General features: G+C 40.9%; 1 protein-coding gene and 1 pseudogene across 1 annotated transcript; both read right to left on the bottom strand.

Annotated features, from left to right (window-relative positions):
- Positions 1–29,321: 29,321 nt before the first annotated feature.
- On the bottom strand, positions 29,322–29,608 carry LOC150021650 (protein S100-P pseudogene; annotated as a pseudogene).
- Positions 29,609–39,363: 9,755 nt separating this feature from the next.
- Positions 39,364–71,607, bottom strand: PARP15 (poly(ADP-ribose) polymerase family member 15). The gene is given in 14 exon segments (XM_090286957.1): positions 39,364–40,093; positions 40,397–40,571; positions 47,383–47,516; positions 51,409–51,558; positions 51,645–51,851; positions 54,904–55,071; positions 56,319–56,381; positions 61,304–61,453; positions 64,608–64,686; positions 65,822–65,947; positions 65,949–66,044; positions 67,019–67,255; positions 70,944–71,057; positions 71,590–71,607. Coding segments are annotated over 14 exon segments (2,007 nt in total). The 3' UTR covers positions 39,364–39,803.
- Positions 71,608–72,089: the final 482 nt, after the last annotated feature.

The following is a 72,089-nucleotide window of genomic DNA, read 5'->3' as shown; positions in this document are numbered from 1 at the left end:
GTATCTATTCTTCTGCAGATCTTGGACTTAACAAAGTCTAAAGTTAATCAATATTTCTCAAACAATGTAAAGGCCTGAGAAAAAAATTATTCTGATTTTGCTATCCTTTTGCTATTGCTGTTTTTTAAAAGTTTACATCAGTATTTTAAAAACTGGTCAGTATTTATCAACATTTAACAATTTCTTTGTTTCTGAAACCATCTCCTTTCTTCCTCATTCAATTTTCTTCTTCCTAAACTAGATGCTTTCCCTTCTCCGTTCTCTTTGCAAGAATTGGACCGTGAAACTTCTCATTGTGTTTGTCTGAAAGTGTGCTTAATCTTAAAGATAATTTTTACTTTGAAATAATTGTTACCTTACAGAAAAGTTGCAAGAGTAGTACAAAGAACATTTTTCTAAACAATTTGAAAGTAGTTGACATGATTATTTCATTTCCCATCAAGTATAAATGTATCAGTTTATTATAACTATTTGATATTTAATTTTATTTAGAAAAGCATGCCATAATATGAAAAGAATATATCTTATTTGCTTTCTCTGGAAGCAAGTTTGAAACAGAGAGTTGAGTGCAGAGGTTTATTAAGGAACACCCAAGAGATTTATCTCTAAAGAATTAAGGATGGCGGGCCTGGGCACAGGGATAGTCTGACTTGCAATACAGTTGCAGCTGAAGCCTCAAACATCCTAGCAGCAACTCTGGAACTAAGATAGCTTTTGCAGTTGTCCCAAATTGAAGAAAGAGTTTTTTTCCTTTCAGTCTTTTGGGGGAGGCAGTTCTCTGCAGGCTCAGATCAATGGCCAATGAGAGATGCCACTATGACCAGCAGATACTCCTAGAGCTGGGAGAAAATTAGGTATTGCTAAAATGCGGATATTGATGGACACCATGGTATCCTCTTAAGGGATGTTAGGAGTTAGAGTAATGTGATGGTTAAGGTCTACGTCAGACAGACTTGGGTTCAAGATTTTACTAGCTATGTGACCTTGGGCAAATTAACCAAAATCTATAAATCTTAGTTTTCTTATCTTTTTAAAAAAAGTATACTATTACCTACCAAGAAATGTTGCTTTCAAGATTATATAAGATAAAAAGATAAATATATGAAGAGCATTATATTGTGCCTTACTCAAGTTTCAATTGTGCTGTTATAGTTTATTAGTCTGCTGTAGGGTTATCAATTTATTGATGTTGTCAAAGAACTGACTTTCAGACATATTAATTTTTTCTCTACTCTTTCTATTTTTGATTGCACTTATTTCTGCTTTTATCTTTATTATTTCCTTTTTTTTGCTTGTTTGGGGTTTAACTTGCTCTTCTCTTTCTACTTTCTTTAGAGATTTGTACTACTGAATTGAAATCTTTCTCTTTTTTTAGATAAAGCGTCTAATGTTACAAGGTTGTAATTTTCCCACTTAGTACTGCTTGAGCTGCATCCCACCTTTGCTTGGGGTGGAAGGCAGGGAGGGGCAATAAGGAGGGGGTGAGGTGAAGGCTTCTTTCTGAGGCTCCTTAGAAAATATACTGGAAATCTTGGTTACAGACTGTTGCTCCCAAATTGTATCAGGTCTACGGAAATGGCTAATAGTGGATATAACCCTTTTTGTAGTTAGCCCTTAAAATTTATCCTTTGTCTTCTATATTAACCACAAAGCCTTCATTCACTTAATGTTGTGAGTAAATATGACTATTTTTGACTTTTATTAAGGAAGAAGTATAGTTGAGAGCTATACTTTATGTATGTAGATCGTCACGAAAAACATAATTTAATTATATGTACCATAATAACATTATTTTGGGGTTCCCCCAGCCCAAGTTCAGTGATTCTCCAGGAGGACTCGCAGCACTCATCATACAGTTAACTCACAGCCGTGATTTATTACAGTGAAAGGCTACAGAGCAAAATCAGGAGAGGGAAAGGTGCATGGGAAGAAGTCTGGAGGAAACCAGGCACAAGTTTCCAAGGTCTTCTCCTAGTGGGATCACACAGACTGTGCTCATGCCTCAAGCACTGAACTGTGTGACTGCACATGTGAAATGTTGTACTCTGGGGAAGCTCACTGGAGACTCAGCACCCGTGGTTTTTATTCAGGGCCAGTCAGGTAGGCAGCCTCTGCCAAGCATATACCAAATTCCAGACTCCCCAAGGAAAGCAGGTGCTGTACCCAAACCACGCTGTTTGTACCGTTCAGGCACCCTGTGAGCCAGCCATTCTTCTTATTGGTTAGGGACCTGGGGGAGCACAAGCCAAGGGCCAAACATGCAGGGCCTTCTAATGGTCTCAGGTCTGCTACGTTAACTCTCTTTTCTCTGCACAACTATGTTCCTGTCAAATTGATTGGATTAAACCACAGTCTTCAAAGTAGTAACTTGAAATATAATGTGGTCACTTGGGATTACAAGCTTCCTATAACTAAATAAGATAAAAGGTACAAGAAAAGTGGCTTTTTAATAAATACATATGTGGATGCAACTTTGCCCAGAATTTGGCCACATAACCAGAAATTTCAGAATTCAAGATTTCATGAACTCATCCCTTCTTGAGTCTCCTTTCCTCATGGTTCACTCATTTTCACTTGAAACTCATTGCCTTTAAACTGGAAACAAAATGGATGCCCATGCTCAGCCAAAATTTTAATCCCTTTTGAAGTATGATGCACCACACAGAGTCCCCTTTAAGGAAGGACTTGTTGACTCAGCTGCTTAAGGACACTCCCTAACGAATATCCTGCACATTACATTTCAGGTCAGAAACTGACCCATGGAGGAGCCAGCCCATGACATAACTGGGTTTGACATTTTAAAGCATCAATGGTTGGGAATGAGGCCATCTGCTCAATCCAAGCATCTCTCACAGCCCAACCAGAGCACCTTCTGAAGAAATCAGCAGTGTCCTTCCTCCTTGCAGTCTCAGGTTCAGGATATTTGGGTGTTATATCTACTATCAGTCAGAAAGCACAATCGTGTGTTATTCTACATACAGTAAGCTGAACATCTCAGACTCTTACATTCTAGAAGTCTCTGATCTGTGGAAGAGGTTTGGTACATTTTTTTCTGTTTCCATTAAATTACTCATATGCCCAAATTAAAATAAATGAAATCTCCATCCTACATATCAACTTCATCCCTAAATCTCATAATCTGTCAGTGAAAGAAAGGCATGAACGCAAAGGTATTTCAGTATAAATTACTCACTTTTTATATCAGGCAATGTGCTTAACTTTTTAAAATTCTTCACTGGGACAAACAGTGGTGGGGGTGGGGACCGGAACAGCTAGGACTCCTCTGTCATCTCCAGCATGGCAGCTTCTGGGTGGCTGGACTTCTGACATGGCAGCTCAATTCCTTAGTCGGGAGGTGGAGAGAGGTTAGGGGGCGGGAGAGAGAGAGAAGCTGTATCATTTTTTATGCCTTAGCTCTCAGAAGTTATCACTATCATTTCTCTGGCATTTCATTCATTAGAGGGGAGTCACTAAGGCCAGCCCATGTCCAAGAAGAGAAAAATTAGACTCCACTTCTTTATGGGAGGAGTGTTTAAGAATTTAAAGACATGTTTTAAAACCACCACATGCACCAAACCTTTTCTTTTTCAGCTGAAAAGTAGTTGAGTTTCCTTCGTTTCTTTCTTGGCAGCTGTTGCATCCTGGCCAAGTGATCTGCATTTCTGGATGCATTCCAGAAAACAATAGCTAATTACAAAGGCCAAAATTTATTGAGGGCTTAGTATATGCTAGTCATTACTATAAGTCCCCAAGTCCACTATCCTGTTTAAATTACTCTGGGGAATACAATATTCGTCGAGTTGTTTTTTACTAACTTTTGGCATCTGAATCAAAAAATGACCCCAGTTTTCTCTATCATGTCAACTTTTTAAGATACAGCATACCCTCTCTTTGTCCCAAAAATCATACAAAATGTACATACAAAGGAAAATAAAGAAAAAATTACCTGAATATACTGTTTATTTGGAGTTATTTTACTCATATAAAGGCTATATATTGTTACTATAGGTCAAATTGTGTACAAATAGTAAAATTCTGCTACCATACATACATACTAAGGTATTTTATCTTTTCAAACAATAGGCTAGAAAATGCCAAAATGAGGTACTTGAAGCAATCTCCTTCAGTTGGCAAAGCTTTAACAAATTGCTCCATGAGACCCAGTTTTATGTGCAGAGGTGGGAATATAATGTTCTTTCTGTCAACAAGTGGCTCATGTAGAATGTTTGGATCACCAGGTTTGAGGTCAGATCTTGGAGGCCAATTCGACTCCATCCAATGCTTCTCACAAGCCCTACTGTCCCAAATACACAGAAAACAGGGATACTTGGTGTATACATGTTGCTGACCATGAAGGAAACAGACCATTTTAAGGTCAACACAGATGATCCAGTTGTGCTTGTGATATTGCAACAGATTGATAACTTCTTTATGTCTTCATATTCTTCATGAAAACAAACTGAATGGGCAATTGGGACTGCACCAAATAAATTGCCATTGGGAGGAGGACACATTTCAAGATCCGCTTTGAGCTATTGATGAACAGTCGTCATATGATATAACAGTTGCGTAGTATCATAGATTGGAATTCCCACCTCCTCCATTAAACCATGTATGTTATGGCAATACACAAAGCCACCGTTACTTCGAAAGTACTGCAGAAATGCACTTTCTCTTGATTGAAAGTAGAATACCTTCGCTCTTTTTTTTTTTTATTTTTTTTTAATGCTTTTTATTGATTATATTGTTACGACAGTTCCAATTTTCTCCCCTTTGCTCCCCTCCACCCAGCATCTCCCTCACCCAGCAATCCCCCCCCTAAGTCCATACCCCTGGTTCGTAAAAAATAACTATCCCCCCTCCTCTCAAATATTAGGACCCTTTGTAATCTTGTAAAGGACAATGGGCGAAGGTCTCAAGCTCCTCTAGCTGCTTCAAGCTGGACATGGTCGTCGTCCTACCTACCCCTGGGTCCAGAAAACCCTAATAAGAGTGGGGGTGTGGAGGGGAGGGTGGCCTTCCCATATGGGGATGGATCGTGCAGACTCCAGGTCAGTTGGTTGTCTCCGGTCAACGGCGTGCTTGGTTTAACAGGCTGGCATCCTTGTTGTGTTCTGGGGGCAACAGATTTGGCAAAAAGGGTTAAAAGACATCATTCAATCCATAACTACTAGATGACAAAAGGCAGGGATTAATTTTTCAATGTTCCGTATTAGGAGAAAGAAAAAAAAAAAAAAAAGAAAAGGGCTTCTTTGTAGGAAGGTGTGCTAGGCACATCTCACCTGTCCAAAACACTTTTGCCCATTATACTTAGTTTGGGCTGAGGGAAATAGTTTAGGTTTTCCCCCTCTCAGACCTCTGGGCCTTTTCTGTCCAAGCCATTAGGATAGAAAAGAGAAACCAGTTTTAAGGTGAAGCCCACAGACCACCCCATTCTTTACCAACCCAGCCATTTAGTTCAGCCAAACCGTTGAGTCTCAGGCGGCAGCACTGCAGAGAGGATTAAGTGAGGCTTATACATACAGACAATCACTCAGGTGATGCGGTCATAGGCTTATGCCCCTTGAAAACAGAAAACACACTTTAATTTCTGTAACATAACCCACAAACAAGTCTCTAAATCTGTAAGACTGTCTTATTGGGAAGACATCCAGTTGCAAGGCACTTGAAATTCTATTTGCCTTAAACTTGAATATCTTTGATGATATCACAGACATGGTTTAATTTTCAAGTGAAACCATATTTTAAATGAGAAGAAACTTTTAAGACGGTTAGTTGCCCTATTTTATACTCTACTACTGATCATTGTGATTTTCCTTGAATAATGATTTTTCTCCCTAAGGTTACCCTCCTTGTCTTTAAAGGGACTACATTAAGTCTATTTTTAATTTATCCTGTTTATTTGCATAAACATAACAAGAGCAGCAAATGATCACTTATGATCTTTAGTTCTGCTTTGCTGGAACTTACCCAAGGAATATTTGGGGTGACCCTCAGTCTGTTCTTCAGGGCACAGAAGCTGAGCCACATATCTGGCATTCATCCTTGCCTGTACACACCTGTTTTTTCCAAGTCTTTCTGGTTTTTCATTGTGCATTAAGGTCCCTTCTAGCCATCTTTCAGGAAAACAACCTTCGTTCCTTCCCTGGAAAGATGGCTGTGGACCGCGCAACCAACCATGGTACCAGGCCTTTTAGCTCACGGGCTTTTATTACCTTTGAAAGTCATTCCCAGTTACTCAGGGCTTTTTGGTAACAACCTGAGCCCAAGTATGTCTCCTTTAGGCTTGACATTCCAGTCAAAGACTTGGTCAAAAAAAAAAAAAAAAGGAACCTCTATTAACAACTGGTCTTATTAGTTCTATGCAAAGAAACTTATGTCATTACTTACTTGTTTAGAATGCCAAACTCTGGAGGGATCAAATAGGGAGAAAAATATACAACGTGAAGGAAAATCTTTGTCCTAATATTCACTGAACTGGCATTTTCATTCTTCATATTTTCATTTTTCCCCCACTAAAAAAAATTTTTTTGTTTGTTTTTCCATTACAGTTGTCTCACTTCTTTACCCCTCTTGCTTCCCCGCACCCTGCCCCTCCCTTCCCCCACATTCAGTCTCCACTCAGTTGCCCATGTCCGTGGGTCATTCATACATGTTTTTTTTTTTTCTTGACCCTTCCCCTTCTTACACCCTTCTCTTCCTCCCCCCTCCCCCCTTGTTACTGTTAGTCTACTCCTTGTTTACATACCTCTGGTTCAATTGTGCTCATTTGTTTGTGTTGTTCATTAGTTTCCTGTAATAGGTGACAGCATAAGGTATTTTTCTTTTGTTGCCTGGCTTATTTCGCTAAGCATAATTCTCTAGTTCCATCCATGTTGTTGCAAATGGTAGAAGTTCCTTCTTTCTTTCTGCTACATAGAACTGCATTGTGTAAATGTACCACAGTTTTTTGATCCACTCATCTACAGATGGGCACTTAGGTTGTTTCCAGCACTTGGCTATTGTAAATAGTGCTGCTATGAACATAGGGGTGCATAGGTTCTTTTGAATTGGTGTTTCAGGATTTTTCGGATATAATCCTAGCAATGGAATTGCTGGTTCAAAAGGCAGTTCCATTTTTAGTTTTTTGAGGTAATTCCAAACTGTTTTCCACAGTGGCTGCACCAGTCTGCATTCCCACCAGCAGTGCACCAGGGTTCCCGTTTCTCCGCATCCTCTCCAGCACAAGTTGTTTGTTGATTTGTTGATGATGGCCATTCTGACTGGTGTGAGGTGGTATCTCATTGTGGTTTTTATTTGCATCTCTCTGATGGCTAGTGATGTTGAGCATACTTTCATATGTCTATGGGCCCTCTGTATGTCTTCTGTGAAGAAGTGTTTGTTCAGGTCCTTTGCCCATTTTTTAATTGGGTTGTCTGTCTTCTTGGTGTTGAGTCGTATGAATTCTTTATATATTTTGGAGATCAATCCCTTGTCTGAGATGTCATTGGCGAATATATTTTCCCATATGGTTGGTTTCCTTTGCATCTTGCTGATGTTTTCTTTAGCTGAGCAGAAACTTTTTAGTTTGATGTAGTCCCATTTGTTTATTCTTTCCTTTATTTCCCTTGCCTTAGGAGATATATCAGTGAAAATGTTGCTACGTGGGATATCTGAAATTTTCTTGCCTAATTTTTCCTCTAGGACTTTTATGGTATCATGGCTTACATTTAAGTCTTTGATCCATTTTGAGTTTATTCTGGTGTATGGTGTGAGTTGGTGGTCTAGTTTCATTTTTTTGCATGTCCCTGTCCAGTTCTCCCAACACCATTTGTTGAAGAGGCCGTTTTCACTCCATTTGATGTTCTTTCCCCCTTTGTCAAATATTAGTTGACCATATGAACCTGGGTTTATTTCTGGGCTCTCTATTCTGTTCCATTGATCTATATGTCTGTTTTTATGCCAGTACCAGACTGTTTTGATTACCGTGGCCTTGTAGTACAGTTTGATATCAGGTATTGTGATTCCTCCTACTGTGTTCTCCTTCCTCAAAATTGCTGTGGCTATTCGGGCTCTTTTTTGGTTCCATATAAATTTTTGAAGTATTTGTTCTAGGTCTGTGAAATATGTTGCTGTTATTTTAATAGGGATTGCATTGAATCTATAAATTGCTTTGGGTAGTATGGACGTTTTAATGATGTTGATTCTTCCCATCCATGAGCATGGTATATGCTTTCATTTATTTGTGTCTTCTTTAATTTCTTTCTTCAGTGTTATGTAGTTTTCTATGTACAAGTCTTTTACCTCCTTGGTTAAGTTTATTCCTAGGTATTTTATTTTTCTTGTTGCTATGGTTAATGGGATTTTTCTTTCAGTTTCTATCTCTGAGTTTTTATTGTTGGTGTATAAAAATGCCTTCTATTTCTTAATATTGACTTTGTATCCTGCTATTTTGCCGAATTCACTTATTAGTTTGAGTAGTTTTTTTGTGGAGTCTAAAGGATTTTCTATGTACATTATCATGTCATCTGCAAATAATGACAGTTTTACTTCTTCTTTTCCAATTTGGATGCCTTTTATTTCTCTTTCTTGTCTGATTGCTATGGCTAGAACTTCCAAGACTATGTTGAATAGGAGTGGAGAGAGCGGACATCCTTGTCTTGTTCCTGATCTCAGGGGGAATGGTCTTAGTTTTTGCCCATTGAGTATGATATTGGCTTCAGGTTTTTCATATATGGCCTTTTTTTTTTTTTTTCTTTAAGTATATTTTATTGATTATATTGTTACAATAGTTCCAATTTTTTCCCCTTTGCTCCCCTCTGCCCAGCATCCCCCTTCCCCGACAATCCCCTCCCCAAGTCCATGCTCATGGTTCACCCTTTCATATATTCTTCTTCTTTTTTTTAAAATAATTAATTAATTAGTTAAATATTTTAACAATAAAAAATAACAATCCCTCCCTCTCAGACTTAAGACCCTTTACAATCTTATTAAGGACAATGGACGAAGGTCTTGAGCTCCTTTAGTTGCTTCAAGCTGGACATGGTCGTCGTCCTACCTACGCTTGGGTCAAGAAATCCCTAATAAGAGTGGGGGTGTGGAGGGGAGGGTGGCCTTCCCACAAGTGGAAGGATCGTGCAGACTCCAGGTTGGTTGGCTGTCTCTGGACAACGGCATGCTTGGTTTAACAGTCTGGCATCCTCGCTGTATTCTGGGGGCAACAGGGTTAAAGGACATCATTCAATCCGCAACCACTAGACGACAAAAGACAGGTATTAATTTTTCAATGTCCCACATTAGGGAAAAGAAGGGCTTCTTTAGAGGAAGGTATGCCAGGTACATCTCATTTGTCCAAAACCCTTTTGCCCATTATACTTAGTTTGGACTGAGGGAAATATTTTAGGTTTCCCCCCTCTCAGGCCTCTGGGCTCTTTCTGTCCAAGCCATTAGAATAGAAAAGAGAGACCAGTTTTAAAGTGAAGCCCACAGACCACCCCGTTCTTCACCAACCCAGCCACTTAGTTCAGCCAAACCATTGAGTCTCAGGAGGCAGCAATGCAGACAGGATTAAGTGAGGCCTATACATACAGACAATCACTCAGGTAATGAGAGCGTAGGCTTATGCCCTTTGAAAACAGAAAACACATGTTAATTTATGTAACATAACCCACACAAAAGTTTATAGATCTGTAGGACTGTCTTATCAGAAAGACATCCAGTTGCAAGGCATTTGACATTCTTCTTGCCTGTAAATTAAACATCTTTGATAATGCCACAGACATAGTTTAACTTTCAAATGAAAACAAATTTTAAATGAAAAGAAACTTTAAAGACGGTTAGCTGCACTACTTTATAGTCTACTACTGGGCATTGTGATCTTCCTTGAATCTTGATTTTTCTCCCTAAGATTACCCTCCTTGTCATTAAAGGGACTGCATTAAGTTCATTTTTAATTTATCCTGTTGATTTGCATAAACACAACAAGAGCAACAAATGATCACTTATGATCTTTAGTTCTGCTTTGCTGGAACTTACAGAAGGAACATTTAGGGTGACCTTCAGTCTGCCCTTCAGGGCACAGAAGCAGAACCACATACCTGGATTCAGCCTTGCCTGTAAACACCTGTTTTTTCCAGGTCCTCCTGGTTTTCCATTGTGCCTTAAGGTCCCTTCTAGCCATCTTTCAGGAAAACAACCTTCGTTCCTTCCCTGGAAAGATTGCTATGGACCGCTCATCCATCCAAGGTACCAGGCCTTTTATCTCGTGGACTTTTATTACCTTTGAAAGTCAGTCCCAGTTGCTCAGGGCTTTTTGGTAACAACCAAAGCCCAAGCATGTCTCCTTTAGGCATGACATTCCAGTCAAAGTCTTAGTCAAAAAATCGTTATTAACAACTGGTCTTATTAGTTTTATGCAAAGAAACTTAGGTCATTACTTAGTTCTTTAGAATGCCAAATTCTGGAGGGATCAGATAGGGAGAAAATATATACAGTGTGAAGGAAAATCTTTGTCCTTCTAATATTCACTGAACTTGCATTTCTATTCTTTATATTTTTATTTTTTCCCCCCACTAAAAATTTTTCTGTTTGTTTTTCCATTGCAGTTGTCTCACTTTTTTACCCCTCTTGCTTCTCTGCACCCTGTCCCTCCCTTCTCCCACATTCAGTCCCCACCCAGCTGTCCGTGTCCATGGATCATTTATACATGTTCTTTGACTAGACCCTTCCCCTTCTTACCACTTCTCTCCCTCCCATCTTCCCCTTTGTTACTGTTAGTTTATTCCTCGTTTACATACCTCTGGTTCAATTTTGCTCATTTGTTTGTGTTGTTCATTAGTTTCCTTTAACAGGTGAGAGCATAAGGTAATTTTCTTTTGTTGCCTGGCTTATTTTGCTAAGCATAATTCTCTCTAGTTCCAATCATGTTGTTGCAAATGGTAGAAGTTCCTTCTTTCTTTCAGTACTTATTCATTGTCATTTTCCCCCTTTGTACTCGTGTTCCTCTCTGTCTCTCTCTGTTTCTTCATCTTCTTAAAGCAGACCCTTTAGCATCTCTTGCAATACTGGTTTGGTGGAGATGTATTCTTTTAACCTTCTTTTGTCTTGGAAACTCCTTATTTCACCTTCCATTTTGAATGAGAGCCTTGCTGGGTAGAGTATTCTTGGTTGTAGGCCTTTGTTTTTCATTACTTGGAATATATTTTGCCATTCCCTTCTGGCTTGTAGTGTTTCTGCTGAGAAATCTGATGATAGCCTTATTGCAGCTCCCTTGTATGTTATTAGTTGTTTCTCTCTTGCTGCTTTTAGGATTCTCTCTTTGTCTTTGAATGTTGGCATTTTAATTATGATGTGTCTTGAAGTGGGCCTGTTGGGGTTCATCTTCATTGGGACCCTCTGTGCTTCCTGGACTTGCATGATTCTTTCTCTCTTCATGTTAGGGAAGTTTTCTGTCATTAGTTTTTCAAAGAGATTTTCTATCCCTTGCTCTTCTTCTTCTCCTTCTGGAATTCCTATGATACGGATATTATTACATTTCATGTTGTCCTGCAGCTGTCTTAGAGCCTCTTCAGTCTTGTTCAGCCTTTTTTCATTTTGTTGCACTGTCTGTGAGTTTTTGTCTACATTGTCCTCCAGCTCGCTGATCCAATTTTTTGCTTCCTCTAGCCTGTTTTTAATTCCTTCTACTGTGTTCTTCAATTCAGAGGTCGTATTCTTCATTTCCTCCTGGCTCTTATTGATAGCTTCCATGTCCTTTTTGATGCTGCTATAATTCTCAGTAAGTTCCTTATAGTTCTTCTGGAGTTCACTGTAGTTTTTCTGGAGTTCTTTGTAGTTTCCGCTGAGCTCATTTAGCTTTTCCATAATACATGCTTTCAATTCCATATCTGATAGTTGGCTCCCCTCTATTTCATTTAGCACTCTTTCTGGGGACTCTGCCTTTCCTTTCGATGGGGGGTTGTTTCTCTGTCTCCCCATTTTTGTGACTCCTATTGTTTGTTGGTGCTTCTTAGAATGATCTGCACTTCCTGGATCTGCCCCTGGTGGCGTCAGATCCTGTACCAGTCTGGGCCTAGGCAGCCTGTTGGATACTTCCAGGGATCTACTGCCTTTGTCTGTCTCCTTTAGTTGATAATCTATTCAATCTGTGATTAGCCATCAGGCTTAAGGACCGTGGGTGTGGCAGCTTAATTCCTGTAGGCAGGGCCTTTGCTTCCCCTCAGGCTGATGCCACTTGGCCAGGAATGGTCTGCCTGCAGTGTGGGGATGAGTCAGCCCTGGGACCCGGCCGGCTGCTTCCCCAGCTCTCCCCTCAAAGCCACCACACCAAACTCTCCCCAAGCATCTCCAGTCCTCTCTGCCTTTCCTCCGCTTGAGCCCAGGGTAAGTGGGGGCCAAAATATTTTTGTACGTGATCCGCTTAAGAGCTCTTTTTCTCCAGCTGTTTCTCTCCGGCTAGCAAGAAACCCTGTGGCTTTTCGCTTTTCTCAGCTGGATACTATTTTACTTTCCACTCTGTTGCTGTAGGCTGGGAAGTTCAGCTGGGGGTTTAGACCCTGCCCTTCTCAGGGGGAAACCCTGGCTGCTGAGCTGTTTCTCAGTCCCTTCAGCTGCCACCCGTGTGAGCCCAGCCAGCCCTTCCGCATCTCCGCACTCCCTACAGGTCACATTGTGATGTAGCGGCCTTTTTTGTCTCTCCGTGGTTATAAGACTTCTCTCCAGCTGGTGTTCGGTTGGTTATGCCAGATGATTTCTCCAAAATTGCGTTGTAAATCCAGATTAGTTCTGGGAGGAAGTTAGTGTAGCTTCCACTTACTACTCTGCCATCTTGTTTCTCCCCATATATGGCCTTTATTATGTTGAGGTATGCTCCCTCTATTCCCATTTTGCTGAGAGTTTTTATCATAAATGGGTGTTGTACTTTATCAAATGCTTTTTCCGCATCTATTGATATGATCATGTGGTTTTTGTCTTTCATTTTGTTTATGTGATGTATTATGTTTATTGATTTGCGAATATTAAACCATCCTTGCATCCCTGGGATGAATCCTACTTGATCGTGGTGTATGATCTTTCTAATGTGTTGCTGGATCCGGTTTGCCAATATTTTGTTGAGGATTTTAGCACCTATGTTCATCAGCGATATTGGCCTGTAGTTTTCTTTCTTTGTTGTGTCTTGACCTGGTTTGGGAATTAGGGTTATACTGGCTTCATAGAACGAGTTTGGGAGTCTTCCCTCTTCTTGTATCTTTTGGAATAGTCTGAGGAGGATAGGAGTTAGTTCTTTCCTAAATGTTTTGTAGAATTCACTTGTGAAGCCATCCAGTCCTGGGCTTTTGTGTGTTGGGAGTTTTTTGATTACTGCTTCAATTTCACTAGCTGTTATTGGTCTATTCAGACTTTCTGCTTCTTCTTGATTCAGTTTGGGAAGACTATAGTTTTCCAGGAATTTGTCCATTTCCTCTAGGTTGTCAAATTTCTTGCCACACAGTTGTTCATAATAATTTCTTATAATCCTTTGTATTTCTGTTGTATCAGTTGTCATTTCTCCTCTTTCGTTTTTGATTTTATTTATTTGGGTCCTCTCTCTTTTTTTCTTGATGAGCCTGGTTAAAGGCTTGTCGATTTTGTTTATCTTTTCAAAGAACCAGCTCCTACTTTTGTTGATCTTTTGAATTGTTACTTTAGATTCTACGTCATTTAATTCTGCTCTGATCTTGATGATTTCCTTCCTTCTACTTGATCTGGGTTTTGCTTGTTGTTCTTCCTCTAGTTCTTGTAGCTGTAGGGTTAAATTTTTTATTAGAGATTCTTCTAGCCTTTTTAGGTAGGCTTGTATTGCTATGAACTTTCCTCTTAGGACTGCTTTCGCTGTATCCCATAGGTTTTGGGTTGTTGTGTGTTCATTATCATTGGTTTCCAGAAACTTTTTGATTTCTTCCTTGATGTCATTGTTAACCCATTCATTATTTAATAGCATGTTATTCATTCTCCATGAGTTTGAATGTTTTTGAGTTTTTTCCTTGAGGTTGATTTCCAATTTTAAGCCATTGTGATCTGAGAAGATGCTTGATATAATTTCAATTTTCTTGAATTTATTGAAGCTTGTTTTGTGTCCTACCATGTGGTCTATCTTTGAAAATGTTCCATGTGCACTTGAGAAATATGTATATTTTGCTTCTTTGGGGTGAAAACTTCTATATATATCGAATAAATCCATTTGATCTAAAGTGTTGTTCAGTGCCTCAATATCTTTGGTGTTTCTTTGCTTTGAAGATCTGTCCATTGTTGACAATGGGGTGTTAAAGTCCCCTACGATGAGTGTGTTGCTGTCTATATCTTTCTTGGAGTCTTTTAAAATTTTCCTTATATATTTGGGTGCTCTTAAGTTGGGTGCATATATATTTATAAGGGTTATATCTTCTTGATGGATTTTTCCCTTAAGTATTATGAAATGCCCTTCTTTGTCTCTTTTTATGGACTTTGCTATGAAATATGTTTTGTCTGATATAAGTATTGCTACCCTGGCTTTTTTTTCATGTCCATTTGCTTGAAATACTTTTTTCCATCCCTTTACTTTCAGTCTGTGTAGATCTTTTGTTCTAAGGTGCGTCTCTTGTAGACAGCATATATGTGGGTCATTCTTTCTAATCCATTCAGCTACCCTATGTCTTTTAATTGGAGCGTTTAATCCATTTACGTTTAAGGTTATTACTGATAAGTACTTATTCATTGTCATTTTCCCCCTTTGTACTCGTGTTCTTCTCTGTCTCTCTCTGTTTCTTTATGTTCTTAGAGCAGACCCTTTAGCATATCTTGCATTGCTGGTTTGGTGGAGATGTATTCTTTTAGTCTTCCTTTGTCTGAGAAACTCCTTATTCCGCCTTCCATTTTGAATGAGAGCCTTGCTGGGTAGAGTATTCTTGGTTGTAGGCCTTTGTTTTTCATTACTTGGAATATTTTTTGCCATTCCCTTCTGGCTTGTAGTGTTTCTGCTGAGAAATCTGATGATAGCCTTATTGCAGCTCCCTTGTATGTTATTAGTTGTTTCTCTCTTGCTGCTTTTAGGATTCTCTCTTTGTCTTTGAATGTTGGCATTTTAATTATGATGTGTCTTGAAGTGGGTCTGTTGGGGTTCATCTTCATTGGGACTCTCTGTGCTTCCTGGATTTGCGTGACTCTTTCTCTCCTCATGTGAGGGAAGTTTTCTGTCATTAGTTTTTCAAAGAGGTTTTCTATCCCTTGCTCTTCTTCTTCTCCTTCTGGAATTCCTATGATACGGATATTATTACATTTCATGTTGTCCTGCAGCTGTCTTAGAACCTCTTCAGTCTTGTTCAGTCTTTTTTCATTTTGTTGCATTGTCTGGGAGTTTTTGTGTACATTGTCCTCCAGCTCGCTGATCCGATCTTCTGCTTCCTCTAGACTGATTTTAATTCCTTCTACTGTGTTCTTCAATTCAGAGATCGTATTCTTCATTTCCTCCTCGCTCTTATTGATAGCTTCTATGTCCTTTTTCATGCTTGTGTAATTCTCTGTGAGTTCCTTGTAGTTTTTCTGGAGTTCCTTGTAGTTTCCCTGGAGTTCTTTGTAGTTTCCGCTGAGCTCATTTAGCTTCTCCATAATCCATGTTTTAAATTCCATATCTGATATTTTGCTTCCCTCTATTTCATTTAGCACTCTCTCTGGGGATTCTACCTTTCCTTTTGATGGGGGGTTGTTTCTCTGTCTCCCCATTTTTGTGATTTCTATTGTTTGTTGCTGCCTCTTAGAATGATCTGCTCTTCCTGGATCTGCCTCTGGTAGCGTCAGATCATGTACCAGACTGGCCCTAGGCAGCCTATTGGAGACTTCCAGTGATCTACTGCCTTTGTCTCTCTTCTTTAGTTGTTAATATACTCAATCTGTGATCGGCCATCAGGCTTAAGGACCGTGGGTGTGGCAGCTTAATTCCTGTAGGCAGGGCTTTTATTTCCCCTTAGTATGACGCCACTTGGAGGGGAATGGTCTGTCTGCTGTACTGGGGCTGAGTCAGCACTAGCTGGTCCTGGGAGGAGGTTAGTGTAGCTTCCACTTACTCCTCCGCCCTCCTGGATCTCCGTCTGTGTTGTCCTTGATGATATTTCTTTAATCTGTCTGGTTGTATTTCAGGTACTTTTTGGTGGATCTTTTTCTCTGGTTAGTTGATTGAGAGTCAGTCACTCTGCCCACCTTGTCTTGAGATCTTTTGTGGAGGTGCTGCTAAAACATAATCACACAACCCAGGCAAGAAACCCACACCCTCCAATATCTCCCCCAACTACAATCTCACTATAGGCTGCAAATGAGCCCGTGTTAATATACTTGTGGACATACTGGGACTCTTATTTCGTAGGAGAAACAGAAAGGAGTTGTTTTAAATGAAGGAAGGGTAATTTTTGAGCTGGAAGTTGATAGAGTATTAATATTAGCAATTGGGATCAAGGTTATGTAAGAGAGCAATTAACACTTACACTGTATGTTTGAAAAGGAGGGGAGGGTTACAGTGTGGAGTGAGAAAGTGGAAGTATATAGTATTAGGATTATATAATCGGTATATACTATATGATTAGCGTGGGAGGTAGGGTAGACACAACAGACATCCAGGTAGACAGACAGCCAGAAATTGAAGGAGAGGGCTGGGGAGGTTAGAAGGTAGGAAACAGATTGAGAAAGAATTTTTTAAGAATAAAAATACAGAGTAGAAAATAGCAAGACAGGAAGGGAGAGAGGAAAGAGAGAGAGAAAGTAGAGAAGAGAAGGGTAGGAGATAGAATGAAAGAAGAAGGGGAGGTAGAAGAGGGGGGACTGGATTAAAATTCTTTTTTAAATTATATATTATAAAGAAGATTAGGAGATTAAAACATGATATAAAGTTGCAAGATAGAAAGAAAGGGTGAATATAGAGAGAAAGGAGTAGGAGATAGGAAAGCAAGAGGATGTGGGAGGAAAAGAGCTCAGAGGAGGGAAGGAAATCAGGAGTAAGAGGAGATATTAGGGAGGGGAGGATTGAAATTGAAGAGTTGACAAAAGATAGGATGAAGGAGAGAAATACAAGAGGTAGAGAAAGAAATGAGGGGATGGGGTAGAAAAAGAGAAGGTGTAAGAATGGGAGAGTGAAGGGAGAGGGGAATAGATTAGAATTATAATTTGAATATTAAAAGATTAGAATATAAAGTGGAATAGGGAGAGAGAAAGAAAAAGAGAGAGAATATGTATAGGGAGAGAAGGAAAATGAGGACAAGGGATGAAAGAAAAACGAATGTAGACTGAAGGGGGACAAAATAAAGAAAGAAATTTAATAAAATTGAAGGTGCGTAGCGCAGAGAAAGGAGAGGGTGAGAAAGGGAGAGAACTTAAAATTAAAAAATTAACTGAGAATAGGATGCAGGGGAGACATGCTAAGGGGAGAGAAGGGAGAGAAGAGGAGGGGAGAAAAGGAGAGAGAATAAGAAGGGACTGACGGTAGGGGCAGTTAGAGAGAGAGTGAGAGATAAAAGAATGAGGATTTTAACTCAATTCAACTTTTAGGCACAGTCTCTGGGTATTTTTGGTTTGTTTGTTTTTTTGTTTTTCCTTGCTTCCTTCCTGAGTCTGCTCCTATTCAAAATTCCATGAGTTTCAAGTCTTTTCTGGTTGGTTGGCTGGCTGTGGGAGGGTTCTGCTTGATTCTGGGATTGCTAGTCTTTTTTTTCGTGGGCCTACCACCGCTCTGCTGTGGGCTGCATATAGTTGTCCCCTCCTGAGGCACCCTCAGCCCTCCTCAGGCTTGTCCAGCTACTCCTTCCCTCTGTTGGTCCAGCCTGTGCCTGCCAGCAATCCCCGCCCTGCCTCCAGTCCTGTCTCTATTCCCAGGCTACAGCTTCTGCTCTCTTCCCTGTCTATACGCTTGCGCACCCCACCTCTCTCCCTGTCTCAAGATCGTCCTTTTGTTCTGCAGGACTCTGGCACAGTTGGTGAAAGCGCCGGGCCCAGTGGCACTCTCCTGCCCAGGGCCTCTCCCCTAGTCTGGAGCTCTGCAGCGGCTTTCCTGCATGTGCTCTTCTCCTTGCCCCAAAACTGTCTCTATTCCGAGCTACAGCTTCCGCTGGTTTCCCTGTCTATAGGCCTGCACGCTCTATCTTTCTTCCTGCCCCAGCACTGTCCCTTTGTTCTGTAGGATTCTAGTGTGGTCGGTCAGCGCAGCGCTCTTCTACCCTGGAGCTCTCTGCCAGTCTGGAGCTCTGCAGCAGCCTTTCCCTGTGGCCCCTTCTCCCTGCCCTAAAACCGTCTCCACTCCAGAACCTCCGCTTTCGCTCTCTTCCCTACTTACACACCCTGAGCGTCCTATTTCTCTCCTAGCCCCAAACCGGCCTTTTATTCTGTGGAGTTCTAGCGCGATTGCTCAGCAGTTCTCCCCCTGATCTGGAGTTCCACAGCAGCTTTTCTGTGCTGCTGGTCTCCTTGCCCCAAACCTGTCCCTTTGCTCTGTAGGGCCCTAGCGCTAGTGCTGGGCTCGCCGGGAGTGCCGAGCTTTCGGTCGGAGGTTGCAGCTGAGGAGGTTTCCCTCTAGACTCAGATCATACAGTTTCTCCCAGTCCTGATTGTTCACTGTTCTCTCCCTCCTCTGGCTTTTTCGGCCAAATCCTCTCCCTAACTCCCTATAAGAATTCACTCCCGGCTAGTGAGCTCTCCGGCTTGATACTGCAAGTGCACGGAGTCTCGGAATGACTCAGCCTGCAGTTTGTGGTAAACCCCTCTACCCCCCTCCACGCTGCTCCCACGATCTCCTCCCCGTTCACATGATCAGAGATCCACACTCACTCAGTCACTCCTCTCTGCATTCGTTCCTGGATTCTCTCCTTAACAGGAGCGAGCTGAGAACACTGTACCTACTCCGCGGCCATCTTCCCCCCTCCCCCCTTTGCTCTTTTTTTAAGCAATTATTTTTTATGCAGTCTTGATGCTAGGACTTTCGAAGTCTCTTTTGATAGTCCCGAATCTCATGCTATATCATTCAACTCATGCTGATCAAATCCTTTACGAACTGAGTCATCTTCAATTTCAAAATCTTCATCATTGCTGTCACTTAGTTCTTCACCATACTCCTGTTTTTCAAAAGAGGATAGTTCAATGAAAACTGGCACTGGGATTTCAACTGAAAGAGGCACTGGGCATATAGCTGATGGTAGAGCAGTATACTCTATTTTACATTTATGTTTCTTGTTATATCCTGACGTTTTTACTATACAAAAGTAAGTCACTGGAATGATCTCTGGGCTCTCGCCAAACCATAGGTACACCAAATGGCAATTTATCAGGTGTCCCTTTGTCCACATCTGTAAACTCTCAACACACTGCTTCCACACTTAGTGAGGGGCTCAAGACTTATCTTGATCACCAAGTTTTACTTTAAAATATGCAAAATAGGCTTGCCTGAAAAAATGTGTTGATGTTTGTCCTTTGAATGGGAATGGTGAAACTGCCACAAATAGAACAAAACGAATCAGGGTTGTTTAGGCACTTATGATGAGAAAAAGCAGAGGCAGACATGATCTGAAGGAAAGAAAATATTTATGTGTGTCAATAAAAAAATAAATTGTGCTAACTCCTTATATACAGACAAGAACCCAGACTACACTTCGGAATATGATTCACTATATAGAGCAGCACACAACCTCTCACCACACTGTCTCATGTGTAACTGAATAACCTAGACAAGTATGAAGCTATCACTGGTCTCCAAGGTCATCTCCTACCCCACTCCACTTGAGGGAGGTTTTCTCTCAGCCAATAGGAGAGCACTAGTGCTTCCCTTGATCCAGGCTTGATCCAGCCTAGAGTGGTCGCATTAAGATAAGCTGTAGACTTCCAGCCAAGATGGAGGCGTAGACAGACATGCTGCATCTTTCTCCACAATTAAGAAGAAATACAACTACCTCAAAACTAGAAACAACCAGAAGTTCCAGAAAATCAGACTGCATGGAAGTCCAGCAAACAAAGATATAAAGAAATATTCATCCAGACAGGAGACAGGTAGGAGGAGTGGAGCTGGGGCAGAGAGGACGTGGTGTTGTGGCAGCAGCAGCGGCAGGCTGGTAGAAAGCACAGTTACATGTTTTAAAAAGTCAGGAGGGACACCTGGGGAGCGTTCCCAGCTCCTCACCAGACTGCGCAGCTCATGGTCCCATCACTAGGAAAAATCAAGCCTCATTGCTTCTGACTGTGCGAACCAGTGGGGGTTAGGGCAGAGAAAGAAACTGCCAGTCTCTCAGTAGAGTCCACTTGTTTAAAGGGCCCCACAGTCCTTGAACGTCTTCAGACCCATTCACTCCGGAAACGATGGCCAAGACGACAGTTAGAGGGGTGCCAGTCCCATATGGAAGTGGGAGAAGTGCTTGGAAAAGCGTCGAGTGCTGAGCAAGTGGCATTGTTCCCTCTCAGATCCTCCCCCACATACAGCACCACAATATGGTGAAATGGGTCACCCTGTACTGATGAATCCCTAAGGCTCCACCTCTTACAACGTAACAGGAGTGACAGCTCTACTTAACACTCAGAGGCAAACAAACACAGGAGCCTGTCAAGATGAGGAGACAGAGAAGAATGGCACAAAGTGGGAACAGATCAAGGTTCCAGTGGGAGAACTAAGCAACGAGGAGATAGCCAACCTAACAAACGAAGAGATAGACAACCTAATAGCCACAGAGTACAAAACACTGGTGATAAAGGTGCTCACAGGCTTGACAGATATTCTTGAGTATGGCAAATGCATGAGAGAAGGAGTGAAGGCTATGCTAAATGAAACAAAGAAAAAGCCACACAAAACCAATGGTGAAGGGAAGAAAACCAGGATTCAAATCAATGACTTAGAACATAAGGAAGAAAAAAACAGCCAACCAACACAGAATGAGGAAATAAAAATTGAAAAACATGAGGAGAGGCTTGGGAACCTCTGGTACAACTTTAAACGTGCCACCATCCGAATCATAGGGGTACCAGAAGGAGAAGAGAGAAGAGGGAGAGCAAGAAATCAAAAGCTTATGTGAAAAAATAATGAAGAAAAACTTCCCAAATTTTGCGAAGGAAATAGACATAAAAATCCAGGAAGCATGGAGAGTCCCGAGCAAGTTGGACCCAGAGGGGACCACACAATGACACATCATGATTAAAATACCAAAGGTTCAAGATAAAGAGATAATCCTAAAAAGCAGCAAGAGAGAGGCAGAGAGTTGTCTACAAAGGGGTGCTTATAAGACTATTAGCTGATTTCTCAAAAGACACTTTGCAGGCAAAAAGGGACTGGCAAGCAGTATTCAATGTGATGAAAAGCAACCTACAACCAAGATTACTCTATCCAGCAAAGCTATCATTTAGAATGGAAGGGCAGATGAAGGGCTTCCCAGACAAGGTAAAGCTAAGAGTTCATCATCATCAAGCCATTATTACATGAAATGTCAAAGGAACTTACTTAAGAAAAAGATGATCATAACTATGAACACTAAAATGATAACAAACTCACAACTATCAACAACTGAATCTAAAAAATAAAAACAAAATCCAACTAAGCAAACCAGAATAGAAACAGTGCCGCGATCCACGCAGCTCAATGTCAAAACCTAAGGTACCAGAGGGGGGGGGCGACCTGGAGATTAAAAGAAAAACACAGACACAAGACACAAGATTAATGCCCTCGGATGGAGAGACAATGATACCCGTCTGAGTCTACCAAGTTTATTTACAATGTTCCATTATATTAGCTACTGACATCAGCAGTTAGGAGGTAAAACTAACAAGTGAAGCTTCTAAGAAATGAAACTGATGAGAAACTCCTGAGAAAGCTGTAGGCGGAGTGTTCTCTGATATCTTGCAAGTAGCTCCTGCTCTAATATAATAGTCAGGATGTTCCCTTCTCCTGCTTAGTTTCCAGCCCCCATGGCTCCAGCTTTCATTGTCAAAAGGCTACATGTAGCAGATGTATTCAGCCAGGCAAGACCTTGCAAATAACTGATCCTGGCCAAGCAAGTTGGCCTTCCTTTTGTAACTTCAGCTTTCACCATCCCCTACAGAACAGAATCATAGGTAGGGGGATCATTTGGAGGGTTATCAGTTGGGTGGGGGAAAGCGGAGAAATGGGAAAATGGTGCAGGGATTAAGAAGCATAACTGGTTGGTACAAAATAGACAGGGGGAAGTTAAGAATAATATAGGAAAGAGTGAAGTCAAAGAATTTATATGCATGGTCCATGGACATGAACTAAGGGGCTGTGGGATTGCTGGTAGGAACAGGGGTACTGGGAAGAGGGGAGCAAAGGGGGGAAAATTGGAACTACTGTAACAATGTGTCAATAAAATATACTTAAAAAAAGATAAGCTGTAGAGAAAAACTTGACGTGATAGACGAAAACTGCAATTTTGAAATCAACATGCCTATTTAAGTTTAAAACAGCTGAAAAAATCGAACTCAACAGGAATTATGTTAAAAATTGTTCCCCTGTGTTATTCTCCACTAAAATCCATGAAAAATATTCCAAGTTCCTATCCAATGTACGGTAGAAATATATACCTCTAATAAATCTCTTTTCAGGGGACTACATTTTTCCAGAGGAAGTCCACATTGAAATCTGCTCCTTGGCTCCTGTTTCCACTCTGTTTTTATGCTAGAGACACCACCCCTTTCCTTTTCTTCAAATTGTCATTAACACATTCACGAAAGGTTTACCAGTCACATCTCAGTGCAGGAATCAACACCCAGGTCAATGTCAAACATAAATATTTCTAGGAATTTATCAGTCACTTCCTACCTGAACCATTTTCTCACTCATTGTTAACATGGAGAGGTCCCCCAACCCTCCCCACACACTGTGTAAGTCAGAAAAACTTGGTGATCACCAAACTGGAGCCTGCCCTGAGACCTGCTTTTCTTTTTTTTTTTTTTTTTTCAGATTTAATGTGTTTTATTGATTAAAATATTACATTTGTGCCAATTTCCCTCCCCTCTGCTCCCCTCCACCCGGTGGCCCCCCTCTCTCCAGTTGTCCCCCCCTTTTAGATTATGTCCATTAGTTGTGCATACAGTTCCTCCCAACCTCTCTCCGTCTATTCCATTCCCTCCTACCATGATCCCCAATTCCTATATCATCTCCCTCCCTCTCCCCACTCCCCCTCCCTGTTGACCTCCCCCCAATATGCTTCCCGTACCCACAGTTCCTTTTCCACTCTCGTTGCCTGTTTCGTTTGCCTTTGTTTCATCTCCCTAGCTTCTGTTTTTTAAACCAGTCCCTTTAACATCTCATATAACAGTGGTTTGGATCTAATGAACTCTTTCAGTTTTATTTTGTCCTGGAAACACTTTCTCTGTCCTTCTATTCTGAATGACAATTTCGCTGGATAGAGTATTCGTGGTTGTAGGTTTTGGATTTTCATTACTTTGAATATTTCTTGCCAGTCCCTTCTTGCCTGTAGGGTTTCCCTTGAGAAGTCAGCTGATAGTCTAATTGGGACCCCTTTGTACATAATTCTTTTCTTCTCTCTTGCTGCTTTTAAGATTCTCTCTTTATCTTTAATTTTTGACATTTTGATTATAATGTGTCTTGGAGTGGTTCTCCCTGGGTCCAGTCTCTTGGGAACTCTCCTTGCTTCCTGGACCTGCAAGTCTATTCCCTTCCCCAAGTCTGGGAAGTTCTCCTTTATTATATTTTCACTCAATTTTTCAAGTTCTAGTTCATCTTCCTCACTCTCTGGCAAACCAATGATTCTTATGTTGGGCCTTTTATAGCTGCCCCAGAGGTTTCTGATCCTCTCATTGTTGTTTCCCATTTCCTCTCGCTGCATTGGTTGACTGCTTGTTCCTTCTCCATATTCCAGTTTGTTGAAATGAACTCTGGATTTTTTTTCCTCACCATCTGTCTCGTATGTGGTTTTGTTCCTTTCGTTATGAATGTTTTTCGCTTCTTTCTTATCTTTTTCCTGCTCTTTTGTGAATTCTGTAAGCCACCTGATAACAATGGCCCAGAACTGAGCCTCTGACAGGTTTCTTATCTGTTCATCTGTCAGGTTCTCCATCTGTTGCCTGGTGAGCTGCGCCACCGGGATTTCTATAGTTGTCTGCCTCATTTTGACAGATGCGTTTTGTTTTCTTGGGCCGGCTGTAAGGGGCAGTGCCTGTGTACGCGTCACAATTCAGCGACCGGCGCCTGTCTGCGACCTATTTCGCAGCCCTGTGGTGCTTTCTTTGGGGGCGGGGGTCCAAGATGGATTCACACAGTTATTCAGCTAGGAGACCGGGATCCGTCCTCCCGCCCCCCTGGGCCTCACTGTTCAAGGCCATGCGGTGGCTGTTTTCCCCAGCGCTGGGGTCACGCACTGCCAGGGGCTTGACTGCAGCCGGGATTTTTCGCCGCCCCGCCGCTGTCCCAGGTGCAACCGCAGACAGCGCCGCCCTCTTTAACTCTTACCTGCCCAAATGGCACCGCTGGTTTATAACTTCATATGTTGGGCTTCCGTGTAGTTTTATTTTCTGGAATTTCTAGTTATCCTTTGTTTTGAAGTAGTTGTATTCCTCTCTAGTTGTAGAGGGAGACCTAGCGTGTCCGTCTAAGCCTCCATCTTGGCCGGAAGTCCTGCTTTTCAAATTTGAATTAGATGTTCACTTTTTAAGAGTTTGAAATTTAATATTAAACCTCAGATTTCCAGCTTCTCCGGGGAAAAATAGGGTGATTTGCCTACACTGAGTTGGTTTATTTCCTCGCATATCAGCAATCAGGTGGAGCCAGGACCAGCTGACTCCTGGCTTCTAGTCACTCAAATTTCCACCTAGCCCACTTCACTCATTTACTTTAACTTCCAGCCCCTCTACACATTTAGGTTTGTACCCTAAGCTCCACCTCCTCGTCTATACCTTTGCCATGTTCCCAGGCTCTTTTCACACAAACTTAGCTTTTTCAGGTATCTTGTGCACACACCTAGACCAGGAGTCAGCAGCAACCATTTTCTATAAAGAGCCAGATAATAAATATTTTAGACCATTTATATAGTCTCTGTTTAACGACTCAATTCTGCGATCATAGACTAGAAACAAGTGTTGCGGAACTATAATTAAAAAGCCAATCTTCTGCCAACCCAGAAAATTTCTCCACAGAGTAGAAGAGAAAGAAAATAGTTTTATTATTGATTAAGCACTAAACCTGAGCTGATGCTTATCACAGGCAATCTGCTAAAGGGATTGCAAAAGCAGGAAGAAATCTCACCTTTTTCTATAGCCAGGCTGATATAATCCATTATACACATGTTCTCAAGACGAATGATAACTAGTCCTCAAGTAAGAGGACTTGACAACATCATTTGTCACACTGGTAATTGCAGTGTCCATCTGTGTTAGCTAATTGCTTTATTCAAAACACGTTTCCCATGTGTCTCTGACAGGTATGTAGTTACAACTTGGAGCCAGATGCTGGTGGCAAATAGGCTGCTGCCCTTTGAAGGGAACTGGGAGATGGGGATGCCATATTCCTTGATGATTACTTTTCAAAGAGATGGTGCCCTGATGCTTGGAAAAACATTTCTGGGTTGTAAAACTGGGAAGAGGCTTTTTAGCTTTCAAAACCATTTATATACATCTCAAAGAAGCAGAGAAAGAATGAACAATTGTAAGTTTTTTAAAGTGAAAACAAAGAGTGGAGAGAAGATTTCTTCTCTTTATCACCTGAGAAATTTGTTTTAAAATTTTTAATTTACTTTCACTCTTATGTAACCATAGAATATATGTAAACAAATGAGTATGACTGTGTTTCAATAAAACTCGATTAAGGGTACAGAAACTTGAATTTTGTTCCATTTTCACACATCACAAAATATTATTCTTTCTTTCTTTTTATTTCTTCCCCCAACCATTAAAAAACATGCAAGCATAGGCTGGATTTGATCTGCAGGCCATAGTTCTACCAATCCCTGACATAGACTACATGGGGTGGGGACTACATATAAGGTGCTTTCCTAAAAACAGTGAATCATGAGTTTTGCCACTGTCTTAGATGCTATAGTCAGTTTTTTGTTTTAATTAGTATTTCTATCAGGTCATTTACGTTTAGTCCCTGCATTAATTTCCTAGGGCTGCTGTGAAAAAGTCCCACAATCTGGGTAGCTTAAAACAGCAGAAATTTGCTCTCTCCCAGTTCTAGAAGCCTGAAGTTTGAAATGAAGGTGTTAGCAGAGTTGGTTCCCACTGCGGGGCTCTGAGGGAGAGACCTTCCCTGCCTCTCACCTAGCTTCTGGGGCCAGCCCCCAGTCTTTGGCATTCCTTGGCTTGGAGCTGCACCACTCCATTCTCTGCCCCATCAGCACACAGTATTATCCTGCTGTTGGCCTGTGTCTACATTTCCATCTTCTTTTAATGACACCCATCATCAAATTAGGGTTTACCCTTACCCAATATGAGTTCATTTTAGCTTAATTACATCTGCAAAGACCCTGTTTCCAGAAGTCGCATTCACAGGTATGGGGGTTAGGACTTCAACATAACTTTTCTGGGAACACAATTCAACCCTCTGTAATCCCACGTCTCAAATTACTTCTGGAAAGTGGCTAGGATTTAATGGTTCCTTTCTGTTCACTAACTAAGACACATTCTTTTTTGCTAATACTCTTAGTTGCAACGACTGTTGGTAGAATATGCCACCCCAAAATATGAGTGTAGGAATTCAAGACATGCCATCCCCCAAATATGCTGCTTTGGTATATTGATTATTTTGAGCTGTAGGAACTTATAAAACAGCAAATGCAGGAAGAAGCTTTCTCTGAACTTCCCTTATCTATCTAAAGACAGATCCTGCAAAAGGAACTCACTTGTCACCTGCCCCAGGAGTTTCATGAACCAGGAAGATTGATTCTTCACAGGAGAGGAGACTAGAAATCGACACAACACCAAGACAAATTTCAGACTATCATATGTCTCATCTTACTTTTTTAAGACCCCCTAAATTTACTCTCCCCTAAGAGACCTGCATCCTCCTGTCCCTTTACCTATTAAGATGGTATTTAAGTCTGCATTATAAATCACCTCCAGTAGTTATTTATTCTCTCTGGGTCTCTCCCAGGTATACATGAAGCAGACATGCTGATTAACTTTTGTTTGCAATGGGGGAAAAATTGGGACAACTATAATAGGACAACAATAAAAAAATAAAATAAAAATAAAAATACTTCTGTTTGTTTTTATTTTATTAATCTGTCTTTTATTATTGGGGTCTCAGCCAAGAACTCAGAAGGATAGAGGGGAAATTATTTTTCCTCCCCTACAGAACATTCCCCTGGAGGGGGGTGACGCACTCTGACCATCATTTACCTCTGACCTTTTTTCTGTTTATGAAAATATAGGTTCAATAGGGTTCACATAACTAAATAGAAATGCCATTCTCTTTCCATTTGTCCAGTTAAGAAGACAGCAAATAACTTTATTTTTATAAGCCAGTCCTATGCCCCACAAAGAAATTCCTGCTTGCATTATAGCAATATTAAACTCTTTAAAAACCTAATTGTAACAACTTTACAGAATAACTCACTAAAAGTCTCTGTTCATCTTAACTCAACTAGAAACAGTCCCTGTAACTGTGCTCTTGCCCCCAGTGCTCATCATATTCGTGGTCCTTTCATAGTTATTATGGGTGTGTACACAAAATTTGATATTCTTCCCTCTATGTAATATGATTTAACCAAATGTTTTCTATTTCCTATGTCATCTTTAAATTGATCATTTTTAGAGTATCATTAGAGTATATCATTTTGGTATACCACAGTTAGCTTCTATATCTCTGTATTGTTGGGATCTTAGCTTTCTTCCAGTGTTTTACTGTCATGACATAAGCGTTGCATAGGTATACTTTTGTTTTTTTTTATTAAACATTATTTCCTCAGGATAAATTCTATTACTTGGGTTAGGCATATTTATGATTTTTCTCAATAAAAGTACCATTCAGCCCTTCAGAAAGCCTGATTCATTTACATTGCTAGCTGCTTTTTTTTTTAATTTATTTTTTCTTATACTTTTCCATTATGATTTATCCTCTTTATACCTCCCTCCCCACGTCACTCCACAATCACCACACTTGTCCATGTCCATGAGTCCTTTTCCCTTTTTATTCGATCCCTCCACTCCCTGGCCTTTGGTTTTATTGCTTTATAAATTTTTTCTAATTTTTATTTTTTTAGGTACAAAATGAAACTCCCAGTAGGTTTAATTTGCAGTTATTTTACCAACAAGGCTAACCGAGTGTTTTAAAAATCATGATTTAAAATCGTGTTTCTTCTGGTGTGAACCCTTCATCATTTATACTTCTTAGTTATTGAACTTTTGTGTTTCACAACACAATGGATGCACCTGGAGAGTATTATGCTAAGTGAACTTTTGTGGTTTTGTGGAAACATTTTCTCTATTCTTCTGAATTTTTAAATCTCAGCTTTATTGGTATTCATTCCATCAAAGGTAAAACTATCTAAGTAATGAACATTCCTATCTCTTTTTAAATTTCTTTTTCATCAATAGTCAAAAAGTGATTTCCTCTTGTGCTAGTCTATTTGTATATATGGGAAAGTATTTCTTTTGATTTTTAAGTATTTAACTTTTAATATACCTAGAATCTTTTGGAGAATATGATGCAAAGTGTGGGTCTTTTTAATATTCTCATTATTGATACTCTTATGTACCAAGAATCTCATTTTAATGTTTGCTAGGACAAGTTCTTCTCATGACCCCTTTTGAATCTGGAATACTCTTTGATGTTCCTGCTAATTTATGTTCCTACATAAAGTAAAAATTACATTAACTTTAATTTTAAATTACATTGCATTTTAATTTTTAAAAGCATCTTATTTTTAATTGAGGTTGGTCACCTGAATTCGATAATGTACCTTGCTGAGTTGAGGCTGAACTGCAACCCTGGTAAGCCTCAGTCTACCTTGACCTTACCTCTGTCTCTTCAGGATTTTCAGCGAAATTCTGCTGGTAAATTCGGTACTTCCAATCTATGTCTCACAAGATTTGTTAAGGCTCTGTTCTTCTTTCAGAGGCTTTTGTTTTTACTTTTAAACTCCAGCCTCTTGCATCCCCAGATTTTCATAGGTGTCTTGAGGAAATCCTTACCTGCAGTAAATGGCTGGGTGTCACTTGTTTCAGGGGATCCCTTGCTGAAGTCTTTTCTTTTCTATTCTTTTCTTTTTTTCCATTTCAAAAGCATTTTATTCATCAGACGGCATCAGCTCTCTCAGCCCAGAGAAGTAATTGGTGTCAAGAGCTTTCTGGAATCCAGGGACCACATTCCTGTGCCCCCTCTAGGAATCCGGGTCTGCAGGGCATCAGTTGAGTCCCTTCTGCTGGAAGAACACATGACAGGCAGACGTGATCACAGCACAAACACTATGAATTCATTGAAGTCTACTGTAGCATCTCCATTGACGTCCAGATTCTTGAGCAGCTTGTCCACGATCTCTTTGTCCCTTCCACTCTGCAGGAAGTTCGGGCGCTCCTTCTCCAGAAGCACCTTCAGCTCCCCCTTACTCAGGCTCTGCTTGTTGTCGTCCCCACCCATGTACCAGGCAAAGACCTCAATGATCATGGCCATGGCCATCTCCAACTGTGACATGGTGCTGCTGCAGCTCACGTCCCTCCCAGCAGCTGGTTGGCTAAGGAAACAGCCTTTCCTGAAGTCTCTATAGAGGCTCACTGCCTTCTGGGTGCCAGCAACTGGAACACGTTTTCTGTTCATGTTTTCCATCCACAAATATAATGCCTGTTCCATCCTAACTAAGCACTTATCATGCACTGTGACTCTAACTTCTGCAGTTTGATGTGTGACAGCATCACTAGCACAAATTTTTTTCCTTCCTCATAATTTCATGCATAGAAGATTTGTTCTTAGCAATCTCAGCAATCTCAGCAATCTCAGCATGTAATTTTTTTTCTTATTAAGTCGAGAACCTTCACCTTTTCACTTCAAGGAAGAACTTTGCAGGTTTGCCAACATCACGGCTCTTCCACTTTGAGACCATTATTAAGTAACCTAAGGGTGACTTGAACACAGCACTTCAATACCGCTAACAGTCAACCCGATAATCGAGACAGCTACAAGGTGAGAAACAGTTGGAGAGCTTACGCAGCATGGAGACGCTGGACAAAGGGATGATTCGTATCCAGGTGGGAGAGCAGGATGGCTCTGGATTTCATTATGCCATTCAAAATTGAGTGCAATTTAAAACTGATGAATTGTTTATTTCTGGAATTTTCCACTTAATATTTTTTGTCCATGGTTGACCACAGGTAAATGAAAGCATGGAAAGTGAAACAGCAGATGAGAGGGGGCTGCTGTATGAGGGAAACAAATGGTAGCAAAAGATAAGTTAGTGAAGTCTGTTGTGTAGATTCTGATAAGGGTCTACAGTTGTCTTCATTAATTAAGTTTTGTTTAGATTTTGGCGTCTTTTCTTTCTCCCTCTCTCTTTTTTTAAAAGTATACTTTATTGATTATGTTGTTACAGTTGTCCTAATTTTATTTCCCTTTGCTCCCCTCTTCCCAGTGCCCCACTTCCCTCCAGCAATTTCACCCCCTCTTAGTTCATGTCCATGGATCATGCCTATAAGTTCTTCAGCTTCACCCTTTCTTCTATTATTCTTAACTTTTCCCTATCTATTTTGTACCAACCAGTTATGCTTCTTAGTCCCTGCACCATTTCCCCATTTCTCCCCCTTCCCCCTCCCAGCTGATAACCCTCCAAATGATCGCCATACTTATTATTCTGTTCCTGTTCTGGTTGTTTGCTTAGTTTGTTTTTGTTTTTATTTTTTAGATTTAGTTGTTGATCGTTGTGAGTTTGTTGTCATTTTAATGTTCATAGTTTTGATCTTTTTCTTAAATAAGTTCCTTTAACATTTCATGTAATAATAGCTTGGTGATGATGAACTCACTTAGCTTTACCTTGTCTGGGAAGCACTTTTTCTGTCCTTCCATTCCAAATGATAGCTTTGCTGGATAGAGTAGTCTTGGTAGTAGGTCTTTGCTTTTTATCACCTTGAATAATTCATGTCAGTCCCTTCTTCCCTGCAAAATTTCATTTCAGAAATCAGCCAATAGTCTTGCAGGCACCCCTTTGTAGGTAACTTACTGCTTTTCTCTTGCTGCTTTTAAGGTTCTCTCTTTATCCTTCACCTTTGGTATTTTAATTATGATGTGTCTTGGTGTGGTCCTCTTTGGGTCTAGCTTGTTTGGGACTCTCTGTGCTTCCTGGACTTCTAAGTCTATTTTCTTTGCAAAATTTGGGAAGTTTTTCTTCATTATTTTTTCACATAAGCTTTCAATTTCTTGGTCTTCCTCTTCTTCTTCTGGCACCCCTATGATTCAGATGTTGGCATATTTAAAGTTGTCCCAGTGCTTTCTAAGTCTCTCTTCATTTTTTTCAATTCTTGTTTTCTCCTTCTGTACTGGTTGACTGTTTTTTTTCTTTCTTATGTTCCAAATCATTGATTTGAACCCTGGTGTCTTTCCCTTCACTTTGTTTTTTTGTGGATTTTACTTCATTTCACTTAACATACCCTTCACTTCTTCTCTTATGTGTCTGCTGTACTTAAGCATACCTGTCAAGTCTGTGAGCTGTAGTGTTGAATATGATTGGGGACGTGGAGATAATTCCAACTAGCAGAATGATAAGACGAATGGGGGGCTGCCGCACCCTCTGGCAAGTCAGCAAAGAGCGAGAAGCCTTACCGTCCTTTTATTAGGATTTCAAAAAATAGAATCAATAAGGTATACGTGTACATTCCTTACGTGATTATGGAGCAGCATAGCTTCTGCGAATAGGTTAGACATTAAGCAATTAGGCCTACAATATTAAACTACTTTTTATCTATAAACTACAAAGTAAGGTAATAAGTGACAAGGGTCTGTTCCACGTCCAGTATAGTCACTAGTAGAGAGGAGACACTAATTTTCAAGCTTATTTGTTCTCAGGGACTTGTAAACCGGCCCCCAAGAATTGTGTGCGAGTAAGGGTCCAAGGGTCTGCAACACATCCGATGTTATCACTATGAGAAAGGAGGCTTAGGTCTTCAGCCCTCTTTGTTCCCGGGATTCCATGACTCGGCAACCAGGAGCCGCTTGCAGCCGCTGGCGCCAGCAAGACTCATTTGCAAGTTCTTGCAAGCTGATGTCACAGGACATCTGGGCAGGGGGTGGGGGGGTGCTTGCAGGCCCCCCGGCAGGGGGCTTGTTACTTTTGCCTACAGTGAGCATCTTTATCACCAGTGTTTTGAACTCTGCATTTCTTAGGTTGGCTATCTCCTCGTCTCTTAATGCTGCCACTGGAACCTTGATCCATTCCCCTTTTTGGGCAATACTTCTCTGTCTCCTCATCTTGATAGGCTCCTGTGTTTGTTTGCCTTTATGTCTTAGGTGGAGCTGTCGCACCGGCTACATTTAAGGGGCAGAGCCTTAGGTATTCGTCAGTATGGGTGACCTGTTTCACCATGTTGTGGCATGTATGTGGGGGAGGGGTCTGAGAGGGAACAATGCCACTTGTTCAGCACTGCCCCCTTTTCCAGACACTTCTCCCACTTTCGTACGGGCCTGGCACCTCTCTAGCTGTTGCCCTAGCCGTTGTTCCCAGAGTGAGTGGGTTTGAAGACATTCTAGGATCGTGAAGCCCTTTAAACAAGTGGAATCTGCTCAGAGGCTGGCAGTTTCTGCCTCTGCCCAAACCCCCACTGGTTTGCACAGTCAGAAGCAATGAGGCTTGATTTTCCCTGGCGCTGGAACCATGAACTGTGCGGTCTGGTCTGGTGCTGGGAGTGCTCCCAGATGTCACTCTCAACTTTTTAAAAATGTTTGACCACGCTTTCCACTGGCCTGCCACTGCCACTGCTGCTGCCACCACCACACTGCATCCTTTCCGCCCCAGCTTTGCCCCTCCTATCTCTCTGGATGAGTACATCTTCTTCATATCTTTGTTTGTGGGACTCCCATGCAACTCAGTTTTCTGGAACTTCTGGTTGTCTCTAGTTATGAGGTAGTTGTTTTCCTTCTTAGTTGTGGAGGGAGACGTAGCGTGTCTGTCTAGGCCTCCATCTTGGCCAGAAGTCACTTTTTTTTTTTTTAATTTATGAAAATCATAAGCAGCAAATGAACTGGTTTTGTGTGACAGGGCAGTTCATACCCCAACCAAGTCAGAGGCAGGAAACTCGGAAACTGGAATGGGTGATTGGTTATTGTGATGATTAATTTTACATGTCACCTTGGATAGGCCATGGTGCCCAGGTATTAAGTCAGACATTATTCGGATATTACTGTGAGTGCGTTTTTTGAATGGGATTAACATTTAAATCAGTGGACTTTGAGTAAAGCAGATTGCCCTCCATAATGTTGATGGACCTCATCCAATCAGTTGAAAGCCTTAATAGAACACAGACTGACCTTCTAAAAACAAAAAGGAATTCTGCCAGCAACCTGCTTTTGGACTCAAACTGCAACTCTTCCCTGAGTCTCCAGCCTGCCAGCCTGCCCCATCAGATTTTGGACTCACCAAGCTTCCACAGTTCTTTAAAATAAATCCCTCTCTATAGATATACAACCTATTAGTTCTGTTTCTCTAAAAAACCCTAATACAGTCTTGTACCTCCTAGGCCAATTTAATAGTAAAGAGCTTTTCTAACTTCTATAACTAAAATGTAAAAATAACCCGGAAGCTCTTTTAGAAAAATATAGCCTAAAAGTTAGGATACAATAGAGATGAAACACATATATAGAAATATTAACTCATGCCTCGATATAACTTTTTCGTCTTTTTCTTCTCTTTAAAAAAAATACGTCAGGGTGACATAAGGAAGGAAAGAAGGAAGGCAGGAGAAATAAATTGCCTCCTCAGGGAAAATAAAAAACCTTCGTGTTCTCTTCCTTTCCTTTACTCCCAAGTATTCAGCTTCCAGCTACTTCTACCCACTAGTCTAAAATGGCTAGGGAAGAAATGCTATGACTTCCAGTTAATGTCATAAGTTGTGAAGATTTTGCAGAGGAAAACATAGGCCTTGCCTATTGCTGAGGAAAGGGTCATAGTCTGGGAAAGGAGAGAAGGCTCAAAGTTGAGAGGAGTAGAAAAGTTAAAAGGGCCCTGCGAGAGGAGGGAGTGAGGTAGCATAAAGAAGGGAAGAGGGTTCTGTATTTTATAGGCTTTATCTTATAAAGGCTGAGGTGAGGAAACTGTACATACTGCTTTGAGAGATGAGTTATATTCAAGGCATGAGGTCTCCTTGTTCCCCTGCAGTGTGGCTTCTTCCCTGCCAAACCAGGAGTAAGAGCATACAGGTATTGTTTTGGGGTGGCATGCTTGTGTTCACACCACAGAGGGAGGGGAATAAATCAAAGTAACTTTTTCATCCTCACTTTCCAAGTCAATGAGAAGCCTGACTCACCTTCAGTGTGGTGAGAGCCCACTCTTGCAGATGACTCTGGCAGACTTTGGGTAGGGTCAGATGACCTGAGCAACCTCTATCCTTCTATAGAGAAGAAATAGATGTTCTCCTAAGGGGAAAAATGCAGGTTGAATCCAACTTGAGATTCTTTTTTTCTTTTTTAATTTGGGAAGTGGTTTACTCATGGTTTTTAAATTTATAATTTCTCAAATATGTTGGGAGAACTGGACAGGGACATGCAAAAAAAATGAAACTAGAACACCAACTTACACCATACACCAAAATAAACTCAAGGTGGATAAAAAACTTAAATGTAAGCCATGACTCCATAAAAGTGTCATAGAGGAAAACATAGGCAGTAAAATCTCAGATGTCCCACACAGCAATATTTTTGCTCATATATCTCCCAGGACATACAGAGGGCCCATAGGCATATGAAACAATGTTCAACATCACTAGCCACGAGGGAGATGCAAATTAAAACCACAATGACATATCACCTCACACCAGTCATAATGGCCATCATTAACAAATCAACAAACAAAAGTGTTGGTGAGGATGTGGAGAAAAGGGAACCCTAGTGCACTGCTGGTTGGGAATGCAGACTGCTGCAGCCACTGTGAAAAACAATATGGAATTTCCTAAAAAAATTAAAAATGAAGCTGCCTTTTGATCCTGCAATTCCACTGCTAGGATTATACCCAAAGAATCCTGAAACACCAATTCAGAAGAACCTATGCACCCCTATGTTCATAGCAGTGCTATTTACAATAGCCAAGTGCTGGAAACAGCCTTAGTGCCCATCAGGGATGAGTAGATCAAAAAACTGTGATACATTTACATAATGGAATACTATGCAGCAGAGAGAGAAGGAACTCCTGCCTTTTGCGAAAACATGGATCGAATAGGAAAGAATTATGATTAGTGAAATAAGCCTGGTGGCAAAAGAAAAATACCATATGATCTCACCTAATACAGGAACATAATGAACAAAACAAATGAGCAAAATAGAACCAGAGGCATGAAATAAGGAACAGACTTACAGTGACCAGAAGGGAGTGAAGAGGGGGAGAAGGGGGCAAGGAAGGGGAAAAGTTTAGTCAAGGAACTAATGTAAATGATCCATGGACATGGACCACAGTATGGGGATTGACTGTGGGAGAAGGGGGAGGTGGACAGGGCAGGGGAGAGCAATGGGGGAAAGATGGGACAACTCTAATAGGACAATAAAAAGCTGGAAAAAATAAATTTATAATTTCTTACATCTTTCCTCCTACTTTTTATTTGACAAGTTTTAAATTGTGCCTTTTCTATAGTACACCTGCAAATCCTGACTTACTCTTCAAAATAATTGCTCTAATTTAGACTTCTAAATCCTCAATACTTAATATTGTCAGATATTACATTTTCTCAAGCTGGTAGATGTGAAATAATATATCATTATTGTTCTAATGATGTTAAGCACTTAAAAATCTGTTTATTAGATATGCCAGTTTCCCCTTCTATAAATTGCTTTTTCATGGTCTTGTCCATATTTTTGAGGGGATTTTTGCTTTTTCTGTTGATTCATAGAAGTTCTTCTATAATTTCTGGATACTAGTCCTTTTCTGGTTATATGAATTGCAAATCTCTTCTTTCAAGGTTTTTCTTACCATATTGATTGCTTTTTAAAATTATTATATGGCAGTTTTAAATATTTGAGGGATAATGTTAGTTTTTTAAAAAATAGATAATACATTTGTTAGATTAAAATTTTAAAAAGCATGCAAGTATGTGGCAGAGTGTCCTTCCTACTGCATCTAGCCATCTAGTTGCCTTGTTTGCAGGGAATACAATGTGAAAATGCTCTAATGCTGCAATAAATAACCTTGCACATAGATCATCCCTCACTTTTTTAAAAATGTATTTTTGCTTTTATTCTTTTTTTAAAAAAGATGTTTTATTGATTATGCTGTTACAGTTGTCCCAATTTCTTTTCCCTTTGTTCCCCTCAACCCAGTGACGCTCCCTCCAGTTGTTCCCCTCCTTAGTCCATGTCCATTGGTTGTGCATATAGTTTTTCTCAGCATCTTCCTGTCTACTCCACTCCCTCCTACTATGCTTCTTAATTCCTGCATCATCTCCATCCCTTTCCCCCTCCCCACTGACCTCCCCCCTATATGTTCCCCATACCTATAATTCCTTTTTCCACTCTCGTTGACTACTTAGTTTGCCTTTGTTTCAATTCCCTGGCTTCTGTTGTTGGTTGTTGTGATACGGTTTTCATTTTAGTGTTCATAGTTTTGATCCTCCTTCTTCTAAAAAAATCCCTTAAACATCTCATATAACAGTGGTTTGGATCTAATGAACTCCTTCAGTTTTACTTTGTCCTGGAAGCACTTTCTCTGCCCTTCTATTCTGAATGACAGCTTCGCTGAATAGAGTAATTGTGGTTGTAGGCTTTTGCTTTTCATTACTTTGAATGTTTCTTGCCAGTCCCTTCTTGCCTCCAGAGTCTCCTTTGAGAAATCCACTGACAGTCTAATTGGGACCCCTTTGTACATAATTCTCTTCTTCTTTCTTGCTACTTTTAAGATTCTCTCTTTATCCTTAAATTTTGACATTTTGATTTTAATGTGTCTTGGTGTGGTTCTCCCTGGGTCCAGTTTATCTGGAACTCTCTGTACTTCCTGGACCTGTAAGTCCATTTCCTTCCAAAGTTAGAGAAGTTCTGCTTCATTATTTGTTCACATAATTTTTCAATTTCTAGTTCTTCTTCACCCTCTGTCAATCCTATAATTCAAATGTTTCTTCGCTTATAGCTGTCCCAGAGTTTCTGAGTCTCTCCTCATATTCCTCACTTTTTGTTTCCTCTTTCTGCACTGGTTGACTGTTTGTTCCCTCCCTATGTTTTGATTTGTTGATTTGATCCCGGGCTTTCCCTTCCTCACCACTTGTCTTGTATGTATTTTTGTTCATTTCAGCAGGACTATCCTTCATTCCTTCCCTGTCTTGATTAAGTCCTGCTGTTAGGTCTGTAAGCTGCCTTATGACTATAGCTCTGAACTGAGCCTCAGAAAGATTCTTTATTTGTTCTTCGGTCAAGTTCTTTATTTGTTTTTTGGTGGGCTGTGTGATTGGTATTTCAATTATTAATTCCGCCATTCTGACCATTTTGCTTATCTTTCTTTCTTGGGTGGGGAGCTGTCACACCTCCTACGCTATATTGGGTGGAGCCCCGTGTGGTCACCACAGCCTGGCGACCTTTCTCACCACCCTGTGGTGCTTTGCGTCGGGGCGGGGGTCCAAGATAGATTCCTGCTGTTACTCTCCGCTGAGAGACTGGGAGCCTCATCCTCCATCCCCACACCCACTGGGCCTCACAGTCAGAGACAATGGAGGTCTGCCTTCCCCGTAGTTGGAATCGCAAGCAGACGGGTCTGGTCTGTGGACAGGGCCGGCTCCCAGGCGCTTCTGTTCTCCCCCTAAATACAGGTGTCTGCTAACTGGGTCCCACTGTTCGTTGCTGCAGCTGCCGCCTCCAGTACAGCTCAATCTTTCAGCTGCGGGTTCGCCCGTCCTACCCGTCCGGATGAGCACCACTTGTTTATGACTTCATATGTTGGACTTCCATGTAGCTTTATTTTCTGAAACTCCTGGTTATTTCTGGTTTTGCGATAGTTGTAGTTCTTCTTAGTTGTGGAGGGAGACAGAGCGTGTCAGTCTATGCTTCCATCTTGGCCGGAAGTCTTGTACCACAGTTTTTAACACACTCATCTATTGATGGGCACTTAGGCTCTTTCCAGCACTTGGTTATTGTAAATAGCACTGCCATGTACATAGGGGTGCATAGGTTTTTTTGAATTGGTGTTTCAGGATTCTTAGGGTATATTCCCAGCAGCAGAATCACTGGGTCATAAGGCAGTTCCATATTTAGTTTTTTGAGGTAACTCCATACTGTTTTCCACAGTGGCTGCACCAGTCTGCATTCCCACCAACAGTGCACTAGGGTTCCCTTTTCTCTGCATCCTCTCCAGTACTTGCCGTTTGTTGGTGAGAATTTAAAAAATACATTTCTGAGCTCTTTAAATGTGCATGTGCTTACTTTTTATAATGTAATCAACTCTTACATGTCTGCAACTCTTGAAAAGTAATGTTTCAGGGTGAGAAGAATAGATTTCAACTCAGTGTCAGCAAGAGTTTTCTAATAATATGAGCTGCCCTAAAATGGAATAGGTTCTCTTGAGATGCTAAGTGCTAGACATGGTCAAGCAGAAGCTTGAAGGCTTTTTGCCCTAGGAGTGAAAGATGGTAAAGGGAAAAAGGGAAGGGGAAGTGGGACTAGATGATCTCTAGTGTCTTTTTCACTGCTGACATATTATCAACTTATCATTCATGCTCTCATTTCTATGATCTCCAAGATGGTCCCCAATGATCCTTGCCTACTGGTGTCCATGTCTTGTTTCATTTCCTTCTACATTGAATGAGCTGACTCATGTAACCAATAGGATATTGTGGAAAGGATGGAGTATGACTTCAGAAGCTAGACTATAAAGACATAGTGACTTCTGCTTTCTCTTTCTTGAATTGCTCACTGTGGAGTAAGCCAGCTGCCATGTCATGAGGACACTAAAGCAGCTCTGCAGAGAGGTCCTCATGGACAAGAACTGAGGATTCCTGCCAACAACTGATAAAATCTTGCCAGCTATCTGAGTGACTCACCACAAAGCCGATCCTTCAGCCCCAGTGAAGCCATCAGATGACTGCATCCCAGCCAACATCTTCACTGCAACTTCATGATAAACCTTAAGTCAGAATGACTGAGCTAAGCCAGGACTGAATTCCTTACCCACAAAGCCACTAAGTTTGGCAGTAATCTACAATGTAGCATCAGATATCAGTACAAGACATTTTTTACCTGATTTGTCCCACAACAGATTTGACATAATATTCTTTGATTCAGTCATTTATTGTTAAAAAGTGTTTCTCAGGGAGACAGAATCCCCAGCTGTTACAGATGCATAATAGCAGTCCATTCATTTAACAGTATGGATTAGCTCCACACAGTTTGATATCTTAACATATTCCTTAAGAACAATGGCAACCTGGCTTTAGAGTAATTCATCTTATTTCTTTTCCAATAGAAAAAAAAGAAAGGTGCTCTTTGTTCTCCTGTGGGTTTGGTGTCTACAGTTGTAGTTATAATTGTGTCATTTACATTTTCAGCTTCCACCCATCAATATGCTCAGAAGAAAGGTATGCTACAAATTTCAAAAAAACATTTAAAGGGCTTTTTTCACCATTATAACACCCAACATGGAGATTTTTTAATCTATGTAAACAGGAGAAAGGCAAAAACAAAAACTATCAATTGTTCTTATAAATAGATGACTAAATCCTATGTTTTAACATCTGAAAGTTATGAGATATTCTGGGTAAGCCTGATAATCAAAAAATACCACAAATAGGTTTGGATGTTGTATATCATCTGTGACAGAGTCAAAGAGATCTGTGGAATTATAAGGGTTCTTTGATGGAGGGCTAATTAATCCTGCATGCCCAAGTGTGTAGACTCCTGTAAGTACTCGTACAACATAAATATGCTTCCTCCCGTTGCTGTCTGGTCTGGAGTATTTATCATTAGCAGAATAACTGGCATCAACAGCAAAATAAGTTCCTTTTCCATAGGCTTTACCTGTAAAGAGAAAGACAAAAATCTTACTAAGAATATAAAATTATCCCAGTGTGTAGAACCATGCCCAAACCTGACAAATGAAATTTCAGTGCAGTTCTTGATCACCAAAACCACTCTTCATCATTTCTAAAATTCACTCCATCTGTCCTCAGAAGGTTGCCAGTCTCCTTTTGGGTAAAGCAGAATGAGCTCTATCCTGACAATAGCAACATGGCTGCCATCTATGGCTGCTTGGGTATGAGTAGTCAACACTAGAACTTCCATTCTCCTCATTCTGATCAGTCAGATTACTCGCTTCCTTACCATTCTTTCCAGCATAACTACGATTAAAGCTGTGCTGATTGATGTATGGCACCGAGTCTGCATCTGTCCCATGGAAAAGGATTCTCTCATTATCTATATGGCCTTTCTTCATGTCCATGTGCTTTTTCTTTATCTGGTAGCTCTGCCAGAGAAATGCATTCTGTATCCTCTCAATCTGTAAATGACAAAGAGCAAAACACTTTGGAAGTTATCTTAGAGCTCAGTATAGTGTTTATTATGGCCTTTAAGCAATGTAGAGAAGGAAGAGAAGGAGAAGAAAATGCAAATAAATAGCAAATTCAGAGTAGGTAACAAGAGAAAAATTCTGAGATGTTCTAAATTGAATTACAGTGGGCTGGAGAGTGAGGGAAAGACAAAACAGCTAACAAGATTGCCCACATTCCTGAGAGTATGTTGGAACTGTGAATTAACTTCCAGGTGGCTATTTCTGAGATTATCTAAAAGAAAGAATAGTCAGGAATCATCAAACCCCAGAAGCCTATGCTTCTTGTTTGCACACAAACTTCCCAGACTGTTGCCCATCCCAGAACTAGACCCCCTTTGCCTTCTTTATCTACAGCCAACATAAACTCTTTCAAAACACTTACATCTTGTATGTAAACAAGGAACAAACTAACAGTAACAAGGGGGGAGGTGGGAGGGAGAGAAGGGGGTAAGGAGGGGAAGGATCTAGTCAAAAAACATGTATAAATGACCCACGGACATGGACAACTGGGTGGGGACTGACTGTGGGAGAAGGGGAGGGCAGGGTGTGGGGAAGCAAGAGGGGGAAAAAGTGGGACAACTGTCATGGAAAAACAAACAAACAAAATTTTAGCGGGGAAAAAAATGAAAATATAAAGAACAGAAATGCAAGTTCAGTGAATATTAGAAGGACAAGGATTTTCCTTCACACTGTATATTTTTCTCCCTATCTGAGCCCTCCAGAGTTTGGCATCCTAAAGAAGTAATGAGGGACTTCCGGCCAAGATGGAGGCTTAGACGGACACGCTAGGTCTCCCTCTACAACTATAGTGGAATACAACTACTTCAAAACAAAGGATAACTAGAAATTCCAGAAAATAAAGCTACACGGAAGCCCAACATATGAAGTTATAAACCAGCGGTGCCATTTGGGCAGGTAAGAGTTAAAGAAGGCAAAGCTGTTTGCGGAGCGGCGGGGCGGGGCGGCGAAAAATCCTGGAGGCAATCAAGCCCCTGGCGTGCGCGACTCCAATCAAGCCCCTGGCGTGCCCGACTCCGGCGCTGGGGAGCAGCCGCAGCATCGCCTTGAACAGTGAGGCCCAGGGGGGCGGGAGGACGGATCCCGGTCTCCTAGCTGAATAACTGTGTGAATCCATCTTGGACCCCCGCCCCCACAGAAAGCACCACAGGGCTGCGAAATAGGTCGCGGACGGGCAGGCGCCGGTGGTCGCTGATTTGTGACGCGTACGCAGGCACTGCCCCCTGCCCCCGACAGCCGGCCCAGGAAAACAAAACGCATCTGTCAAAATGTGGCAGACAAATATAGAGATCCCGGTGGCACAACTCACCAGACAGCAGATAGAGAACCTGACAGATGAACAGATAAGAAACCTGTCAGAGGCTCAGTTCTGGGCCATTGTTATCAGGTGGCTTACAGAATTCACAAAAGAGCAGGAAAAAGATATGAAAGAAGCGAAAAACTTTCATAACGAAAGGAACAAAACCACATACGAGACAGATGGTGAGGAATCCAGAGTCCATTTCAACAAACTGGAATATGGAGAAGGAACAAGCAGTCAACCAATGCAGCGAGAGGAAATGGCAAGCAACAATGAGAGGATCAGAAACCTCTGGGACAGCTATAAAAGGCCCAACATAAGAATCATTGGTTTGCCAGAGAATGAGGAAGATGAACTAGAACTTGAAAAATTGAGTGAAAATATAATAAAGGAGAACTTCCCAGACTTGGGGAAGGGAATAGACTTGCAGGTCCAGGAAGCAAGGAGAGTTCCCAAGAGACTGGACCCAGGGAGAACCACTCCAAGACACATTATAATCAAAATGTCAAAAATTAAAGATAAAGAGAGAATCTTAAAAGCAGCAAGAGAGAAGAAAAGAATTATGTACAAAGGGGTCCCAATTAGACTATCAGCTGACTTCTCAAGGGAAACCCTACAGGCAAGAAGGGACTGGCAAGAAATATTCAAAGTAATGAAAATCCAAAACCTACAACCACGAATACTCTATCCAGCGAAATTGTCATTCAGAATAGAAGGACAGAGAAAGTGTTTCCAGGACAAAATAAAACTGAAAGAGTTCATTAGATCCAAACCACTGTTATATGAGAAGTTAAAGGGACTGGTTTAAAAAACAGAAGCTAGGGAGATGAAACAAAGGCAAACGAAACAGGCAACGAGAGTGGAAAAGGAACTGTGGGTAAGGGAAACATAGTGGGGGGAGGCCAACAGGGAGGGGGAGTGGGGAGAGGGAGGGAGATGATATAGGAATTGGGGATCATGGTAGGAGGGAATGGAATAGACGGAGAGAGGTTGGGAGGAACTGTAAGCACAACTAATGGACATAATCTAAAAGGGGGGGACAACTGGAGGGAGGGGGCCACCGGGTGGAGGGGAGCAGAGGGAAGGGAAAGTGGCACAAATGTAATATTTTAATCAATAAAACACATTAAATCTGAAAAAAAAAAAAAGAAGTAATGACATAAGGTTCTTTGCACAAAACTAATAAGACCAGTTAATAGATTTTTTTTTTTTTTTGACCAAGACTTTGACTGGAATGTCATGCCTAAAGGAGACATGTTTGGGCTCCGGTTGTTACCAAAAGGCCCTGAGGAACTGGGATTGACTTTCGAAGGTAATAAAAGCCCACGAGATAAAAGGCCTGGTACCTTGGTTGGTTGTGCGGTCCACAGCCATCTTTCCAGGGAAGGAACGAAGGTTCTTTTCTTGAAAGATGGCTAGAAGGGACCTTAAGGCACAATGGAAAACCAGAAGGACTTGGAAAAGACAGGTGTTTACAGGCAAGGCTGAATGCCAGGTATGTGGCTCAGCTTCTGTGCCCTGAAGGGCAGACTGAAGGTCACCCTAAATATTCCCTGTGTAAGTTCCAGCAAAGCAGAACTAAAGATCATAAGTGATCATTTGCTGCTCTTGTTGTGTTTATGCAAATGAAGAGGATAAATTAAAAATGGACTTAATGCAGTCCCTTTAATGACAAGGAGGGTAATCTTAAGGAGAAAAATCGTGATTCAAGGAAAATCACAATGCTCAGTGGTAGACTATAAAGTAGTGCAGCTAATCGTCTTTAAAGTTTCTTTTCATTTAAAATATGTTTTCATTTGAAAGTTAAACTATGTCTTTGGTATCATCAAAGATGCTTAATTTACAGGCAAGAAGAATGTCAAATGCCTTGCAACTGGGTGTCTTTCCAATAAGACAGTCTTACAGATTTAGAGATTTGTTTGTTGGTTATGTTACATAAATTAACATGTGCTTTATGTTTTCAAAATGTGCTTTATGTTTTCAAAGGGCATAAGCCTATGATCTCATTACCTGAATGATTGTCTGTACCTATAGGCCTCACTTAATCATGCCTGCAGTGCTGCCTCCTGAGACTCAATGGTTTGGCTGAACTAAGTGGCTGGGTTGGTGAAGTATGGGATGGTCTGTGGGCTTCACTTTAAAACTGGTTTCTCTTTTCTATCCTAATGGCTTGCACAGAAAGAGCCCAGAGGTCTGAGAGGGGGGAAAGCTAAAATATTTCCCTCAGCCCAGACTCAGTATAATGGGCAAAAGGGTTTTGGACAGGTGAGATGTGCCTGGCACACCTTCCTACAAAGAAGCCCTTTTTTCCCCTAATGTGGGACATTAAAAAATTAATACCTGCCTTTTGTCATCTAGTGGTTATGGATTGAACGATGTCTTTTAACCCTGTTGCCAAATCTGTTGCCCCCAGAATACAACAAGGATGCCAGCCTGTTAAACCAAGCACGCCATTGTCCGGGGACAGCCAACTGACCTGGAGTCTGCATGATCCTTCCCCATGTGGGAAGGTCACCCTCCCCTCCACACTCCCACTCTTATTAGGGATTTCTTGACCCAAGGGTAGGTAGGACGACGACCATGTCCAGCTTGCAGCAGCTAGAGAAGCTCGAGACCTTCACCCATTGTTTTATAAGATTATAAAGGGTCTTAAGTCTGAGATTGAGGGATTGTTATTTTTTATTGATAAAATAATTAATTACTTATTTATTTATTTTAAAAAAAGGGGGAAGAATATATGAAAAGGCGAAGCGGGAGAGCTTGTATGTATGACCCACAGGCATGGACTTGGGGGAGGGGATTGCTGGGGGAGGAGGGTGCTGAGCAGAGGGAAGCAAAAGGGGAAAAACTGGAATTATTGTAACAATATAATCAATAAAATATACTTAAAGAAAAAACAAACAAACAAACAAAAAAAAACATTTACATCTTCCTCTCCCTACTCGATGTATAACGCTGGCCAACTCCAGGATGGCAGATATTTTGCCTTTTTCACCTGGCACTGCTAATGGAAGTTTAGACTTTATGCCCTAGGTCCTGGTCTTTTTTCTTGTTAGCAATGTCCCAGTAAAACCCTTTCTTTTCAAAAATTTTCAACTGTGGAAGTTAAAAATTTTGTTTAACAGTAGCTTTTTGCCTTTAGAAAAAGGGTCTATATATTATAATAGTGCTTATTATGATCTATTTTACATAAGTTTATAATTTATATAAAAATGTTTACCTATATTTATTCCTGGAATTCCTGGAAATTTATTGACATTCAAAATTCCAACTCAAAAATTTGTAATCATTTAATAATTATTTCCTTAACTCCTTCTGGTCTCCCAATCATAGTTCTTTCTGCATTGCTCCAATTATGGTCACAACCCACTTCATAACTGCCTAATTTAATGACTATTGCTTTCCAGAAATCTCAATAGTATTTCAAACCTTACACCATCCCCTCCTCAAAACTTCATCTTTCTTTAACTTTTTTCACAAAATCATTCTCTAGAAAATAAATTTAACAAGCATTCATTAATAATCTATTAAACACCTAGTATGAATCAAGCACTGTGTTAGGTCTCTGCCCTCACGACACTTTCAGTTTAGTGGGGGAGAAAGACAAGAAGTGGTAAGAAATGGGTTAGGAGAACATACACAGAGTATGAAAGCACCAGAAAGGGATCCAGATAATCCACGTCTAGGAAGAGAGATCTGAGCAAATGATGTCCTAGAAACAAAGGCAGAAGAAAGGCTGAAGAAGAAGGGAGTGGATAGCTGTAGCAGACAGTGAGGAGAAGCCAAGTGATAAAAGCAGGAGGGAAAGTTGTTCTGCTGAGAGTGACGGAGGCCTCAAGGAGAGTGATGAAGGTCTGGAGTAGGGAATGCATGAGGGAGGTAACTGGAGCAAGCAAGGAAGGACTGCAGGTACTTGGAGTGCCCAGCTGAATTGGAGACCATGAATTAGTAACGATTTTATCTAGCAGCTGCGGGAGAAAAGGTAGATTATGGAATTAATCCAAAGTTGAGATTTTTCAAAATGGGTATGATAGGACAAGAGCCAAGACTGTTGCAGATATTGGGTAAACATAACTGAAATGAGGTTTCAGTACTCTCAACAGCTTTTAACATAATGATGCATCTCCTCCTTTAAGTCCTGTGCTTTCCAGAGTCTCTCTTTTCTAATTATACTTCTTTCTCAGGAATTTTTATTTCTATCTTCAATAGGTGTTGCGTCCTACAGTATACTAAGTACTGGGAATGTAGAGATGAGTAGGAGGTGATTCCTACTTTGAGAAGTCGGCTGTCACCCTGGCCAGTGTGGCTCAGTTGGTTGGAGCATTGTCCCATAGACCAAAAGGTTACGGGTTCGATTCCAAGTCAGGGCACATACCCAGGTTGCAGGTTCAATCCTTTGTCAGGGTGCTTATGAGAAGGCAACCAATCAATGTTTCTCTCTCACACTGACCTCTCTTTCTCTCTCCCTTTTCCCCTTTCCCTCACCCACCCCTTCCTCTCTATCTGAAAGCAATTAAAAAATGTCCTCTGATGAGAATTTTTTTAAAAAGTCCACTGTCAAATAGGAGAGCCAGACATGCGAAAGGTTACCAAAACATGATTTCAGAAGTGCTCTAATATAGTTAAATACACATATTTATGGAAGCATCAGCTAGACTTAAAAATAGTAGAATGCCACACCCTGCTCTGATATCTATGGTATGATAAGGACCGTCTAACAAACTGGCTAATATTTTTATGCAGCAGAGAGGATGGACATTGCGGAATATCTGAACATGCATTCTACTTCATCCCCATTGTGGAGCAACTTCTGGTTTGGGTGGAGTTGGCCCTCCTTATAGTTCTAGGATGGAGCCTAATTGGGTTAAATAAATTGCATGATGGGATCCAATAGCCCAGGTCCAAGCCAATCAGCAGATGGCACCCCCCTGACACAGACTGGTTAGAGTGGTCCACTCAACACAAAACTCTTATCTATTCATTCTTTTCTACAGAATGTGAAGGGGTGAAGTGAGACTCTCTGATTGCCGACAGCTGCCATCCTATAATCACAAGACAGTCCAGCCTTCAAAAGAAGCTGACACCAAATCCAGAGAATCTGGATCCATGGCATCATCAAGCCATTGGATCAAACTGCTCCAAACACCATCCTACTCCTGAACTTTCCATTAAGTTCCAATACATTTCTTCTTTTTAATCAGTTTCAGTAGGTTTATGAATTGTAAATTAAGTGTCCAAACACATACATGTGCCTTTGGGGAGTTCTCCTTCATTACTGCTAATGAATAAATCAGGAGATTGGGAGTCTATGGAGCTCGAGTCAGTCTAACTAAAGTGAATATAATAAGGTATAAAAGAAGAAAGAGTGTTGTTTTTAAAAAAAGAGCTTTCATGTTAGTTCTTCAATATTTAAAAGAAGTGAATTTTAAAATGCAATATTACCTTCTCTATTCCATAGGAAAGACAAGTCTGAGAGAACTTGTCCTTCACAGTGTCATATTCTGACTGTCCAGGTTGTAACTGGATCACACAAAACAGCTGCTGATTCATGCCAGTCCAGTGTTCAGGAATATCACCTGGGAAGTTAGCATTTAGTGAAAACATGACATTCATTACCAGCGATCTCTGAAAATCAAGGCGTTTTTTTATGCTCTTTTTCTCATTCATCTAATCCTGGTCTTTGGTTGCGGCGGGGGGAACTACACATTCTGCTATCCTGACTTTGATTAACACAGATGAAGTGAACAATTCTGACATTAATACAACATAGGTTAATTAATGGTTTAGCTAAAATATTTAAACTTAGATTTAGTATAGCTTGAAATTATAATTTCCCAGGAAGTTCTATGCAGTTAATTCCATAAGAAACTGATATGTAAACATGAAAGCTAATTTATTGATGTTTTCACTTTTTTTTTCACTTTCATCAGTTCTATTTAGTATGGTTCTTCATTATTTTTCTTTTACAACTTGATAACCCTGCTAAAGATATTTAAAGCGCATTGTTTTATGTCCCATCTTCCATGCTAAGTAAATACTACATAAAGAAAATAATGGTAGTGCTAAAAGAATGCTTTCATATAAAGTGGTGATGCTCAAAGTTTTTCTTTGCTTTCCATTGGTTTCCAGAAACGTCAAACACTGAGGCTACACATCACCTTCCTGAGATGGCATGACTAGCAGTAATATGGACAGATTGTATTAGAGAAGATAATGCCACAATATCACAGAAAAAGACCAAATGATTTCTCCTTACAAACAAAGCCACAATTTACCCATTTTTAGTGAAGGATATATGGGGCCTGAGAGAGGCATCCCAGGCACTCCCTTCTTGTTTAGCAAGTCCATTCGGGGAATGAAATTTTAGTGACAAAAGAAGCATCTAACCTAATCTGGAAGGTCTTTTTAAATTCCATTTTCAAAGCGTTTTTCTGCAGAAGTTTCCCATGGTAGGGTGTATAGTTTCTGCAAATTAAGTTCTTTTCTTTTCCACTGCTTACAGAACTTTTGGCCTAATCATTTCTAGTCCTAGGCATTCAAGTCCTCTTGGACTTGCTCCTTTCTTTTTCTGAAAACATCAGGCAAAACTGGCAAGTAAGTGAAGTGTTTGTCTCTTTGGGCCCTCTCTTCCTTTCATGCCAAGAGGTTGCAGAGCAGAAAACTACCAGCACTTGGAGTCAGAAGACCTGACAAGCCTCAACCTGTGACAGCCATAGGAGTCTTCAATTCCTCATCTGTAAACTGGAAATGATAAGATCTGCTCTCTTCACTATCTCATGGGCTTGTTACAAGTTAAAATAGAGTAAGAGGCATTAAATCACTTCAAGGAATGTCAAGTCCTTTATAAACACATGGTTATTATTCTTTAAAAAAAAAATGATTAGGCATGATCTTTTCTACATCCCAGAGGTATGTGTACTTAAAAGAGGAGTAAAGGATAAAGCCAAGGGTATTTTCTTGAGAGAAAGGACTTTTAAATCACTCCTTTAAGCCACACCAAACTGTGTTACCTACTCTACCCGTGGACAAAAGGTGTCTGTGGGTAAACAGTTTAAGGATAAGGAAATTTAGTCCCTAGAAAGCTGAATACACAAGCATTTCACATTATATGGAAGGCCACCATCAAAGTAAGGAAGAGAACCACATTCTGTTGTTGGGTAGCCCAAGTGCTTCATATAAAACAACGTAATAGCCACCTTTCTTTAAGAGGTTACTTGGCACTTTCTTGAGCCTTTTTCTTTTTTTTTTTTTTTTTTTTAATTTTTTTATTTTGGTTTTTCAATTACAGTTGTCCCCTTTTCCCCCAATTTCTCTCCCCCACCCAACCCACCCCCTCTCCCGCAATCATATCCCTCCCCTTGAGCCTTTTTCTTATAAGGATGAATGTCCCTCTCCTTTCCCATTCCTGGTGTCAAAGATAAAGGCCCTTCTACACCCCTCCTTACACACTCTGCCTCAGTCTCCCTTCCGCATGCAGAGGTGGGATTAAACACCAAGAATCCTGGCTCTGCCTTCAGTCTTCACTCTCTTCACCCTTCACACTCTCCACAGAGTATACAATCCATGCTCAACTCCCACCTTCTTACATGACTCCCAAATATATATCTCTAGTGTCTGATATACAGTCGGTGCTCAGTAATGCCCTTGGAATCAATGAATAACTTTAACATACACCAGAAAAGTAATTGTGTATCATCTGCTCAAACGAAACTCAAAGCTATCCTGTTTAAGTTCTCTTTCAAAGAAGTCCATGTGATAAATTCTCAATAAATTGAAGTTTATCTTTGCCAACAAAGTTCCTTTCTATCTGACATTTTATCTGTATTATTCCCATTATCTAACAACAAAGATTATGTAAGGCAGTTTTGTTATTTTTGTCTTTGCCTCAAGTACCCTATGGTCGCTTGCCTGCTTATTTTAGCCATATTTTGTTTCTTTCTCCAAAGTTCCTGTTTTATTATATAAATTTCATAAGTCAATTTAAATTATCGGTGAACGAGTTTAACTTTATTTTTTCCTTTACTAATAGTGACTTATTGCTCTTATATTTAAATAAAAATTTTCCTCTGCAAAGACCAAGTTAAAAAAATGTTCCTTGCCCTGGCTGGTGTGGCTCAATGAATTGAGCACCGGACCGCAAACCAAAAGGTTGCCAGTTCCATTCCCAGTCAGGAGACATGACTGGGTTGTGGGCCAGGTCCCCAGTTCGGGGTGCTCGAGAGCCAACAACACAGTGATGTTTCTCTCCCTTTCTTCCTCCCTCCCTTCCCCTTTCTCTAAATAAATAAATAAATAAATAAATAAATAAATAAAACCAAACTTCTTTTAAAAAAAATGTTTTTATAAATCCCTAGATATCATACTATAGTATATATGTATTATTTTTAACTCTCTGGTATCCTTTCCCCCTTTTTCTGGTAAAAGCACCCTGAATTTCCTTTGGAGGACAATTCCCTTGCTTTATATAGTGATCCCCTCCAGTTCAAGTGTAGAGCCTATGACTCTGGCTTGGCCAATTAGTGTAATTCTGCAAAGATGACCTAAGTTGGTCCTATCAGAAGGAAGCTTAGGCCTTATAATGGCACTTCTGTTCCCAGGCATCAGGCTCCTGATAGGATATATTGCTACTGGATACTCTCATCCTATCAGACCTGACCATACAAGGTATGGACCTAAAGCTGTGAGCAGCCATCTTTTGATATGTGAAGCCTTATAATCAGAAGAGAATGAGAGATGAAGAAAGTGAGTCCAGATGATATCATATGAACACCTGGATCAAACTGGACCTGAAGCCAAGTATGTCTGGACTTTATAGACAAGTGAGACAATGACCTCTATTTTTTTGCTTAAAGTAGTTTAAACTGGATTTTCTATTACTTGCTACTGCAAGAGTCTTAACAGATCCAACTATTATTTTTATTTATTTTGTGTGTGTTCATGGAGCTCTTACACATACTGTGTGTTGTAGCACACTGAGAATAGTTGTCAAGAAATAAATGTAGGGAAAAATGAAATCCCTGCTGGCAGACAACAATTTTCAGTTTTGAAAGGCAGCTGGTGACAGGTATGCCTCACTACCAGTAAAACCCACAGTGCCTTCTGGTAAGTTCTCAAAATGGGTAAAAATAGTGATTGGAAGAGGAGCACTATCGGAATAACTTGCACTTCAAGTTATTTTAACAGCAGTACAAAAGCTAGATGAGAGGAGCAGGTCGATACAGATTCTTTCACACCAGGAATCTGTCTGCTCATGAAGTAATACAATCAGATGATCCTGGCCACTCTTCTCTTGTATATGCTTCTGTACTCAGACTAACTTGCCTAGAGATGGATGATCAATAAACCAGCACTGATCAGCTAGTTCATAGCTATAAGGGGCACCAAGTGTCAATACCAATCAATAAGGGGGAAAAATGAGATCATTGGCTTGGATTTTCAAAGTCTATTCCCCTGTTTCTACTTTCTCACCACCTCTCTCTTCTTCCTGTTTATTTGTTATTCCTGCTTCCCAGGCATGATTTTGTCCCTTGGAAGAACAATCAGTTGATAGGAGACTGTGTTCCATAGTTCTTGTTCTTTTCCCATATATTACAGGAGGTTGTCTGCAAAGTCCTGAAACTGACAAAAACAGTGAGCATTCACATATAAACACTTTCTAAGTTAATATCAGAGGTAACCACATGATTTTTAGAAGAACATCTTACATGCAGTTTTGGGGAATGTAGACTGAAAGGTGGGTGATGTGGCTATTTCTCTTTTCTTCATGCTGTCATAGAATATATTTAGCAGCTCAGTTACAAAGAGGACAACTTTAACTTTTTTTATTGATGGAGTAGAATGTTTCCATGTGAAGTCTACAATAGCATTGATTATGTCATCAGCAACTCTAATTGGGTTTTTCCCAGCATTTCCTGAAAAAAAAATTTTTTTTTAAGTGAAAAAAAGTTTCAGCTGGTTTGGTCATATGCCCAGATTTGGAAAATGCAGTTCTTGGTGCTGAGAAAGAGGAGAGCAGCACCTAAAAGCCAGACACTGAACTAGCACCCACAGCTGGATCTTGGTGTTCTCCAGCTGAATACGAACAATTTTACAGAACATCATCAAATATACCCACTCTCTAACTGTGATGAATTAAGCCCAAACTAACCACTGCATAATCATGTCTGACCACAGACAAAAATATGAACACTACCCATACCACATAAATGGCTAAACACTCCCCATCTTGACTAATATGAGCAATCGTTGCTTCATTACCAATCACTGCTTTCGCTACACTCTTTTCTTCTAGATACCCAATCATAGAATTACATCTGCTTCCTGAAAGTATCCAGTCCAGAGCTAAGCCCAACTTACTTATGACTGCCAGAAAATCACCTAGCACAAGCTCAAATCTATTAATAAGTCCTTTCTAATAACCTTTTGATGATATGCTACATAGTTCCCCATAGTGTGTGTTTCCAGTGGTCTTTGGCTGAAGGACATTGGAAGTGCAAGAAAGAACATGTGATTTGGATGCAGAAGATCTGGGTTTATGTCCTGGCTCTCCATTGATTAGCTGCGTGATCTTAGATAAGTTGTTTGACCTCTCTTCTATTAGTTTGCTAGGGCTGCCAGGATAAGGTGCCAAGGACTGGTGGCTTAAGCAACAAAAATTAGTTGTCTTAAAATTCTGGAGGCGAAAGGTCTGAGATCATGGTGTTGGAAAGATTAGTTTCTTCTGAGGCCTCTCTTCTAGTAGATGGCCATTTTCTCTCTGTGTCTTCACCTGGTCTTTTCTCTGTCCTGCTCTCCTCTTCTAACAAGGACATGGGTGATATTGGATTAGGGACCACTATAATAACCCCATTTTAACTTAATTGCCTCTTCAAAGGCTGTATCTCGAAATACAGTCACATTTTGAAGTTCTAGAAGTTAAGACTTCAACATATAAATTTTGGGGTTCACAGCTCAGTCCATAACACCTCTAAACTTCAGGTTAGTTATAAAATTAACCCTGGCTGGTTTGGCTCAGTGGATTGAGCGTTGGCCTGCGAGCTAAGTGTCGCTGGTTCGATCTTCCAGTCAGGGCACATCAGAGAAGGAAAACTCTGACTCCAAAAAACCTCCGCTGCCTTGCGGCATACCTCTTCAGGGGAAAGGCTAAGGGAGTAAACCCTGACAGAAAATCCGGAGCTGGAGTCCCTAAGGCGGTTTGACGTTGTAGTCAACACCGGCAACTCCTGCGGCGCACCTGAAGCCAAGCTGTATTGACTCCGTCTTTCCCTTGGACCCTTCAGCTGCGAAGAGAGGGGGGGTCTGCTGCATGGGCAACAGCAGACCCTCCATATCACCCTGCCCAGGCTCTGTAGCTTCAGCTTCACTGGAGAGGACACTCCAGCGTCATCACAAGATGTCGATTCAACACGGGAGGAGACAGATACCGTGTCACTCCCGAGTCGGACTGCACAACCATTCTCGGCGGTGCAGATAGACTCTTAAGAAGCTACACCATCGTCTCTCGAGACGGACGGCTGCCGACGACGAGTTATAAAATTGGGGTAATTATAGAAGGTAATAGATAATAGAAGAATATGGTTGCTAAGAATATAATAATTAAGAGCATAATGGTAAAAATAAAACACACAATGTAAAAAAAAGTAATAGTCGAAATGTGTAGTCCAGGCTGCCTGGGTTTGAACCTAGTTATGCTGTTTACTAGCTGTTTGACCTTATGCTTTAATACCTTAAGTTCTTATCTACAAACTGGGGAAAGTAATAATCAAGGCTGGGTCCAGGTTTTGTAGGGCTTGAAATGTGTACATCTCAGAAAAAGATTATAAAATTACAAATATAAAATTATGATAAAAGTGAATAGTTAGAATCAGAAAGAGAAAATCACAACAAAGTAGACACTTCTAAATGCTAAAAATCAAGTTATTTTAGCTGTATTCCAAAAATGCTTGCAGCCACTCCAACACTTAGTGGCAGGGGAATACTGAGAAGTCAACGTAGGAAGTAACAGTGGTTTTAAACCATGTCACTTTGTAAGTTTTACTAAATCATTTAATCATGTGAAGGCATAACTAGGGTCCTTCTGCGGGCTTTTTAAAAGGCCCATGTAATTGGATGTGAATGAATCAGGTAGTGGGTTATTTACTTCATCTTCAACTAAAAGTGAATGATTGTATGATATGATAGAGATGGTGGAGAAAGTGTTCCTAGAAACTGGGTAGAACAAACCTGGGCTTGTTGGTTAAGGATAGAGACTGCATCTTGCTCTGATTTTATCCCCAGGGCTTGTACAGGGCCTACAAAAGACTTCAGTCTAATGAATGCACAAGTAAGGAGCCAGTTGGAAACAGTAAACCAGATGGGAGAGGTCTTAAGGGTTTGGAAACTAAAAGGAAGGCTGAAACTGAGCAATCCCCTGGAAGAAGATTTAATAGGACCTGCTGACTATGGGGGTCTGGGACACAAAAAAGCAATTGGGGGTGGGGTGGGCAGGAAAGCTGGGAGCATTATGGAACCACTGAAGGAAGAAACTAGAAAACGAGACAACTCAAGGGACAGTGATGAATTTGGATTGTGATACAATTAGGTTTCTGGTGACAGAGAAATCTCGCAGAGGAGATCCTGGAGAAGGCTAAAAATGCTGAGTTGGGAATCAGTGGAGAAATGGTAATTTCTATAATGAGAGCAAATGAATCCCCCAAAGGTGGGGGGAAACAAAAAAGAACAGTGAGAAAACCATGAAGTTAAGATCCAAACACGGAAAGATACTTAGGAGATCTAAAATAAAGAAAAAAAATGGATGAAAGAGGTACAGGCCCCATGGATGGCCCTGAAAGGGTCTGAAAGGTTGCCCATTCTCTAATGTACCTCACTGTCACTTTCTGGACTCAGCACGGAGTTCATTAAGAGCGAGACTGTCTAAAGGAATCTGGGTTATTTCAAATCTTTGAGTGGGGAAAGGCTGCAAACCTGTTCCGATGGCGGGAAGGGAAACAGATGTGTATTTCCTCTGTTCACACTCATCTAGGACGCTGGAAACTGATTTCCTGACATCATTATCCCCAAGAACATGAATTATTCTCTTGCACATTAAGTAGCCACCTTGTGTGACTATATAATCTCTGTGAAGCTGTGTCGATGAAAGAAAAAAAGGAAGAAAAGGAAACACCCAGTGTTACTTACGGGAAGCAACACTGATTACTGAGAAATGAAAATAGCTGACATCAGAAAAAGCCGTGAAGACTCCTGACCAAGTCCAGTCTCCCTGATCTAGCTGTTTTCACTCAGTGAGACTGTGATAGGCTCATTTCCTTTACAATCCAGATTCTACATTGTTGAATATTTTGGTCGCTCTTCAAAATGCGATGTTTCTAGTTAGTTAATCACAAAACACTAAGCCAACCCTGGGGTCTATACTTATTTCCTTGTTCCTTGATCTTTCTACCTAAATTCAGCTATGCAACTGCAGTCAATCACACACTCTTTCCACTGTTCCACTTGTAACACTCCGTAAAACTCACTCCTGCCCACAATCTCTCAGGAGTTCTTGCTCCACTGTACTACTCCATCCATTTTTTTCCTTTGGCTATTCCTGGCTTGTGTCCTTTATAATATACTGGTAAATGTAAGAGAAGTTTTTATTGAGTTCTGTGTGTTGTTCTAGTAGATTGTTGAACCAGAGAAGAGGAGTTACTGGGAACCTCTGAATTTCTAGCCAGCAGCCAGAAATACAGGTAGCCCCTGGGACTGAAAACTGGCATTTGAAGTGGGACCAGTCTTATGGGACTAAGACCTTTAACTTGTGGGATCTGGTGCTAACTCCAGGTAGATAGTGTCAGAACTGGAAAATTGGTTGGTGTCAGAAAACACCTCAGAGCTGCACAGACTCCCGCCTTCATCCATAAAAGGAGAAGTCAGCTACGTGGTGCGCTGTATGAAGCAGAACAAGATTGGGGAAAGTAAAAGGGTAATTTGGACATCACTTTATAGCTTACAAAGCTTTCTTTTATATTCATTGTTCCTTCTCAGACTCACAACCACATGTGGGACAGCCATTACCATACTCTTCACCAGTCTTATGGGTAAGAGAAGCAATGTTCTTAGAGGTTAGATGATAAGCCTGGGACCCCTCAGCATGTGGTGGAGCCTGGATTATTAGGACCCAGGCATGGATTCTTTTTAATTCTCAGGAAGAAACAGATGGGATAGGGGGATAAAGCACCCCTCCCCCCTGCCACCATGACATATACCACTTGTGCCTGCTCTCCCAGTGGACCAACCATCTTCCAAAGCACTCATCACTTACTCCCCCATGGATCCTCTCATGGTATTCTCAGCTCTCTAATTTTCAATAGGTTGTAGGCAAAAGCAACACATGACCATACCTAGTACAGCACATTCATCTTCCACAGCTTGTCCAGCACCTTCTAAAATTGCTTTTGACACCCCTACGGAAGATGTTAATGATATAAAGCATCTGTTAAAATTCATTAAGGGCTATAGCTTTTGTACATTAGACTTCTGTTCAGCTCACCCTTTGCGTTACCCAATGATGCCACCTCCCTCAAAAATCACCTTTTTTATATAGCAACCTTCATTTAATGGCTAATGAATAAACAATCTGATCGACAGCATGATGGCACTGCCCAATAGCTGAAGTCTCCAGTGTCTGCAGCTATCTCACCTCGATTTGGACTGGGATATTGTTGCAGTTAAGTTTTGTTTTGTTTTGTTTTGTTGCATTCTATGCTTATTATTTTACAAAACTGAATAAAAATATAAAATAAAAGTTTTGATACAAATGAGAAGCATGGATTTCAAAACTATAATACAACAGCACTGGGACTCTGGGTAGACGCGGGAAGCAAGGGTCTGCAGGCGGGCAAGAGCAACCCGGGCGAATACTTTGCCGACGACGCTGAGGAGAGAGGTGCCCCGGTAGTTGTTGCAGTTGCTGCGGTCTCCTTTGTTCTTGTACACGGTGATAATGTTGGCGTCTCTCATATCCTGGGGGATGTAACCCTCCTTCCAGCAGAGACAGAGTAGATGGTGGAGCGGCTGTAGCAGGACTGGTTTCCCGCTCTTTAGGATTTCTGGAGGGATTCCGTCGCTTCCTGGTGCTTTCCCGCAAGCGAGGCGGTCGATGGCTTTGCCGAGCTCTGCCGCAGTAGGTGGGGTGTCTAGCTCCTCCATGACTGGTAGGTCTGGGATGGCGTTAAGAGCAGTGTCTGTTACGGTGTTCCTCGTCGCGTACAGCTCGAGGTAGTGCTTGGTCCACCGCCGCATTTGCTGTTCCTGGTCAGTGATGACCTCACCTGTCTTGGACTTAAGGGGGGCGATCTTGGAGGGGATTGGGCCTGTTGCCTTCTTGATAACCTCATACATTCCTCGTGCGTTGCCTATATCGGTGGCTTCCTGGATGCTTCTGCACAGGTTTAGCCAATAGGTGTTGGCACAGTGGCGGGCGGTCTTCTGGACTTTGTTCCTGGCAGCCCGTAGAGCTTGAAGTGTACTGGGAGTGGGCGTGGCCTTGTAAGCCAGTAGGGCCTTCCTCTTAGCCTCGATCACGGGTTCCATTTCTTCCCAGTGAGCCTCGTACCAGTCAGCGTTCTTCCGCTCTTTCTTCCCGTAAGCAATAATGGTGGAGTTGTATATGACGTCGCGGAGACATGACCAATTGGATTCGATAATGTCGTCTGCTGCCATTCCCTCGCCGAGTGCATCTTCCATCCTGTTGATGAATTGCTGGGTCTTAACTGGGTTGCTGGCACAACTGGTGTTGATGCGTGGGCGACCCTTCATCTTGGAGTGGTGCAACCTCTTCGGCATTATGCGCACCTTGCTTACCACGAGGGCATGGTCCGTGTCGCAGTCTGCACTGTGGTAGCTGTGGGTGAGGAGGGTGCTGCCAATATCCGTTCTTCTGGAGATGACGAGGTCAAGCTGGTGCCAATGGCGGGAGCGGGGGTGCCTCCATGACACCTGGTGGATCTCTTTGCACTTGAAGAATGTGTTTGTCACGCACAGGCCGTGGTGACACAAAAGCTCAAGCAGTCGCTGACCATTCTCATTGATCTTTCCTCTCCCAAAGTTTCCGAGGCAGGTGGGCCAGGCCATGTGGTCGGCTCCTACTCTTGCGTTGAAGTCTCCAAGGAGATAAAGAGTGTTACTTCTGGGGATCTTGGATAACGCTTCGTCCAGTGCATGGTAGAACTGTTCTTTCTCTTCAGTGGTGGCGCAGAGGGTTGGGGTATACGCGCTAAGAATGCTGACTGGGCCGAAAGTTGTTGACAATCGGAGGGTAAGTAATCTCTCTGTGCCTCCTGTGGGTGGCTCTATGGAGTTAACAAGCGTGTTCTTCACAGCGAACCCAACACCGTGCTGTCTTGGTTGGTCTAGAGACTTCCCTTGCCAGTAGAAGGTGTAGTTGGTTTCTCTGATAGTTCCATTGTCGGCCAACCGGGTCTCCTGTAGAGCCGCAATGTCGATGTTTAGTCGTGCCAGTTCCCTGTCGATGACGGCGGTTTTCCTGGCACCATTGATCCACGGAAGTTCTGCAGTAAGTCCGGGACACATGGTCTTGATGTTCCAGCTAGCGAGGCGAAGAGCTGGAGGCTTCTTTCTTGTTGTTTGCTTGGAATTGCCTGGTGCGAGTGTTTTGTGGCTCACTTTTCAAGAGACGCCTCTTTGATCCCCACGCACCCAGTGGGGCAGGTGAGCCATGGCGAGACGGCACCTAATTGGCTGGGGGCTGCCCAGCTTGAGGTGGGCGGTAGCTGTCCAGTGAGGTGCGATGACCTCTCCCACCGTCAGAGGAGACCCCTGGCGCTCGTTTCCTTCGCCAATCGGATGAGCTTATAACAGGTATCTGTCTCCTCCCGTGTTGAGTCGACATCTTGCGATGACGCTGGAGTGTCCTCTCCAGTGAAGCTACAAAGCCTGGGCAGGGTGATATGGAGGGCCAGCTGTTGCCCATGCAGCAGACCCCCCCTCTCTTCGCAGCTGAAGGATCCAAGGGGAAAGACAGAGTCAATACAGCTTGGCTTCAGGTGCGCCGCAGGAGTTGCCGGTGTTGACTACAACGTCAAACCGCCTTAGGGACTCCGGCTCCGGATTTTCTGTCGGGGTTTACTCCCTTAGCCTTTCCCCTGAGGAGGTATGCCGCAAGGCAGCGGAGGTTTGGAGTCAGAGTTTCCCTTCTCCTTAGCCTTTCCCCTGAAGAGGTATGCCGCAAGGCAGCGGAGGTTTTTTGGAATCAGAGTTTTCCTTCTCTGATGTGCCCTGACTGGAAGATCGAACCAGTGACACTTAGCTCGCAGGCCGACGCTCAATCCACTGAGCCAAACCAGCCAAACTAGCTAATATGTGACTAGTTAGTTCCTCATCTGTTACACAAAGGCTGTCAAAGTACTTTTCTTACAGGGTTGTTTGAACATTAAAAGAGATAATGGATAAAAAGTGCTTAGCTCAGAATCTAGCACACAGAAAATATTGAAAAAATGTTAGTTATTTTATCATTATGAAGAGCAATTGATGTATTATCTATCTAAATATCTCTACCTATCATCTTTCTATCCACCTGTATCTCCTTGATTATGCATGTGTTATGAACTGTCTCTTTTTAAAAAACTCCTTTTTTTCAGTTTATTTGTTTTGGCCTCTAACTTTGCAATGGTGGAGGTCTTCCTCAAATTTGTCACTCTATTCATATATAAGAATGAGTTTGGAAGCTCCATGTGCAGATGGTTTGCTGACTGATAGGCTTCAGGGTAAGGTGAGCAGGCAGTGAATACTGGACTTGAGGGTTGTCAGGTTCTTCCAAGAAAAAAGCCTCCTATTTCTTGTGTGAAGGGCATAAGCCCATCTGCTGCTCTGGGAGCCCCATAGGGAAAGGGGCTGTGCACTCACTGTTCAGTACAGAGACTTCACTGAAGCTCTGTTTTCAGTCTAGTTCCCCACCCTCATCTCACCTGTTCCCAGTGTGCTCTGGTTCAGTTTCTCTAAAGAATACAGTAGTCCCTCTCTATATTGAGGTTCACTTATCGCAGCCTCACTGTATCGTGGGATTTTTAAAAATATTACATTTAATTATTTATCATGGATTTTTCGCTATATCGCGGGATTTTACGGTACTGTATACATATGTTGTTAAAGTTACGTAAGTTTAAGAGTGTAAAATAAATGTTAGGTTCCTACTTTGCAGGGGGGGTCCAGAATGTAATATTCGCAATAAGTGAGGGAATACTGTAATCCTCCCATCTCTGGCTAGGGAAGAGCAAGGAATGTTACCAGCACACAGGATGGGGGACAGTATCAAGAGGTCTACGTGCTACTGACAGAGAATTTCATCCAATTCCATGTTCATCTCTGCCTTCCCAGGTTCCTGCTGCCTCCACTTCCTGTGTTTCTAGGAGCTGCTGTTCTCTCCTGCAGGTACAAAATTGTCTCCATTCCATGTCAGGTCCTCCACTGACTAGCTGCTTCCCATGTTCTGAAAATACATTGCTATCTCTATTCACTGCTGTTTTTCCTCCACCTCTCTCTTTTTCTGTGGGTTTATACTCTTTTAATTCCTGCTTTAATAAAGTTTCAACAGGGGGCAAAGATAAATTGGTATGTTCAATTTAATATGTTTTAAATAATTAAATATTCTTTATGTCTTTTAAAATTGAATGGCTATTCTACAGATTCCCTTCTGCATAGTAAGTTCCATAATATTTTGCAATTTAGAAAATATTTTACTTCTATTTATGTTTTGTCTTGCCCTTTTAATTTAAAAATTAATGTTTTGTAATACAAAAGATATCAGCATATGTATATAAGTTATAAATAAATAGACATGTGGGGAGCGCATGCTCAAAAGTGCTATATCAATGAGGGCGGTCAAATATTTTAGGGAAAATCAAGAAAAAAAGGTTGAATTTCATTTTGGGTCAGTAAAGTGTAGAGAAGAGTTAAGGAGGTGAGATGTTGAGTACCAACCAAGTTACATTAAAAGAGAAATAAAAATAGAAGAACTTAAAGTTGATTAATTGTGGAATTTTGATAGTTCAGAGCTAACAAGGAGATGAGAGCTGACACAGACTAAGTACAATGCATGTTACACCCCACCTTTACACCACTTATACCCCATCTAATGCTTCTTTGGGAAATAGGCATTTGACAGGCAGAGAAACTCAGATTCAGAGAGGTTAAGTGATTTGTCCAAGGCCACAAAATGGTAAGTGGCATAGCTGGGATTCAAACCTAGGTCTTTCCAATTTCAGGGCCTACATATTTACTACCTCTCTGTCTACTCAGGGCAACATTAACCACAACTGCCCTTTCAAAAATTAGTTATATAATCAAGTATATTACTTAAATGAAGTACCTGATTTCAGATTAAACATCCTTGTTGTTGAGTTAACAATAACATCTGCACTTTCTTTTGTGATATCTCCAACAGCAACCTGGAAAGTAATCACACCAATTTTCATTTCATACATTGTGGACTTAGGGTTACTGACAGTCCCGAAGATACCTGAAAGGAAAGAAGATGGATGAAAGAATAGCTGGCTCCTGCAGGAAGAACAAACATGACAGGGCCCTGTTCTCTTCCCAGTCCTCCTCTTTCTTTCCCCTGGACATAAACCCAAACATTACTAGCCTGTTAAATTGTTGGATATTCTTTTTTAGGGAAATTAGAAAACAATGCTTTGTGGCAGTAGGAGTACCTAGATGTTCTCAGTTAAGTAGGGTGAGGCAGAAACATCTGATTGGACCATCTCTTTGTTTGCACAAGTTGCTGTGGTGTCAGGAGTGAAAAAGAAGGGGAAGGGTGGGAAGTGCACTCTCATTTCATGCTGATACATCTGGCAGATTCTTTTTGTCAGCTTTATTGATGTATGATTGACAAATAAAATTGTATGTATTTAAGGTGTACATTGTCAGGTTTTCACTGTGAAATGATTGCCACAATTGAGCTAATTAACACACCTGTCATTCACATACTTGCCAGGTGTGTGTGTGTGTGTGTGTGTGGTGAGAACACTTGAGATCCCCTTTCTTAGCAGATTTCAAGTATATGATACATTATTATTAATTATAGCACCCATGCTGTACATTAGGTCTCCAGAGTTTATTCATCTTATGACTGAAAATTTGTACTTCTGAGAGATTCTTTTATGACAATTTTACAAAAAGGAAAATGGTCTTAGAGTGGCTAGGTCATTTGTACAACATTAAACGACAGCCACTAACCATACAAGAGCTTTTCCTGCCCCTTCACATCCTACTGCAATAGTAATATCAAGGCTGCTCTGAGGAAATTCCCTTTAACATGTTGACATATCACTATCCATTCTACACTAAGGCTTTACAACTCAAATATGCCATTTACACTCATCCCATAAACTCTTTAGACCTCCCTTTCCACATTTATACAGTGGCAACAGAACCAACCACCTTCCCATGTGGCCATGGTATAGGTTTAAATAATATAATACATATGAAAGCAATTAGTAGGACTTCCAGTAAAGATGGAGGTGTAGGTAGACACACTTTGCCTCCTTGCACAACCACAAGAAGAATTACAACTAACCTCAAAACAAATAATACCCAAGACTGCCAGAAAATCAAACTGTATGGAAGTGTGACAACCAAGGATTTAAGAAGCCACATTCATCCAGACAGGAATGCGGAGAGGTAAGGAGACAGGGTGTAGCATGGAGAGATGAAGGTGGAGCGGGTGGTCCCACAATCACGTATGGTGGATAAAAATTGGGAGGGATACTTTGGGAGCAAATAATCTCAGCCTCAGGCCAGACCACAGAGCCCAGGGTTCTAGCGCCAGAAAAATAAAACCCCATAACTTCTGACTGCGAAAACCAGTGGGGGTTGGTGCGGCAGAATAAATTGCCAGCCTCTTAGGAGAGTCCATCTGAAGGGCCTGCACAGACTTAGGACATACACAAACACACCCACTCTGGTACTCACCATCAGGGCAACAGCTGGAAGGGTGCCGGTCACATACGGGAAGTGGGTGAAGTGACTTGAAATGGGGCAAGTACTGGGCAAACCTTCAGAAGCCAGGCAGCACCATTGTCTTTTACCCAAGCCTTCCACCCACACAGAGCCACAAAACAGTGAAGCAGGTTGTCCCACTATGGTGAATACCTAAGGCTACACCCCATACAACTTAACAGGTGCACTAACACAGGGAGTCAAAGCAGCTCTACCTAATACACAGAAACAAACACAAGAAGGCTGCCAAATTGAGGAGACAAAGAAATATGGCCCAAATGAAAGAACAGAACAAACTCCCAGAAAAGGAACTACACAAAATGGAGATAGCCAATCTATCAAATGCAGAGTTCGAAATACTGGTGATCAGGATGCTCAGAGAACTCACTGAGTACGGCAACAATGTAAAGGAAGAAATGAAGATTACACTAAGTGAAATAAATAAAAATCTACAGGGTACCAACAGTGGAGAAGATGAAGCCGGTATTCAAATCAATGATTTGGAACATAAAGAAGAAATAAACATTCAACCAGAACAGAAAGAAGAAACAAGAATTTGAAAAACTGAGGAAAGTGTAAGAAGACTCTGAGACAACTCCAAAAGTGCCAACATCCAAATCATAGGAATACCAGGAGGAGAAGAGGAAGAGCAAAAAACTGAAAACTTATTTGAAAAAATCATGATAGGAAATGTCCCTAATTTGTTGAAGAAAATGGACATACAAGTCCAGGAAGCACAGAGGTCCCAAATAAGCTAGACCCAAAAAGGACCACACCAAGACACATCATAATTAAAATGCCAAAGGTTAAAGATAAAGAGAGAATCTTAAAAGTAGCAAGAGAAAAGCAGAGTTAGCTACAAAGGAGTTCCCATAAGACTAAAAGCTGATTTCTCAAAAGAAAACTTGCAAGCAAGAAGGGACTGGCAAGAAGTATTCAAAGTGATGAAAAGCAAGGACCTACAACCTAGATTATTCTATCCAGCAAAGCTATCATTTAGAATTGAAGGGCAGATAAAGTGCTTCCCAGACAAGGTAAAGCTAAAGGAGTTCATCATCACCAAACCATTATTATATGACATGTTAAAGGGACTTACTTAATAAAAAGAAGAAGATCAAAACTATGAACAGAATGGGTGGAAAAGGTGCAGGAATTAAGAAGCATAATTGGTAAACACAAAATAGACAGGGGAATGTTAAGAATAGTATAGGAAATGGAGAAGCCAAAGAACTTATATGCATGACCTATGGACATGAACTAAGGTGCGGGAGGGATTGCTGGAGGGAAGGAGGGTACCAGGCTGAGTGGGGCAAAGGGGGAAAAATTAAGACACCTCTAATAGCATAATCAATAAAATATACTTAAAAAATAGAGTCACAAATACATTCTTATGAAAATAAAAAAAAGAAAGCAATCAATAAAGTTTAGTGTGCCGTGTACACTTTTGTTATCTTTTATTATCATATCTTGGAAATTCTGGCCTCATTACCAATGATTTGGTTCATAGCAATATGATTTATTCTTCAGGTGCCCAGACTTGGGATGCTCTAACACCTTCTCCATTACTGGTTTGTTTCTCATGGGAATTTGTCTCCTTCTATTGAACTTCAACTAACACCAAAGAGTTGCTAAGCAAAGGGAAATATTTCCTTAGCAGGACAACTTTACCAGACCTTGGGTATCTCCAGCCATGAGAATCCTGTCCTTGTTGGGATTTCCACTTGACAATCTAGTGAATTCATCTAAAAATGCCTAGATAGAAAGAAACACAGTTACTGACCATAACAATGTTCTTCAGGAATACTAACCCAATTCTCTGGAACACTGAGCATCAGACGTCAAGTAGGAACAACAGTTCTCAGTAGATTTTCTTCTTATCTCATAAACTTTTTAATTGAAGCATTGTGATTCAACCTAGGGATTTTCTCAATAAATACCAGTGTGGAAGATCACACTTCCATCTTAAATTCCTGAGAATAACTACAAACTCAGGAAACAAAATTATATTTGATACATTTTTAAGTGCTAATATTAGAAAGTTTTAGCAATTGCCCTTAAAGTGGGGTAATAATAACTTCTTCTACAACCAGTTTTGAGGCTTGTTATGTGCTAGAAAATTCAAATACATCCTCTCTTAATTCTCACAACTCTGAGAGTTATTACTGCCATGTCCTTTACACATAATAAAACTGATTCATAGAGGTTACTTCACTCAACCTTTAAATGGCAAAGCCAAGATTCAAACCTAGCTGTACCTTTCTCTTTTTTTGTGCTCTTTTCTATTGTTTGCATTTTTGTTATGAGTATGCACAATTCATATAAAATCAATAAAACTTTTTCAAGGGTGAGAAATAGATTTTCGCAAACCAGCTAAGGAGCACTTCTCAAGGAATGACACTTTACAAAGGCAGTGCTAGTGGTAAGTACTTGGTAAGTGTGCTTTGTCTGCTCACTTCTCCACTACTAAATACGGTAATGATATTTCTCGCTTTAGACCCTCATAGACTTGCATAGACTGGCTATATTCTATCCAAATAAGTAAATTCTCGAGGCTTCTCATATCTGGCTTTTTCTCAATAGATAAAGCCATAACTTAGCTTTCATTTAGTCATTGTTAAAATGTATGGAGCACTTTTATGCCATTAACTTTCTACTTCATTCTAATAATTTATTTATTATAAATTATCTTGTCTTTTGACAAACTGTCTAGGAAGGACTATATGTGTTATCAGTATTACCTCATAGTTAAGCCATGTGACAACCTCCATCAGCAACCAACACTCATGGACAAGGAAGTAGAAAGTGCTGTTATTTATAGATCTACAAAGACATCAGACTGCACTTAGTCTTGCTTATCAGAATGACTGGAAGAGATATGTAACCATACCTGTTTGCTTTCACCATCATCTAGATGTACCTGAAAGTAAACTTCTTGTAAGGTTTTCAGCCATGCACTGCTACTAAATTTCAACACCTCTGAAAGGATTAATTCAGCAAATATAGCTTTGGGAAAAACCCAAATTTCCTGTTCCAATCATGGGAAATGTAATTGATGAAAAAGATAGTTGTTCTATAGTCGTCAAACATTTCTTGATTATATTTGCCATGATCTGAAATGTACAAAACACATTTATATAAGTTAGGGCTCAAGCTGGTGTAAAACAGAAAGAGCTGTGGCTCCAGCAACTCTGATTAGACCCTCTCTGCTTTTGTTGGCTTGGGAGTCAGAAAGGGAGACCAAGAGGGAGGGAGAGGACTTTCCAGAGATATTCAAATACATGCCAGGAGGGGAGTGTCCAACAGTATGGAAATAGTTACATAAACAGTGGTATCTCATTGGAATGAAAATTTATGTTTACAAAGACTTTTAAACAACATGTGGGAATGTTCATGTTATGTTAAAAAAACAAGATTATAAATGTTTGGGAGAAAATATAAACTAAAAATAAATATGCATAAAATTGAAGGAAATACAGTAAAATGTTAATCAAAGTTATCTTTTGGTGGCCATATCATGATTTTTATTTTTGTACTTTTGTATTTTCTGCAATGTACATATATTACTTTATATTTTGAAAAAATAAGTTGGGGGTTAAACTAGGTAGAGAGATGAGAATTAAGTTATCAAAAGAAGGGCATTGATCCTTCTTCATTCTACACTACAGCTCTGGCTGCATCTCTTAGTTATACTGAAGGATGCTTACACTGATCTAATATTCAGACACTGTTGCTGGAGAATTCCAGTGATTGTTACTACTTTTAAGGGTCTATTGCTCTGAAATAACTGGTAGTTATGATGAACTCTTCATGGAAGGCAATAAAGATTTCAATAAATAGGGATAAATAAATGCTAAGGTTTCTCAAATTGGGCCAGCTAATCCTTTCTTGTGAGGACTGGTATATGCCTTGCAGGAGATTTAGCAGCATCCCTGACCTCTACCTACACGCTAACAGTAGCAGTTGTAACAAGCCAAATGTTCCCACCATGAGATAAATCCACTTTGGTTGAGAGCCACAGATCTATACCGTGCCAGATGATTACCAACATTATCAAGTGAAATGGAGAACAAAGGACTTTTTCTACCTTCAGAGAAGACCTAGATCCATTATTCCAGCCTGGAGCCACAACATGGAGCACAGCTTTGCAGTCCAGATTGCAGCCACTTGTCATGAATATGCTACCTACTTTCTCCTCTGTTTCTTGTCTGGTGGCAGTTAACTCTTTCTGGAGCATGGGACCAGCTTTCTGCAAAAGAGCCTGAGAGAGTGATCCTCCTCCAAGCTGAAGATCCACGGAAACAGTGTTGACAATGACATCAGCCTTAAGGAAAACAGCAACAATTCGTTAGAGGTTGAATCAATAAATAATTATTAAGCACCTATGACTTGCTAAGTATTGTGGGGTAATATATATAAAATATATTGTGCCTCTTACACTGATCTGTCAGCCCTACCCTCATGGAACTTACAATCTGTTTTTAGTTCTTAAGACACCATAATGAGATGAGCCACAAATTAAAAACTAAGGAAATGGCCCTGCCTGGTGTGGTTCAGTGGATTGAGTGCCCGCCTGCAAACCAAAGTGTCGCTGGTTCTATTCCCAATCAGGCACATGCCTGGGTTGCAGGCTGGGTCCCCGGTTTGGGGTGTGCAAGAAGCAACCACACATTGATGTTTCTCTCCCTCTTTCTCCCTCCCTTCCCCTCTTTCTAAAAATAAATAAATAAATAAATAATCTTAAAAAAACAATTAAGAAAATGTATTACCCACTACCACCAAGTCAACATATTATGAGTCAGAGTAGAGCTATGAAAATGACTGAAACATACCAGAGACAGAGAGAGTCAGAAAAAAACAACAGTGAGAGTGAAAGGCAGAGGATGGAAGAAAAACACAGTGGAACAGACTGAGAAGAAAACAAAGGTTGAGAGAAACTGAGGAAAAGAGGAAAAGAAAGAATTGCTTTTAGGCTGGCAGGAATTGAGAGTAACTGTTTTGACTTTATTAATATGCATAAAGGAAGAATGAACCCATCTGATAAAGGAAAGTCACTAGGGTGCAGGTAGGCAGTGTCCATTCAGGCCTGTCCAGAGGCACTATGTTCTCTCATGTCTGTACTGAGGCCATCTCTTTGTTGAGATGGGGTCATTGCCTGATCCCAATAGATATTAGATATTCAATTCACCTAATTTCATTTATTCCAATTTTGTGTTCAAATATGGAGGGAGAATGCTATGATCATGTGAATTTGAGTGTTCTGGTTCCTTGGAGAGCTCTTCCTTCTCGTAAATTAAGAGGTGTCTTATGTCTCTTGGCCACATAACAGTTCTATTTTGCACACTAAGTTAATAATCAGCATTCGTGGGTTCACCTCAATCTTATATGAGGTTAGTTAACGTAACTAATCTCTGGACCCGAGAACCTCCCTGCAAGGACAAGAGTGAGTGGGTCTTCCAAAAAAAACTAGATCCAGTCCACTTTTGCCTCACCCCCACTTGCAGTTTCACTCTCTACTTACTGATTCCTACACAGCTTGGGGAAGCAATATAAGAACACATAGAAAGTAAAAAGGCCTTAATGTTTAAATCAGTTCAAGATTTTTTTTAAAGCCTCTGTGTTAAACATACAATTATTAATTGTTAAATTGTTATAGAATTTCAAAAAAGACAGGTATCACTTAGAATGGATTGGTTAGTAACATCTTTACAAAGAGGATAAGGGAGCCCTAGCTGGTGTGGCTCAGTGGATTGAGCACCAGCCTGCAAACCGAAAGGTCGCTGGTTTGATTCCCAGTCAGGGCACATACCTGGGTTGCAGGCCAGGTCCCCAGGTGGGGGCGTGTGAGAAGCAACTGATTGATGTATCTCTCATACATTGATGTTTCTGTCCCTCTTTTTCTCCCTCCCTTCACCTCTTGCTAAAAGTAAATAAATGAAATCTTAAAAAAAAAAACAAGGGGGTAAGGGATATAACTGGGTCAGGTAGTAAGAAGGCAGTAAAGCATTCTAGGTGGGTTACAATCTAAGAAAACGCATAGAATTGGAGAAAGTCAGCCAATTTAGCTAAAGGAAAGTTTAGATAGTGAGAGACAGGGCTGGAAAGAGATTTGGGGCCAGGTGACAGAGGACTCTCAAAACCCATGTTTTTCTGGACTTTATCCTATAGGCAGTAGGGAGCACCTGATGAAACAATGGTTTTGGAATATGCATCAAACAGCAATATAGAGGGCAAATATAAGGGTGAAAGGTTAATGGCACGGAGGGATGAAAAGGATAGTGTGTGTACAAGAGACATTGTAGAAAGAGGCTTGGAAACTAACTGGATGGGGAAAGGTTGAAAGGATCCCAAAATTTATACAGCATCATCCAATGGTGAGATTAGGTACCGTGATATGAACTGACAAGAGTTTAGCAATCAGCTTAACAGACGGCGTAGTGGAAAGAACTCGGTTTCCTCTACTATAAGACAAGGGTAAGTAATACCTCTCTCAATTAGATTGTAATAGTAATTGGGTGAGGTGAAATTTAAAGTGGATAATGATAACAGCTATCATTTTCTGAGTCTTTACTATGTGCCAGGGAGGTGCTAAATGCTTTTATATGAACTATTCTATTTAAATCTCACAACAGCCCTAATATCATCAGCATCCATATTTATAGATAAGGACACTGAGGCATAAAGGGGATAGTGCCCAAGATCAATGGCTAATCAGTGGTACAGTGGTGTTTGAACCCTGTCGGTGCTGGCTTTACAGTTGGTCTGAGTAACGACTACACTATGCCGATTCCTGGGGTGATAAAGAGACTTAGTGTGCTTTTATGGCATTCACTTTTGTTCTGGTCTGATTGTAGTCACCAAACAATCATAATAGTCATCTACCGAGCTCACTATTACCAGTAGCCACGGGAATTATCTTTCTCATTGCAAATTAAATAATTACAATTCCATTTTACAAATGAGTCTCTTGAGTTTGATTAGTGTCAGATCAAGTCTGGGTAAAATGATAAGATTCAACTCCTCAACCTGCAGAGCTGGACAAAATCCTGAAGCCATGTGGCAAAGGAGTCTAAGGACTCTATTTATTCTAAAGAACGTGAAGAAAGTGGCTGGCTGCTTCCCCTCTGCCGTCTCATTAGCTGCTATTAAAGCAAATAATATTTCCAGTGGCTTATAATCCATAAGAGTCTCTAAATTTCTCAGAAGGGTTCTCTACCCATTATTCTCAAATGTGTGCCATCTGAAGGCAAATATCAAGTGTCAAAATGGTGGGGGCTATAGAATTCTGAAGAAGACTCCAAATCAATAATAATTCTCAGACCTAGCAAGCAACATATTAGAATCACCTGGAATGCTCTCAAAAGCTCCTGACACTTAGACCACACACCTGACCAATCAAAATTAGGGTCTCTAGGGGTGGGGCCTGGGCACTGGTATTTTTTAAAGTTTTGCAGGTGATTTTGAATGGCAGCCAGGATTAAGTTTCAGGGATGTCAACTATAGATGGAACACAAGGCCTGCTAACTGGTGATTCCAAGGAAAAGGAAGCACTAGGAGGCGAGGGGAGGGCAAGAGCCTAGCTGAGCATTTAGTACCTATACTGGTCAACTTTCTCCCTCCTCATTCTTTCTGTGTCTCAGAAAGTGCTCAGGCCGGAGCAACAGGGTGTGTTTGTGAAGGGTGATATTATAATGTGATACACATATGTCTTCCCCATCAATGCTAATGGAACAGGAGAAGAAAGCAGAATTGGGTTGAGGGTAGGTCAAGATAACTTATAAAAAATAAAAGAGGTGGGTTTGTACAACCTGGTTTGTGGTTACACTTGGATCTCTCCACACGAGTACAAGTAGAAGAATATAGGAGATGGTGAGTACAGTATAGCACTGCATGAACCTTGGGTGGGTTTAACTTCTCAAATTTATATGATCTTAATTGTTGACCTTAAATCACAGAACCAGTTAATAAGACCCCATTGTTACCTTGTAGATTTACTAAATAGCACCACTTACACCTAAATATGAAACATCTCCACTTATCAACATGAGGTTCAGACCTTCTTTGGTTTGGGTTGAGGCTAAAACATTTCTGTTTGAAAGACAATCTTTCCAGCTGATATGGTCTGACTGTGAAGAAAACAGTAAAAAGCATTAGCAAGTAATTCTGTCTGAAGACTTTTCTCATAGATATCCAAACAAAAAGTAACATTAGATTTCACAGACTTCTCTAACTCAACTCATAATCAATCCTAAGATTTAAAAGCAAGTAATTTATTATCACGATGTTTGAGTATTGATTGTATTTAATACCCCAACTGCCAATGAGCTCTTTTACTTATTCCCTCAAGAATCTTAGCCCAGCAGACCTGGTCCATTTCCCCTGGCTCTTGCTATTCAAGGACTACTCCGTCATATAGCCAACTGTATTTCCTGACTGACGACTTCCTGTATGTAGTGCCAAAGTCTACTTTGCTTTCAGTGTAGCAGAGGAAACAGAGAGGAAGAGCAGATAATCAAGCTGCTCTCCCTCCCTTGTCCTCAAGCCCTCATTCAATGTTTGACAGGAGCTGGTGTAAATTATCTCAGCAGCCTTGTCTCCTAGAAGGGCTCACTCTGATTTCCCCAGTGGGATTAAGTGGTAACTAATTTGCTAACACACCTTATCAGTGTCCTTCATTCTCCTATTTAAATCACTTGCACTTGAATCTGTCTCAGGTCCTCTCTGGGGGAACCCAGAACAAGACACACTTCTTAGTTCTCCACAATAATGCATTAGTAGTTTGTCTAGTAACCAGTCATATAATTTTAAAATTTAAAGAGTTAACACAGACCACCCAGTACAGAAACTTCATTATCCTCAAAGCGAAACCAGTGTGCAAAGAGATGAAGCTACTTGCTCAAAGTCAAACCACTAGTTAATGAAAGACACAATACTTTAATCTGTTCTTCACAGAAGAGGAACTGCTATTTAAGGACCCCTCAGACATATAGCCAACTGTATTTCCTGCCTGAAAACATGTCACCCCACCCCACTCTGCACCTGTGACAGACATTATTCATTGGTATCAGCACTCTTTTTCAATGAACCCAGTCTCAAAATCTTTCTCAATATAGAGCTCAGGCAACAACTATCATCTAATCAGTAGTAACCCATGAAAT

This window comes from Furipterus horrens, unplaced genomic scaffold (assembly GCF_987537825.1).
Source record: "Furipterus horrens unplaced genomic scaffold, mFurHor1.1.pri manual_scaffold_1, whole genome shotgun sequence".
Lineage (NCBI taxonomy): Eukaryota > Metazoa > Chordata > Mammalia > Chiroptera > Furipteridae > Furipterus > Furipterus horrens.
This window is presented reverse-complemented; position numbering and strand designations above follow the sequence as displayed.